General features: G+C 35.0%; 2 protein-coding genes across 2 annotated transcripts; one reads left to right on the forward strand and one right to left on the reverse strand.

Annotated features, from left to right (window-relative positions):
• Positions 1 to 694: 694 nt before the first annotated feature.
• Positions 695 to 50,404, forward strand: LOC149556044 (uncharacterized). Its single transcript, XM_089830171.1, has 15 exons — positions 695 to 1,238; positions 5,555 to 5,676; positions 6,369 to 6,511; positions 6,709 to 6,965; positions 23,201 to 23,271; positions 23,468 to 23,562; positions 23,711 to 23,813; positions 23,970 to 24,064; positions 24,192 to 24,254; positions 47,609 to 47,684; positions 47,800 to 47,908; positions 48,241 to 48,353; positions 48,498 to 48,556; positions 49,717 to 49,825; positions 50,023 to 50,404. The coding sequence occupies exons 1-15, from the start codon at positions 848 to 850 to the stop codon at positions 50,155 to 50,157; spliced, it is 1,941 nt and encodes a 646-aa protein (XP_089686297.1). The 5' UTR covers positions 695 to 847; the 3' UTR covers positions 50,158 to 50,404.
• Positions 39,560 to 41,607, reverse strand: LOC149556045 (uncharacterized). Its single transcript, XM_089830169.1, has 4 exons — positions 40,715 to 41,607; positions 40,290 to 40,586; positions 40,054 to 40,178; positions 39,560 to 39,959 (listed from the first exon to the last, which is right to left on the reverse strand). Exons 1-4 carry the CDS (start codon positions 41,459 to 41,461, stop codon positions 39,671 to 39,673), a joined length of 1,458 nt encoding a protein of 485 aa, XP_089686295.1. The 5' UTR covers positions 41,462 to 41,607; the 3' UTR covers positions 39,560 to 39,670.
• Positions 50,405 to 72,089: the final 21,685 nt, after the last annotated feature.

Genomic DNA, 72,089 nt, shown 5'->3' on the forward strand with positions numbered 1-72,089 from the left:
TGCAGAACAACCGTATTCAATGAACCCAACTGCAGATTATGCCAATGACTATCACACCATAAAATTCACATTGACAATATTAAAAGACAAAAAACTAGGCATGCAATACATGCACCAATGTGTGGAACTTTCAATAGATAAATAACATTGTAGTATGTACTTACTGCAAGTAAAAAGCCCAAAGAGAAATTTATACTAACAAATGGCCTTTGCCTTTTCCTTTTCAAACCCGCAATGAAATGTTCACTTCAAATTTCAGAAAGTGGTGTAAAGTTTACGCCAAACCAGAGCTGCTATGCCCAACTACGAACACATTAAAGAGGAAAGTATGGCTAGCTACAAACACATTAAAGAAGATGGAACAGACCTATTACTTGAGAGCTCTAAAAATATCGAACACAATTATCAACACTGATTGTTGATTGTACAAGCGAATCAGGAAAAAGAGAAATATATAATTTAAAAAAAACAAAAAAAAACAAAAAAAACATTCAATGTAAAATCATTATAACTCACCACTGTTCAATAAAAGTTCATTCATCTGATTGGTCGAGTAAAAAAATAAATTGACACCTAACAGATGCTATAGTTTCCTACGGGAGGCAGGAACTAAAAATAGATCTCAATCTCTACTCGTACCTCCCCACTCTAGAAGTGGTGCTTTTTCAATATTTACGTGTGATAAATTCTGAGAAGACCAAAAGAAAAATTAAAAACAGGAAAGCAAGAGAGTGGAGAGGAAAGTACAAAAAGAACTTGGCTCACAAACTAGCCCATACGTCAAATCTTAACGGGGGGTCTTCAACTTTAACCAGAGAAAAAACACAATCATTCTTCTCCTTCTCTAATGGAAAATCAGCACTATGCAGAGGAGCTCATTAGAGAATTCCTGGTGTTTAGAGGCTTCACAAATACGCTGAGAGCTTTTGAGGCAGAGCTGTCCACAGACATAGGAAAGAGTTTCCAAGTGGATAAAATCCTTGATCTTATTTTTTCTGTTTATGTGCCCAAATTTGAGGCAGACAAGCTCGTGAGTCTCTTGAATTTTCTCAAGCAATGCTTCTTTTCACCAACAGATGCACGGTTTAATGAAACTCTGTCCAAACTCGAACTCGCGACCATGAGGTACTATGTAGTGTACGCCTTGCAGAAGGGTAGGCACGATAAAGTGGTGGAATGTTTTGGGCGACACGGAAATGATTTTTTACAGACTGCAGATGATTGGTGTCCCTGGTTTGGTGCGTCTTCATTTTCTCCTTTATTTGATTTTTTTGAGTGGCAAGTTCCCTTTCCTCCCAGTCCGCGCCCATTTTTAATATAATCTTTCTTGACGAATCACCCCTTTTAACAATGGCGGAGGTATTGAAGATGATTTGGATTGGATCCATTTCACTATTAGATAGCTGTCTTTTTTTTGGCTTTTTGAAATGAACATTTGATGCAACAACCTTTCCAGACTTTTTAACGGCTTAGTAGCACACTAATAGCTAGAATTGGTAACAAATAGTGGTAATTTTTTTAAAACGTAATAGTTACACGCAGCTATGCATATTTTGTTGTTTTAAGATACACGATGATGAATCACTTCCATTTTCAGCTCTGAGGGAATCTCTCATCTGGGATCTTAATTTTAACCCTTATTTACCCATGAAATTAATGACGCAGACATACCGCTTATATGTCACGAGAGATCGATCCTTTTCAAACAGCTTAGTTGCCAAGACTGATTGCATATCTTCTATGACGCTTGCATCTGGCCCCATTCATTGAGGTACGCAGCATTCATTGGATGCATTCTGTTACTTAAGATGTCTCTGTCTTATTCAAACCTTGCTCTTCAGTATGAAATAAGTTATCTTATTTCTACTGCAGCCGAGAATTCATTTGGCCCGAGTGCCATGATCAAGGGGCATCTATTCCATCAAATTCACTTCAAATTAATCCTCACCCTGAAATATATTACACCTAGGTTTGGATACAGCATGCAACTTATGGTCGAGTGATTTGAACCTTGGTCTCCACTAGGGAATAAGTCAGTCATCTTTACCCAAAATTCAAACATACCTTCGACTTAGATATCCAGACCAAGTGATGCCCATTCTCACTGATTTACTCTTGTGTATGGCATAGTTCATTGAAGTAGCTCACACCTACAGTTGGACTTGGGATGTTAATATGTATTTCAACAGTGCGAACCTGAGTCATTTCTGCGAAGCCCCATTGATTTGCTGCTTGAGCTCATTGTAATTGGTGCAAGTTAGTTTTGAGTTGATGGTGATCCCCACTGACATGATTTAATGTTAAAATGATCATGAGTTGATACTAATTGATGGGAGTTAATAATGAGATGAAGATGAGAGGATCCAAAGAACTTATCAATTGTACTGACAAGTCTACATTGTTAAACTACATGATGTTGAAGACATTCTTGATGGACAAGAAAACCTAAGATACTGCACCTTCAAAGGCTGTCCTAATTAAGTTTCCATACCTTGGTTCTAAACAAGAAGTGTGACACATTATATCTAGGCAAACCATTATTTAGCAAATATTGGTAGACATGATGGATGAGAACCATTCACACTTTACTAGGGTGAAATTAATAATACATTTGTAACGATCCTGGTACCAACCTTCTTGTTGCTTGCTTAGATATCTCTTCCAACATTATATAGCACAACAAAATATAGCACAATGGCTGCAAAGTAGAGTTTCAGTCTTTCAGTTCAGTTTAGATAATGTTTCCACATACCTTAGATGCCAAGTAGATGGAAATGCCAATCAGATTAAAAGAAACCAATAACCACAATTTTTGTGTCAAATCATATCAGCACAAAAAAAGGTTTCTGTTATTATTTGTTTTCGATATGTCTTGTATGCATGTTTCTTAGGTCGGTGAAGCCAAAAGATTTTGGTATCCACTTTTACAGTCATCACCGCATATGAGCAGATTTATCTTTTGTATCTTTCTCATGTGAAAGAGTGACTCACTTTGAAATCTTAATATAGAGTGCGCCGTGTATTAAAAAGGAAATATATAATTTATTAAAACTCTGATCGAGTCTCAGCATTTAGTATTGGAGATTGTGACAAGAGCAGAGTCTTTTTAATTGTTTTGAAGAGATCAATAAAGGATCTATTTTGGTGGGCTGGGTTGTTTCCCTCACCGAGTAGGGTTTTTCCCAGGATAATTGCATTACGTTCTTTGAATACTTTGCATTTAAATTATTTTATAATATTTCTGGCTCAAAATTTAATAACCTAGACCACATTCTCACTACCCACCATCTTTATGGACTCAGTGAGAATTCTGGAAATAAACTGTGCATCTTTTACTTCCCCTTGTCAGTCAACTACCCTAAAAATCATTGTTCCTTTGGGGAAGACTGCAATAGCATTAGACAATGGATGGTGTTTGTTATCTTTCCATCCATTGGAAACAACAGAAACACTTGATTCAATCCAAGAATCTCTAATTGGTTGAAGGGAGGTGTCTATAGCATCTCTCTTTTTGTAACATGCTGGTACATACTTTTTCAAACCAATGGCTTGTGAAACCAGCTGGTGCATTATTGATTGCCCGCATTATTTTCCACCAATATGGTGATCTCACCAACTTGAAAGGAAGACAATTGGCATAGAGGCAATTTGCAATTTCGTGTTTAGCAATTTCTTTTTCCTACATTTTAAATGCATTGCACAATGGAACTCTTTTGTGGTAGGTAATTTATACTTAATATTCACCTTCTACTTCCGGTATAGGCAAGAATGGATGTTTGGAGGCTGCAACAAAATTAATGGGTGACTGATTTTTTTGGGCTCCACTAGCATAAGTAGTTTGTTTTGATCTTAGAATCAATCTATCAGCCACTTCTTATCTTTTGCAAATCTTGCTATTTGTGCAGGAGTCAACCCTTCGTTATCTGAGGCTTGAATCATTCTGATCCCTTTACCAATAGGGACATAAAGTAAGGTTCACTTGAGAATATGTGCTGATTTTTGGTTTCGTATTTCAATAACTACACGTACAAATATATGCCCCACCTCCTGGAACCTGTGAAATTCTTGTGGCATGTCTCTATAAAGGAAATGCTATATCAATTTTGATTTTATCGTTTCTTTCCCCACCCATTGAACTTTCACTACTGCCCACTCTTGCACTCTGATCTCTTATTATTATAAGAAATCAAATAAATTTAAATTAGAAAAAAACTACGAAACAGAAGCATACAAGTGCAAAAAAAGATACAAAAACGTTAGAATAAAGAGCTAAACTTTTTTTTTTTTTAAATTTTAAATATTGGAAAAAAATCCTGAAAAATCTCATCCCAAACTTGGAAAAAATTCATCAAAATCCGAAAAATAACTCATTAGAAGACTCAAGAACAGGATCAAATGGTTACCTTAGATGCTTAGATTTACTTTGTGGAAGCTTTTTGACACCCTCAAATAATCCTCTTTGAAAATAAGTACCTGCCCTTCAAAATGCCAAAAGGGAGACCAAATGAGAAAAGAGCAAAATGATATGTTTTAACAATGAATGACCTCGTTTGGGCTGTATTAGGTTTTTGTGGGGAAAATATAATATACACTTATTTTAAGCAAATGACTCAAGTGAAATTCACTTTTTAAAAGTTTTTAAATAAAAAATGGTCGCTAGGTGTTTGGATGCATCTGGATTCGCTCGGGTGCAGATGGATGCTCAAAGGGAGTGCAATTTCACCCCGTGGGTGCATTTAGATGTGCAATGGATGCTCATAGGGAGCGCGATTTCTCCTTGTGATTGCGCTCTCTGTGAGCATCCACATGCACCTGCACCAGAATCTGCATCCAGACAAATTAGCATCTGGAGGCAGGGGTGGGGTGCATGTACCTGGTAACATAGTTGTTAATGATAAATTATAATTTCTTTTGATAACTTTTATTATTAGTTTTTTCAAATATTATATATATTTTGTGCTGCCCCTCCACCAATCATCCCCAAATTTTCTGTCCCTGAAACCCATCACCGCATCTCTGTCCCCCCATACTGAACATCCACAGTACAGCGATTAATGCTTTAAAACTAAACATGGTTTATAAACCTCTTGAGTATTTATATCTGTTTAGAATATTGTTTCCATGATTAATTGAGTTTCAAATGAATCCTCGAAGTTTTATTTTATTGTGTTGACATACGATTCTATGTAGTAGATTAGGATTGCAAATATCTTTGTAATTGTGGCTAATATTATTATATAGCAGTCAGCTCATAAAAAAACAGCATATATGATTCTACTTTACCTATGTTGTGCATTTTATCATTCATTGTTTTTAGGGTGTTTGAGCTGTGTATTTCAGTGTAGTCCATGTAAGTTGGTTCTAATTTTGACATCATGATTTACCTTATTGGACTGATTACCTAATCTGTGCGAATGGGATGCATTAGTGTGGTACTGATTACATTCTTACGATACCAGATGTTTTTCTTGTTTTAATTTTCTTGTTGGCTCTTGTTAGAGATCATTAAGCCTGATCATCTGTTTATTAACTATACGTTTGAACTTTATTGCAGCTATTCCCTATATGAAAAATCCCAGTATGGACCCTCGGTTCAGAGTTTATTTTTCAAAAGAGTGGCTGGATGCCTTATTAATTTCATTTCGGAATTTTCTCAGTGAGGTCTTCAACGGTATTCATATCCTTTCAAAAACAATTCCATATGGTTTTGAGTTCTTTTTTTCTCCTGTAATTGGTAAATATGAGGCAAAATCATGTGTGCCTTCAATACAGCGTCAGCCTAGCCTGGTCCACATTCTTAATAATCACACCACAGACTTGTCATGTCAGTTGAAATGACGAGTTGATGTGGGATCTAAGCATTGGTCACTCTCTTCTGAAAGTTCCTTAGTCAGATTACAGTACCCAAAGTGCATTCCTTGCACTCCTCTGTTTTGTTTTCTTCTAATGAGGTTGCATACCATTTTAAAGCAGGATGCCAGAATGGGTGCAAGGAGTGCACTTTATTGTGGGTCTAAAGCTCGTGCTTTTCTTTGTTATAACATATTATTAGTTGGCCCAGCACGAGATAATTATTTCTGTGCCTCAAGCATCTTTGATTAACAATCTTATACTTCTAGAGATTTTACCAAATTCACGACAGTAAAAGACCTGTATGTTTCTCTGGAATGCAATCAGACATTTTGTGTACAGATCTGAAAGCCACTGAATGGAAAACATATGGATTAGCTGTGTAACAAACTGTAAACTAAAGATGTGCTGGAGTCTGAGTGTAGGTTATTTTATTCAAGTCCTTTACATGAGAACAAAGTGAGTAATCTGAAATATTACATTTCAAACAGCAAATGTTTGTAACCTTGACTAGCCCACGGCTCCCTGCTCTTTTAAGAGTGAGTTCTGAGCACATCAATGTCAGGCATCTGAAGAAAGAGGTAGAGCGTCTAAGTTCTGAATGTTCTCAACTACAAATATCTTTACAGCATAAAGAGACAGAGCTTTCTCAACTGAACAGGTACACATGTTGAATAAAGCTTTTACATATTGTTCAAAATTCTCTCTGATCTTTGTGACGTCCATCATAAATTCTAGCATTTGAGTCTTTCTATTATGGAGACTGCTAGATGTGGACATTTTCCCATTTAGCGTTGCTCTGTCAGCAACCATTGCTAATAGGTTTGATGAAATGGGAGTACTAAATGTGTCTACCAGAAAACGAGTTCCTGAAGGCACAAATGCTCAAGAAGCCTCATTTTTGAAGGATTTCGAGTTAGGTGCTGCTCTTTCAACTAACAGTACAGAGGAGAAGATAAGTGGAAAAGAGTCTTATGGTCTTGTTGTGTCAGCGTCAAGTTCACATGTTTCTGGACAAGGCAAAGATGTGGAGGCTTTTAATAATCTTAGGGTAGACAATTCAAAGACATCAGAAGTATCACCAGGAGATCTAGCTTCTGAATTCCCAGGATCAGGTACACTATTTTCTATCTTTATCTTAAAACATCATCCCAACCATTAAGACTATTGCATCATGTGGAGTTTGTAACAATTCAACAACACTTGGAATAATTGAGACTAATATGTTGATATTTGTAAAGTGGCTTATGCATTTCCATATTATTTTAACTCTCTTTGAAATCTTTTCTTGTTATGTTGCACGAAAATATTTATACAGTGTTATATACTGATAAGATTTCCAGATTTATATTTCATGGAAATATTTATACAGTATTGTATACATCGTGACAGTGGTATACAAAACATAAGTCACAGTTCTAACCTTCTGTTTTCCAATGTTATGTGTCAAGTGGAGCATAATTTTGAAACAATATATCATGGCAAGTCAAATTGGAAAATAAAGAAATGGGAGCTGTTAGCCAAGTCCAACTTATTTTTTTTCCTGACCACGAAGTTGGTTCAAATAACCATTTAAGACAAAGGAAACATGACAGATCAACATATTATCACATGATGCTGTGAGAATGTCCGCAACATTACATTGAGACTATTTGTTCACCTGAAGCTATAGCAGGTTATTTTGTTTTTTGAACCCAGGCAAAAGAACTTTCAATCATGAGAAATTAGTAACTAATCATATGAGATTATGGTATAAGTACAGCCAATTTACTGGCTTTATGTACCAAAACTAAAATTAAACGCTTAAAAGCATAGTTTGCAGACTCAGACTTGGTGACTACTTGGCAAGTTCAAAATTTTCAACTTGGCAAAAACTCAACAAAAACTTGACAATTTAGAGAGAACAAAAAATTAAAATTTCTTGAAGAATCATTTTTCCTTTTGTAAAATTCAGCTACAAATTGTATTAAATTAAAAATTGACATCTTGAGAGAGAAAATGCATGGTTGTTAGTGTAGTTTTTTATTTTTCCTATTTTGCTAGGTTTTTCCTACACTTTTAATAATCTCGCTTAGGTTAATAAAGCATGTCTTATTAGGTGAATGGTTGTGAGGTGTCATCTTCCTACATGTGAGCATCCATTAGCTATCTTGGGAAGATACTTTGCTATCTTTAGTCTAATAGATGGTTGCTCCTCATTGGTTGGTGTTGCCACCTCCTCCCTCTTCCTAGCCTATATAAGCATGCTACCTGGCTTGTATTTGCATCTCTTGTTTTGCATCCTCTTAATGCTATTTTGCTTCCAGCATTTGCATTACTCTCTTGGAGACTAACTCTATGATGCTATTTTGATTTTGTATCATTTGCATTCATAGTTTAGATATTTACTCTTTGCACTAGTTTTCTGGGTTATTAATTTTTTCAGATTCTAACATGGTATCAGAGCTTTTCTATGTGCAAGAGTAGATTTTAGTTTCCTTATTTGAGAGATTTGGGGGGGGCAAATAAACTTTATTGTAGTTTTTTGAAAAACGAAGTATGCTCTTCTCTTGCATCTTTGGATGATCTTGAGAATTAGAAAAGTTTTGACAAAAACAGTTTTTCTCTGGGGTTTCAATCTCAAATTTGACAACCAACTTGCATATTTGGAGTTTTCAATCAGTTTTGCAGGTTCCAGCATGCCATTGATGGACTTAAGAAGCTGATCCAGCATTTGCATGCCATATTTTGGTTGCTGGGGTCGTTTTCTGATTTTTGGAGCCGTTTTTTACTGTTAAAGACGTCTGATTTACACTACAGCAACATCTTCTGTTCATCAGCAAGAAAAACGCTTTCTGGGTTTTGTTCGCAGCCCCGAAAAACCATCTGGGTATCTTTTAGATTTTGCATGCAAGCTGTATATTTTTCAAGATCGAGCATGCAAAGTTACAGCCATACCCCTCTCCGTTGGCAGCCGCAGATTTGAATGCAGTTTTCAAATGTCTCGTTCTTGCTCATACGGACTTCGATTTTGATGATTCTTGTTATGAACTTGGCTATTTTTTTGTGCTCTATCCACTAGTGGAGTTATTTTTTGATTTTCATGCATGTATTCTTCAGAAATTGCAAATTCTCAGCCGTGACTGTGCACAGTTCTCATTTTGGAAACTTCGGAGGATCATAACTTTCTCATACGACCTCGTATCGAGGCGATTCTTTTTTTGAAAGTGCATGATTTTTCGAGTAGATCACAGTGGTGCTATTTGTTTCCTTGATTATTGTGCCCAAGTTTCACTTTTAGCATATGCTCTTCATGAGAGTTTGTAATGCATTGAAATCAAGACCACTAAGTATCTCTTTCTAGTGGTAGTTGTAAATGCACTAAAATAAAGTGCCAAATCATATTTCTTTGGGGGGGGTTTTTTGATTGAGTAAAAAGGGGGGGGGCATTGTCGTGGCTGGGTTCTCTTCTTTTTATCATTTCTTTGCATTTCTTCATCATGGATCAAACAAATATGCCCATCCTAACTCCATACAATTACTTTGAGTGGAAATCACGCATGACAATTCACTTAAGGAAAGCTGGATTAAATAGGATAACTATGGGACTTGAAACTGAACCTGCTAAAGATGAAGATAAGCCTAAGTGGTTTAACAAATGTGATGAGGCATTTGGAACATTGTGTTTGTCTGTTTCTCCTGACTTGCTATTTCACATTGAGTCTTTGGATACACCAAATGAAGTATGGACAAAGCTCTGATACCATGTTAGAATCTGAAAAGATTAATAACTCAGAAAACTAGTGCAAAGAGTAAATATCTAAACTATGAATGCAAATGATACAAAATCAAAATAGCATCATAGAGTTAGTCTCCAAGAGAGTAATGCAAATGCTGGAAGCAAAATAGCATTAAGAGGATGCAAAACAAGAGATGCAAATACAAGCCAGGTAGCATGCTTATCTGCTTGCCTAAACCTGTGTGAGTGATCTGGTGTAGATACGTGAGTTGCACAATGATTCTACAATTGCAGTTGGGAGAGCAGATCATCAGTCAAGACTCTATATGTTTTCTCACCTTGTTCCTGATCCTCCTTTGACTATTTTTCTCACTCACTCTAATGATGTGAGCAGATTATGGCATGAGCAGTTTGGCCATCTTAACTTCCACTACTTGCATTAGCTTAACCAGCAGAGCATGGTCACAGGGTTGCCTTCTACTTTGACATTGGAGTCACTTGGAATACATGATAGATCTTCTGATGGGTCAGATTCACTTGAGCAGTCTTCTACCTCCACTTTTGATGCAGAGAGTGATTTAGAGGACTCACCTCCTTCCTCTCCTAGTCATCATTCACAGGTTGATGATTCTTCTCTAGATTCTCCATCTTCTGGTCCACTTTGGGCTAGACAGACCTTGCAGTTTGCAGGTGATTGGGTTGGGGATCCATCAGACACCAAGAAGACTCGTTCACAATTCCAGGATGCTCTACATATCTTCATTGCTACTGCCTCAAAGCCACAGTCCTTTCATGAGGCTTCTGGTATTTTTGAGTGGGATAGAGCTATGTAGGAAGAGTATAGTTCCTTGATGAGGAACCACACTTGGGATCTTGTCCATTTTTCTAAGGGAAGAAAAATTGTTCGATGTAAGTGGATCTACCGGACAAAATTTGCAAGCTTTGCTGGAGGTGCAGGATGCTACATCTTTTGGGGGGGCCTCTTCCTCTCACTTGGAGTCCTAATTTTCTTTGGGGAGTCTCTTTTCTCTCTCTTTTGGGGGAATTTTATGTACATGGGTACCTCATCAGGCTTGACTTGCCGGGACCCATTTCTACATCCACCTAAGCTTCGCTTATGGGGGGGTGTTAGTGTAGTTTTTTATTTTTCCTATTTTGCTAGGTTTTTCCTACACTTTTAATAATCTCGCTTAGGTTAATAAAGCATGTCTTATTAGGTGAATGGTTGTGAGGTGTCATCTTCCTACATGTGAGCATCCATTAGCTATCTTGGGAAGATACTTTGCTATCTTTAGTCTAATAGATGGTTGCTCCTCATTGGTTGGTGTTGCCACCTCCTCCCTCTTCCTAGCCTATATAAGCATGCTACCTGGCTTGTATTTGCATCTCTTGTTTTGCATTCTCTTAATGCTATTTTGCTTCCAGCATTTGCATTACTCTCTTGGAGACTAACTCTATGATGCTATTTTGATTTTGTATCATTTGCATTCATAGTTTAGATATTTACTCTCTGCACTAGTTTTCTGGGTTATTAATCTTTTCAGATTCTAACAATGGTTTTATAGCAAAAATAACACGTGAAAAACACTTTTAAACCAGTATTTTACCCACATAGACATTTTTACCCATGTTTTTTTGTGTCTATAAAAAGTTAAAACACAAGAGTTAAACTTGTAAGTACTCACCCAGCAAAAAAAATAGAGCACTCGGCAACTAGGGGAGTACTTGGAGAGTTTCCATATTATGCTTTAAAGTATACAGAGGCAGTTACTATGGAGAGTTTCCATATTATGCTTTTGAGATTAATAACCACCCCATCGACCTCAACCGTGATGATGGTCGGATCCTTTACCCCTCTTGGCAGCCAATGTTGGCCTCAAGGGACAAAGACCAATGTAATGAGGGGTAATCTCTTTCTCCCCCTTTCCTTTTTACTTGGTCGCTCACTCTCCATCGGTTGGGTTTCCTATGCTCTCTCCTTTCTTCTCCATCTTTGCTTTGGGCGGTTCGTACTTCCCTTCCGCTTGGTGTTGGTGTTAATTGTTTCCTTTATGGCTCTTCCTTTTCTTTGGTTCACGCTGCTTGTGTTTTGATACATCTCGATTGGGATGGTGTTGTTTTTCCCGGTATCGAGGTTTGTATTGGTGGTTAGGCATTCCTTTAGCTTCTAGGTTGTGCGCATCTTGCATACCACCTTTCTCATGTATTGGCTAACTTCATATTTTTCTATGTTTAGTTTATTTCTCTTTTATGTGGATGGCTCGTGCTTGTGTGGTCTTGTTGTGTTTGTGCTTTGTTTGTTTGTTTGTTTGATTTCTAATTTCTTGTATCGTTGATCTTCCTCCCACTTTGTTTCTTTGCTATTGTCTTGTTTTTTCTTGCTTTTGTTTTCCTTATATATATGTATATATATGCACATACATATCCTTACATACAACTATTTATATAAGGATGTGCTTGTGCTTATATATATACACATAATATATTTATATATTTATTGTATATACGTATGTGCGTGTATATTTTTTTTCATGTTATATGTGATATATATAGGGATATGCACATACTGACACACATGCATTTATTGTGTGTGTTTATTATATCTTTTACCTATACATATACTGTATATTAAGATAATATCTAATATACACACAATATATGCAAGTGTATAAAAATATTATATATAAGCATATAATAAACATTATATATTATATGTTTATATATAATATTATAATAATATATAATATATTTTTACCATACATATATTACATATGTTTTTCTGTTTTCTTTTAGGATTTTTAATGTTTTATTTCCTCTTATCTTGTGATTATAGTTTTTCTTATTTATGTGTGTTCCATTGTATTGCTTAGGTTTAGCTGATTTTTGTTGTTGTGCATTTTGTTACCACAAAATGTAGGTAACAGTACAAAACTTCTTCAAGCTAGTTTCGCATCTCTCTAAGTTTGAATTTGATATTCAATTGTTTAATGTTGATCGATCAGTCAACTTTAATTCATATATCAAGTTGTTTTATTGAAGGCTTTCGTCAAATCTTTTTCGTTTTGCTTTCTGTTGAGCCTTTGCTTGATTTTTGAAGCCTTCATCGTCCTTTTCGTTGCTTTTGAGTTTGCATTTGTTGGTTTTTAGTCTTTTGGTTTTGCTCATGTCATGGCTTTCGGTTGCCCCTTCGTTTTGGTCTAACCTAGAGCTTAATCGGAGTTGTCAGTCAAGAGATATGACCATTTTAGTACCTCAAAAGTGGACCTTTTTGGTGTAACAACACGAATTAAAAATTTAATGTTATATTTTCAATTTGACATTCACTTTTTGAAAAATGTAACTTAAATTCACTTTATGTTATGTTTTTAAGTTATTTTATCATTTAAATTTTCACTTAAAGTAACTATAGTGCACTTTATGTTATAATTTTAAGTTGAGTTACTTTTTGATTTTTCACTTAAAGTCATTAAATAAACTATATAGTTTCAGTTTAATTCTTGATTTTAAAATCAAATGCTCATTTAAATGTTACTTTTTAAATGATATTTATGTGTTGTATTTTTAAATATGATATATAAATATTGTTTATGTCCCATTAAGTAACATTTTTATGAAATTAAGTTGATTAAATGACTTCAAGTTATCAAAAGTGGACCTTTTATATGCAATTACATGTAAAATCCATCAAAAGTGGACATTTTACATGTCACTACATATAAAGTTCAACTTGAAAATATAAAGTGGACTTTTTTGATGTCATTACATCAAAAGGTAAGTTTTTGTGTCTTTGCATCCAAAATGTGAGATATAACTTAAAACATGCATTGCCCTCCAAAAGGTGTATTTTGATTACTTGCATATTTTAAAACATGTCAATCACCCCAAAAGGTCTGATTTGCCTTGTTGCAAGTTTTTAAAATGTGCTTATCACCCCAAAATGTATGATTTTAACCAAAGGCATGTTTTAAAATGTGTATTGCCCTCCAAAAGGTCCAATTTTGAAAGAATGCATGCATTTGCTCTCCAAGAACCCGATTTTGCTCATTATGAGAGATTTTCTTGGTGGATTTGCATGAAAACTTCTCCATTGACGGCATTTTTGCTTGACAATGAGTTTTCTTGCATCAAGAATGGATTTATCATGCTGAAAATCGTTTTTGGAAGCTCTATCATAGGGCACGTGTTTGGAGATAACTCCAAATAAATCCATTTTTGATCAATGTTTTTGCACAAGGATGAATCAATTTGGTGTTTTATGGTGATTGCATTGCATTATGATACACAGTTTAACCTTTAAACTCCAAATCGATATGATCATGCTCCTTGACAAAACACGTTTTTCACCAAAAAAGTCCTATGAGCATGCATATGCAAAACATTGGATCTTGGAGTATTATTAGGGCATGTTTTTGCATCTTTTAACAAATACTCCTTGATTGCTGCCTTCTCCCATTTGAATTCGCAAGAGTTTGAAAAATTCAAACATTTTTTAAGACATTTTCAACATTGGAGCATCTTTTTTCTTCATTTTTGGCACTTAATTTTCATGTAAGTGGAAATATTCTTTTGTGCTTATCTTGCTGATTTTATGCACATTATAGCTTGATGATTGCCACTTGTTGAAATCAATGCCATGGAAAGTGCATTTTTCCTTTAAAAATGAAGAAATTGTTCATTTTCTTGTTTTTGGTTTTTCCCTAATTTTCAAATTCAAATTTGTGTGTTGAATTGCATTGCATCTTGACATGTTTGAGTCACTCTCCAAAGGTATGTTTTTCTTTTGAGTTTTTGTGCTTTGTGCTTGGTTGCCGATTTTCTCCACTTTGAAGAAATCACAAGTTCTTTCCCAAGAATTTGTTGTTGTTTCACTTCATGTGAAAACATCATCGCGCTTTACTTCATGCGAAAGCATCATCACGTTTCACTTCCATCTTCCATGTCACAACACTTCACATCTCATCTGACAAATGCGATTACATGTTTTCCATCTCATTCACCATCCACACATGCATGTAATCCCATTTTCCGCTTCCATTTTCACTCATCTCACTTTTCGCATCCATTCGCACGACACGATCACACGAAATGCCTTGTGTAATAGCATCCAAAATGTTCGATTTTGATTAAAAGTCACTTGTTGAAAAGTCAAAAGATGTCATTTTCATCTTCCATGTACTTTGATTTCCCCTTTTCACCAAAGATGACTATAGAGCTCATTATCCCTCTTTCATTTTCCATTTCCATCTCTCCATATGCATTTACGCCTTCGTGAGCAAATACATGTTTCTGTGTCTTTCCATGCTTTGCACCTTATCCTCCATTCACACTTGCATGTAAAGTGCATCCTCCATCTGCGTTTGCATTTCATCTCACGTTTCATCTCCCATTGCATGTTGCATTTACATGTACTCATTTTTCATGCAATAATGCCTTGAAAACCCTAAGTCACATTTGAAAATCAGCAATCTTCATTTGCACGCATTCCCATGCATTTCACCTTCACACATTTTCATTTCATTTCATTCCATTTTCCATTTTTCATCTTCATAACACGTCATTTCGCATTCCGTTCATTTCATCTACATTCATTGCATGTGCATGCTGATTTATTTTTTGAGATCATTTCATCGGATCTATAAAGTCTCCAATCCATTTTCGAACCCTTGTTGCTAATTGCAAATCAACTTGTATGGCGATTCGTTCTGACGATGTGTTTATGTTTTGGGATTTTTGTGTTGCAGTTTAAACGCAAGAGATGCACTCATCATCGAAATCCAAAGGAAAGATGAAATATCAATACGATAAATAGTTGGCTCATGCAACTCGATCATTAGTTGCATCTGTTCTTGACAATGTAATGGACATGATGATCGGTCATGTGGACATGGTTGATTTTCTATGAAGAGTTCAAAGTCCTGTTGGTCATGAGATGAAGTGCAACAAAAGAAATAACATTCACTTGGTGTTTGCATTTCCTATGGCAGCCATGGAACCTAATTTTGTTCTTGGATGTGCACGGCATTTTACTCCAAAAACAAAGACTATCAAAGACGCTGATGACAAGGTTATCATTAGCCTTGATCCAGAGGTTATTGAGCAAATATTTAAAGTGCCAAGTAAAGCAGAATGTGTAGATTTAACCAAGGAATCATCTTTGGCATGCTGGAATGGGCAAAAGGGTGATTATCAGAAGTTTGTCAACCTACATTGGTTAGACGATAAAAAGGAACAACTTCTCCAGATGGCCAAAGACCGTTCATCGGTCTAGCTTCAAACAAGAATATAAGGATCTCATCATCCTTCTCAGCAGAATTTGCGGTCTTAAAGATTCTATTGATTTCAAGCCATGGATGTATATGTTCACCTTTCAAATCATGGAAAACAAAGAACACATCTTTTGGGGAGAGCTCATTAGCACTGCACTTTGTCAACAGATAGGCAATGTGGGAACTTCAACGTCCTTCTACATGAACTCTTACCTTGTTTACATCGCTGATGCCATGGTATCTTTCTCTGGTCACTCAACCAAGGGAGATCGTCTTTAGGTTCCTGTTTGGAATTACTATGACCAAATCACTTTGGCACATAGTAAATTTCATTACAGAAGAGTTCAAGATGCCTTCTTTGGGCATTTCTGGTGCTTGTTCGATAGACAGTTATCTGTCAAAAGAGGATTTGATGCAGCATGGGAAAAAGTGAATCAATACGGCTGTATTTTTATTCAATTTCCAACTTTTACATACTTAAGAGTTAGGTATTTCAAAGGCGAGCCATATACCTTACCTAGTTATGCTACAGATCGAATCATCGTGATGGAGCTAGCTAGACAACTCATGGACGTGCAGAGTGATCGGCATGTTATGCATAGGCCTGGTGTCGGTATTACCTCAGCTAAACTGTTGGCAATTGGCAATAATTCAATCAATTCTGTGCCTAAAGCAAAGAACATGGAAGTAGAGTTGCAGTTGATCACCTTGAAGAAGTTCAAAGCCAGATTTGACTTTGATTACTCAGAGATGAATTCTCAAATGAAAAAAGCTTTCACACATGTTCATCGAATCCAGGATATTTGGATTGACATGAGAACAGAGCTTGACATCATGAAGATGGACTACTGTAGATTAACCCTGCAACAAATAATCGATCTCAACATGTTGGAGATCCCTTCAGATTTTCAAGTTGAAGATGACGGCAACATTCTTGATTCAGAATTTCATCAAGCCGACTTTGATAAGAAGTGCCCTTTTCCTATTGAGTGGCAATAGAAGGAAGGTACATCTATCATGGATAGATTTCAATCCATCTTGGTAAACACTAACAAATGGCTGAAAAATAAAGGCCTTTAAAGACTTAATCCTAAAATGGGATTGGATTGTGGAAGCTTTGGCCCTCTTGGCAGGAAGTCATAGCTAGAGATTATAGGGAAAGATGGTGCCTCAACTTCTGATGCTAAGGGTTCCCTCAAATTCAAATTGAAGGGTGGAAAAGGTTCTAGGTCTTCTCAGATCTCTGAACCAATTCAAGAGCCAAAGGAAGAATAAGAAGAGAAACTGGAGACAGAATCAGATAAGGAAGATACAGATGAAGAAGGGTAAGTCATGATCATATCTCCCCCAAATCCTACACAAACTCGTGCACCATCTATACATGAAGCACCTTTTCTGGATGAGGTGGATAACGATGTGGATTCATTCGGCACGGTTTTCACTGCTATTCCAGTTTCGAAAGTTATTACAATTGCCCTTCCTATTTCTTCTACTGCTCCTCTCATTCTTGCAAATGAACCATATGAGCATTTGGCAAATGTGTTTGAGGGTTTTCCAACTCTCACAAGTGATCAAGTTTCCCAACATTATACATCTTTGATGGGTTTTGAGCTTTTCATGACAGAATCTTCTCAACATGTTCTTATGCCTTCAGCTGTGCAGACTGAATCTTGCTCTGTTACAACGGATATACAATCTAGATCAATGCCAATGGTCTCCACTATACCTGCTTCTACGGATGAAGGTTTCAGTTTGCCTGCATGGTTGAGCAGAATCACAATAAAGAGAAGGAAAGTGGTCATACCACCAAATAATCTCCCTGTTAAGAAGACCAAATCCAAATCTTTGAAAGATAAGATTGTTTTAAGGATTTTGGTTGATTCAAATAAGACAAAGTTTGTTGAAGTTGCTGAGCCCATGGTGCACAAACCTGTGGAAGAATTTACTCATTTTGATTACAAGTTCACTAAGGTTGAAATCAGGAAGCAATCACATCTAAATTGTTTACAAGATGCTCAAGATGCATTGGCAAATGTGTCAAAGAACAATCATGAGCTATGGGAGAAGAAAAACCAATTGAAATTGGAGGTATCTTGCTTGAACAAGGTTTTTTGGCAACAATCTTCTCAAAGTGTTGTTGCTATGTCTCAAACATCCAAGGAGATAAAGTTGATTGAAGCCGCTAAGTCTTGGATAGGAGAGATCATCTCTAAAGGAGTCCGGGGCCATCACAGAGACATTTGCAGTTCTTAGGCAAGTCAAAGAAATGAATGGAATGGAATGAAACTTGATTTCTTCTTTGACTCTACAAGCGGATAATTTGAAGGAAATCCTCAATGATTGGGATGAAATGGAAAGATTTGACCTAGAGGCCTTGGTCTCATGTGACGTTCTTCCGTCATGTGAATTGTTCTTCAGATTTCAAGCACTTATTGGTTACAAAGAAGAAATGTTGAGGAAGCTAATCACAAAGTTGCAGGCAACACTTGAAGATTGTCAAGCAGTTGAAACAGGTGTTACTTGTGATTTGGAATAGATGGGATGCTATGTTATTGATGAATCTGGTAATCTCATTGCGGTGGAAAAGGTAAGCTCAAAATATACAATTAGGGTCAATGCTGATGTAGATTCTGAAAACTTTGGTTCGCATGCAATGAACAAGTTTGTTTTGTATAAATCCTTGACAAAACACTTGTTAGATTCTATAGCAACAAATTCCAAAGTTGTGAAATCAGCATATGCAAATGCAGTGAGGATCGAAGCCATATTGAAGACCATGACAATTGCTGATCTTCCCACAGTGTGTGATATCATCGTCAAATTCAAGGCACTGAGAAACAATCTTTAAGATTGTTGTTTTGGTTTTGATTTCATGTTTGTAGGTTTAAGAGGATGCATTACATGAAAAAGTGTAATTACATGTAATGCGAGTTACATGTACTTGAAAACATGTAATGCGAGTTGCATGTAACCCTATATATTCTCTTTTAGTTAAACTAGGTCAAAGTTGGTTGAGTTGCTCCCACTTTTTGGAGTGCCTCCTCATTGTAAAATCATCATTATCTTTATGCAAGAGAGCGCTGGAGAAATTGTGCTAGCAAAACTTTGTTTGTGTAGCACTATTTTGAGAGAAAGTGAATACAAAGGAGCATTTGAGACTTAACTTTGATTAAGTGAGATTGTTACTTGCGTGAGTTATAAGCTTTGTCTATAATTAATGTAAGTTATCTTTGATTCATGTTATCTTCTGTTTTGGGTAACTGTATCTTGTGAATTGAATATAAAAGAGTTAAAAAGAAATTGGAGCCAGAGCTTTGACTAGGAGCAATTGTGGAAGTGTATAGCTAGAAGCTTTGTCTGTAGCTTATACTTCTTTCTTAATTCGCAAAATAGATAAGTTATTATTACTTTTAGGAGTCTTTGTACCCTAATTGTAATCCTTTTCCATATAGAAGTATGATCGGACTTAGAACCAAACTGGTACATTTTCAGCTAGCCTTTGAGTTAGTGAAGGTTTATCAGTATCTTTGTTTCCAGCTCTTGATAGAAGTCTAGTTAGAGATTCACCCTGCTGCCCATTACTCGCTCCACGAGTAAGTGGATTCTTTCTTGAAAAATAAGAAGAAAGGATAGTAACACCCATTTTATACAATCTCTCGACTTCTTGCTTACCTTGAGTTGATCCAAGGAACGGTGAGAAGGGGGAGCCTTCCCTTTAAGGTAGGAGAAACTCTTTCTCACATGTTGTGTTTCGTTATCCTATTTTGCGATTGGATTTTTATCTAGAACTATCGGTTGCAAAATATCCACCCATCAGTTTGTTACCCTCTTCTCATTTCAAACATTTTATTTATTTCTTGTGTTCTTATTTTTATTATCTATGTTTTTTCTCCTTCTCTGTTTCTTCATTGGGTTGTGATCCTTGTAGTTCCTTGTTTAGCCATCTACTCTACTTTATTTTTTACTTTTATCCTTGTGTGTGTGCAATCTCTTTCCTTGGTCCCTTTATCTTTTGGGTCAGTCCCCATTGTAGTTCCTTGTTTAGCCATCTACTCTACTTTATTTTTTATTTTTATCCTTGTGTGTGTGCAATCTCTTTCCTTGGTCCCTTTATCTTTTGGGTCAGTCCCCATTTGCAACTCACTTTGTTTTGCATCTCTTTCTCTTTTTCATCTTGATGATGGATTACGTAGTGTGATTCAAAATTTGATGGTAAAATCTTAACAGAATCGAATCCAGAAACCCATCACTATAATACAATGGATTGTGGAAATTTGATCTCTTTAAAGGAATACCATTATTCCATTTACATTGCAAGCTCTGTCACACTCCTTTTCTTTACATTTACAATTGTATTAAGGGTTCTCAACTTCATGCAAAGATAACTGATTATGTTCCATTAAAAGGCGATTGTTTAAGTGTGTTTGGCATGGGTGTTGACTGCCTTCTTTCACTCTCACAGTTTGTAATCAACAATATTATTTGAGAAAGTCAAAATGAGTTTACAGATACTTGACTCTATATTTATAATATTCAGCTGCTGATTGTTTGGGGAAATTAATGGACTATTGCTAAGCATGGCGGTCAGAATCTGTAAGTTGGTTTTCAGCTATCAAATTATTCGACTTTATCTAGCACTGAGAAGACCATGCCAAACTATCAAGGGTTCTGTCAGATCATTTAAGAGAACTTCCAAACCTGGCAAACACCATAAACCGTGTGATTCAAGCTAATTTCAATGATTATGACTTTTTCTTTTGTCTGGTCAAAATCTTCCAGAGAAGGAACCATCAATCTTTAATTTAAGCTAATTTAAGCTAACTGATCCAACAGATATTATCTTCACCCCATTGGCAAACACATTTTTGAAGTAACTGCAGCAAGTTAGGAGAAGAGATTTCTGGCCATAAAAGTAATCTCTTTTCATATGGTGATTTAGTTACCACTATACAACAATGATTTAGTGTCGCTCCCTTCACTTTTAGTCTCTCACAGGTTTCTGCTTCATTGCACCACCTTCTTATACTCTGGTTATGGTTTATCAGCAGGAGTGTCTGATGCCCTGCCTACCCTCCATTAAGAAATTTAAAACATTCAACACCATGTTACTCTTTAAGTTGGTCAAGAAATCGAGGTCCTGTAGTAGCAACTAGATCTCCAATATTTAATTGGTCATTTTTTCTCCCATGATATTCTTTTGTTTCACATCACAATATGTTTATAATAATTTCTTTATTACTTTTATGTATATTCACATATGCAAGCTGCTCTAAAAAGTCTTTTCAATCTTCCTTCTATAATTCATATACTAAACAAAATATGATGCTTCATTTAAGGACTCATGTGGAGTTGTAGTTGAAGCATGTGTGGCCCTGAGTTATCATATTGACAACATGAATAAATCAAAAGTTGGCAACTGTTTACTGATAAAGGTGGCAGAAAATTTCCTTTTAAAGGATTTGCAAAGTCAGGTTGTAAAAATCTCTTTTAGTAGTCAAACTTAGGACTATTGAAACTGATATTCAACAAGGTGATGGGATTTTCAGTTGACATATAATTGCAAATAAAATTCTGTCAATAATGCAAAACATATTTTCTTAGATGAGGGTTTGTGTCAATAAATAGATTGAACTGTATTCGAAGTAGTTTCTTAATCTTCCTCTAGATTATCTAATGTATTAAGTGGAGCCCTGCTGGTCCTCTTTAACATAGATTCCCATATATCCATTACAATCCTCCATTATAAGTTGAAACTTGAAACCTTTGCAATCTATGCCCTTAACTTGGCTAATGAAGGTGTTCAGTTGGAATCATTCAAAATTGAATCCCTGCCAAGTTCTTTTGAATAGTCAAGGAACAAATGTTCAAAAGTATTATTTGAGCATGGGACAGAGAGCTATCAAACATTTCTGTAACCTTAGGATTCAAAAGGACAAGTGATACATTAACTTTGACATTCTGGCCTGGATCTCAAATGTACTCTGTTGCTGATAGGTAAGAGAACATGGCACTTGGATTTTTACTTTTTTCTCTGTTGAGAGAATTCAAATGGAGATAGCATTGGCATATGAAATGAGCATCTCATTATCATGTGAGGAAGCATTATAATGTCATATTTACATCAAACTGCACTTTGAAGTGCCTTTGCAACATGATATTGGACAGTAACATGTTGCTGGTGGCATAAATATTACTGAGGAGCTTTGTTAAGGACACAGAAAAATTATTAAGAGAACTTGATATTCCTCAAATTTTGGTTTGTAATGACAAATTTGAGTTCACTAGAGGTATTTGTTAAATGCAAAAATCATGTCTCATAATATATATATATTTGGCTGTATATCAATATCTTTCAAGTTTTAAGTGAAAAGATATTCAAACTTCTAAATCTTTTGTTTCTTTTAATTTGAAGCTATAACTTGTGCTACATACTAGCATAATTTACTTGCAAAACTTGTTCTTTTATGGTTGCTCATGGGTTCATTGCTTACAATTTTAAAGAGCAGACCTGTAATAAAATTTCTCCGAATTCCTTATAGAATTATGTAATACTTGCTCTTTGGTTATGGACTTTGCTAATTTCTGATGTGAGAAACGCTCCTTGTATTGTAGCCTCTTTGGAACCAATTATCTATATAGTAGAAATACAAAGAGAAATCATTTTGTCAGCAGACCTGTTCCAACTCTCTCTAGGACAGATGTACCGTTTTCATCTCTTTAAAAATGAGCTTCTGAATATATTAAACCTATTATATGATATAGTCCCTTAGCAAGGGAATGCAAGCTAGTAGATATATAGCTTCTAAAGTATGTTAATTTCCAGATAAATCAGAAAACATTTTGGTCATCCATGAAAGGCCTGTCTGGCCAGTTATCCTTAAAACTTTTGCCATCTGGATTCTTGAACTTCAGTGCAGAGGCCTATGTATTTGGGAAAATTTGCCTGTCAGGGTATTGGATAAAGAATCACTAGGAACCACTATGTAAAACCTGCTACTTTCAACTTCTCATTTAAGAGTTGTACTATTATGCAGTGCAAGATATAGCACATCTTGTAATACCACTAGTAGATGTGTAACTTCTAAAGTATGTTAATTTCCAGATAAATGATAAAGCATGTTGATTATCTGTCTAAGGCACCATGGCTGGTCAAGTATACTAAAATATTTGCTCTCTGTAATCTCCAACTTCAGTGCATCCACAGGTGTACTGGGGAAAACATTTCAGTAAGTGCATGAGTTAATAATTCTTTCTCAAGAAGAACCTCAGGGCCCACTAAGTAAAACCTAATTCTTTCAACTTTTTGTTTAAGAATTAAACTGTTATGCAATACTTGATATAATGCATGGTGTAACTCCCCTATCAGAATCTGGTGCAAATCTTGATGGTGAGACATGGAGTGAAGAAGATTTTTCAGAAGTAATTGTGGAGTTTCAGGTGGGCTGGTGAGCATACCTAATAAAAGCAACTCTCAATTGATTTGTGTTGGATTTTTGCTAAATTTGATTAGAGATTTCCTTCCACACCAGAATAATCCAATTTCTCTGGCTACTAGTTAAAGAGAATGGGAAGATATGGTAATACTAAAGAGCTTGTTATTGCTGATATTTTCACACGACACATACTTTTCCAGGAGACGTTTTCAGGTCACACAAGCCCAATCACTAGATGCCGTTTTTCAGCTGCAGGAACAAATATTGCTAGTGCATCTGCTGATGGCACTGTTAGGTATTGACAAGGGAGCTCAAGGAAAAAATATTTTTCTAAGTTGCTTGAATGGGATTTTGTATCTCAAAAATGAGTATCTTATATGCTACAATATAATATTTTACATCTTCATTAATATTATATCTGTTTCCTTTTTTGAGTTAAAAAGGATTTGGACATATGATTCTTCAACCCCAACATCCAGAAATGCGACAATCTATTGTGGTGCTGAAATAATGTCTCTTGATTGGGAGTATAAGTCAGACCGCTTGGTATGTTAATTTCTAGGTTTTTCATAAGATAAATTAAAATTGTTTGATGAAAATGATTGGATTTGTTTTGTAGCTTTTTATATGTCTACTGTGACAACTGACTGCATGCTTTTTTTTTTAAATTTTCAACTCACTTGTGCTTCTTGTTGACAGTAGTTGCTCATAGGCACAGCACAGGGTGGTATCAAGGCATGGAATGTAGATGCAAAACGAGTTGTTTGTGATCTTAGTACTAATGCAGCATTCCCGAAGTAAGATTGGAAATAAAAAGTTAATATTTTTAGGTTCTTTTAAAAAAAATATTTTTGTTGCAGGTTTCCAATTTTCTTGTCTTATAGATGATCTAGTTATGGATATTCATACAATTTTGGGATGCAGTGTTTTGGACCTGAAGTGCAGTCCTGTGGAACCGATTTTCGTATCTGCAGCAGCTTCTAGAGGGTAATCTACTAAGTCTCTTATAACCATTGCAAGTGAGAGGAACATATTTAGAGAGGGCAAGGAAACCTATAAGGGGTAAACCAAATTCATAGATCTCTCTTCAATGTTCATCAGTTGGTTTCCAACATGCTTATATTTTCCATTTTTCTCCAAATGCTTTCCTTTAAGCCACCTCTCTAACAAGCATAAATCTGTTTGGAAATTGATAGAACAAGTTCCTCACAATGAGATTGACATATTCATTATGTTGTAAAGCTTTATCAAATAACTATGAATGATTAGGATTAATCTAAAAATGTGTTCATTTTGCTGAGAAGCATTATATAGTAGGAACGGTCAGGGGGACGGAAGAAGAGGTAATGGTGAGGGCTGCAAGGTTATTGTCCTGTAAACTGGATAATAATGTATCTGTCTCATAGAAGAGCTGACAATGAAAGAAAAAAATTAAAAACCAATTAAACAACCCATTCATTTTCAAATCAGGCATAATATTGTATGAAAATCTCCATAATAGTAGGTAAATTATTTCTCAAGTCAATTCAAGAGAGATTTATTTCCTTGAATTAATAAAATACATATTTCTGAATTATTGGTCCACCTCATGTAGGAGCGAACATTGATAAAAGGGAGAGGAAAACAAGATACACATGACATTTACCCCCAATTCATTGCATGATGCCCACTCAAATTCTCAAAAAGTAAGAGCCAAAGAAGAGGTGAAGTAGTTGAATGATTGTACTGAACGTTCAAGTCATAAGAGGTCCTTCTCCTCAAATCAATAAAATATGACGTTTAAACAGTTTTCTACTAACTTTTCTATATATCAAATTAGTTTTGTTTTTGGTTAAATTACTTGTGTTTAGCCACTTTAATTTTTTAAAGAAAATCTAACAAGCAAAACAAGTAGGAAAAAACATGGAAATGCACCTATGGGCTAGCTTAAAGAGCATAACCCTGAAATGAGTACAAGTATTGTTAGGATCAAGCAACATTGGAGAGTGGGGTGAGTGGGGAGGGATCAGAAGAATACTATATCTGAAGGGATGTGTGCCTAGATCTGACCTGATAATTCATTGTTATGATTTGCAGCCCTGATCTGAGTGTAGTTTGCAGGTATATTACAATCACTGTACCTATGAATTCGTTGCTGTCATAGATCATCAAGCAATATTACCCTGGGAAAACCTCCGAATTGGAGGGAAAAAATCAACACCAAAAGTAGATCATCTATTATTGCTCTTTTGTCATATCACACAATTATTGATTTGCTGAAGATCACTGATCAATGAAGCAAATCATAGATATCACCAAATAAAGATGTGTTACCACTGCTTACTTAAATGTAGACCTCAGAAGAATAATATATCTGAAGGGATGTGTGCCTAGATCTGACCTGATAACTCATTGTGATGATTTGGAGCCCTGATCTGAGTGTAGTTTGCAGGTATATTACAATCGCTGCTACCTTTGAATTCGTTGCTGTCACAATCAGGCTAGGTTGCTGCCTTAGGGAAATCGCTGCCAAGAGTATATATCACATGTATTTTACATGTATGATGTTTACAATAACAAGCCTCACATATATATGAGAGCTTTACAATTTTAATGACCCAATCGGCCTTTTTTTGGTGCCAATATTTACAATTTCAATTTAACTTCGTCTCCAACCCGGTGGGCCCTCTTCAGTGCCAATAATTTTACAAACTAAATTTATCTTTCAGCTCATTACACAAGGCGATATACAATGTAATTGATTGATAAAGGGCCCGATGATCTAATCTAGCTAGGATCTGAACTAGCTATAATCAACACCCTTGTACACTTTGAATAAAAAAATATTAAAATTAAATGATAAATTAGATATAGAAAATTAGTTACTATGGATGTAAAATGGATGTTTCTAGACAGTTAAACTCAACAATGAACGTTTCCGAATTCATAAATTAGATATAGCAAATCTCATCTGCAACTCATAAAAAACCTTGTCTCTCAACTCATGGTCATGACCATCTTATCAATACATGCAACATTTGTCATGACCCCCTCATTAGGCCTAAAGGCCTAAATGAATTAGAGAAGAACTAGGCTAAGGCATGTATCGGTTTGTGGAGTTGTTTTGTTCATCTACAATCAATGATGCATGAACAGATTTCATATTTTCTTTTATTTCCACTGTAGTAATGTAAAATGACTTCTTTGGCCCTATTTATGGCCTCATAATTGAATCCCATTGATATGCCCTCTCCATCTATCGTACCAGGAATCCTCATCAAAGGTTCTATCACCTAAAGAGGTGAAAGCAAATTTTAAATTATTAGAAATTGAACCCCTAAAAGGACCAGAAAATAGATTTCTTTTTTATAAAGTTTATGTTTCTGTTTGTTACTTACCCCGATCAACTCCTCTGCACTCTTTTTGAATTTATCATTAAAAACAATTTTTACAACCTTCATCGCTTCAACTCTTTTGGAGACTGTAGACTCTGATTAAGCATCACACAAGCATTTTCTTTAGATGAGGAATGACAACAAGAATGCTTTGTAATGTGAGGAAGTGGTTAGCAAATCATGTCACTCTTGGTTGCACAAGGTCCTTGTCATTTGCTTGTTTTCTCGTCAAAGAAAGGAACCAAGTATGGTTATGGATGAATTTGGTGACGTTTTAGCTTCTTCAACCACCTTTTTCACCCATCCAATCTTCCCACTGTCCTCTAACAACAAGTCCAAGCAATGTGCAGCAAAAGGACTTCATGTAATTGTAGGATGCCTCTCCATAACTGCATATGCAACTGCTTTGTTTGTGTTAATTAGACGACATTGTCAACTCCAACCTACTGGTTGCCCATTTAATATATTGCACAAATTTCCAATGTTTTTGATTTTATATGAGGCATTGACTTCAAGAAGACCATTGCACCATTAGAAGCCACTAAGAAGTTGAATGTCCTTTTCTGTCCATCTAGTCAATTCATTCAATTAGATGCTGCAGCCCTTTATCCTCCAAAATATTTTTTGATCGTCAGCGACAACGTGTGTATTTTGTTCGGCTTGTTCTAGTAATGGCCCACTGGATTCTTTAGTTGTTGGGGTCTTGAACCACTTGCTTGCACCTGTGAATGCATTAGCCAAACCTTCCCTTATTTTTTTGTCTGTAGGAATTGGTGGAAAACCTACCATTAAAGATTACAAAATCTGATGAATGGTCTTTGAGAGTTTCAAGAAAAGTGTAAGATATAGGATGGGAATGCATCCCATACCCAGGTAAGGGATGCCCAAGCGATCTATACCCTCCAAAAAGCCTCAGATTTTAATCACAAGTTAGTGTTGTATAATTTTAATTTCTGCTCATTACAAGTTTTTGTCTATATGTTTTTGTTGAAAGTTATCATATAGCTTATATAGCCTTCTATCTTGCATCACCCCATCGGTTGCTTTCAAATCTAACTCATTCCAATTCATTATAATTGAAGAGTCATTGATTCATTTAGTGCTTAAGTCCTACTTGAGACTATTGGGCTATCTTTCTTTTGATTGTGCATTAGGAAAGTGGATCAATTCACCATTGCTTCCCTTTTCTTATTGTATAGTTTGTTCACTACATCCAAAGGTAAAGTATTGTAGTATCAAAAATTTGTAGTTGCCATCCTACCTTGCCAATTTTTTTCTTTAACTCAAGGTTGCACTCTTGGAACATTGGATGGAACAAAGTAATTTAGGTGTGATGAAAGAGGAGTCTCACTAGCTTCAACCTCATTGTCACCAACACATGAATGTGGTTGACGAGCATGGATTTCGGCCACGAAGAGCACCTGAAGTGGACACATCCAGATTCATTGTTGCTGCCACTGCTTCTTTTGTTTTTCTCCTCCCTTCTTTTATCATGTCAACCTTAGCAAGAAGGGCCTTTATCTCTTTAACCATCTTCGGAGTTGGTGCAGGTAATATCTCCACATTTTATTCAGATATTTTTGCAATGTGGTATTTAATTTTTGTTTGTTCTGTCTGTCATCCATTTACCACATTCGATACAAGTGATCTCTCCCTTTTTATCTCTCTGTATGATTTGTCTTTTGATCTCTTTGGCTTTGCCCTCGGAGTTGACATTGCTGTTTTAACATGGGAAAAAAAAAATGGAAGGTTTTGTGAAAAATGAACAAAAAAATAATAATTATTTGAAAAAACAGTAATAAAAAACAAGCCAAATTACAAGGGAAAAGGTTGGGTAGGGAAATGAAATTTTTTTCACCAGCATATCCCCCTTTTTCAATTTTTTTAAAATTTTAAATCAATAGAAAAAAAAGAGAGAAAACAATAATCACTTACCTATCTCTCTTTTGCTGCTTTGATCTTATTTTCTTACCTTGTCTTAAAGTGCTAAGAATGAGATAAAAATTGTTTTAAAACTGCCTAGGTATCTTTAGCAGCCCATGCGAGTCTCAACAATGGACTCAAGAGTCTTTGACAATGACTCGTTCGGGACTCAACTTGGGAGTTCATGGGCAGTGATTTGGCAAGCCTCCAGACTTGCGAGTTTCGCTGAGTCAGCGGAGTCTTTAATCTATGGTTCAAAGACTCATGGGACATTCCATGGTTTACTAGTTGCTTTGTCTTTTGATCTATTTACCTTTGCCCTTGGAGTTGACATTGCTGTTTGAACATGAAAAAAATAAAAATCAACAATAAAATAATGTCTAATCATTTGAAAAAATAGTATCACAAACAAGCCAAATTACAAGACAAAAGTAGGGTAGAGAAATGATTTTTTTTTTTCACTAGCAAATTGCCCTTTTTCCAAGATTTTATTGGTTTTCAATCGATGAATAAAAAGGAGAACAATAATCACTTACCAACCTCTCTTTTGCCACATTGATCTTGTTTTCTCACCTTCTCCAAAAGTGCTTAGAATGAGAAAAAAAAGTGTTTTAGAACTGCCTAAGCATCTTTAGTGGTTCATGCGAGTCTCAGAAAGGACTAAAGAGTCTTTGCCAATGACTCATTCGGACTCAACTCACAAATTCTTGGCCAGTCAACTTGGCAAGCCACAAGGTTGACAAGGTATGTTGAGTTTGTTGAGTCTGTAATCTATGGTTCAAAGACTCATGGGATTCTCCATGATTCATGAGTCTCGTGGCTCATTGAGTCTATTTGTCATAGACTCATGAGCCCAGTCTTGGTGAGTCCACGATTGAGACTTGTGAGTTATTTGCAAAGACTCAGGAGAGTTTCTATAGCAATTCGGGCAAGTTGTTTGCAAAGACTTGGGTGAGTTTTTGGTTATTAAGGACTTGTGAGTCTTGATGGACTCACGAATGCTATCTTAAATGCCTAGACTTAGTTTAAAGTTTAAACCCCTTTTTAATTTTTTGCTCTTTTTAGTTACTTCTTTTTGCTCAAACCAAGTTCAGGTGTGGAGTTTTGTTTGAAGAAAGTGAGAAAATGAGAACAAATCATCAAAAGAGAGTGCATGAAGTGACTTTTATTTTCATTTTCTTTGATTGAAATTTTTTTAAAAATTGAAAAAGATGGGGATATGTTGGTAAAAAAATTCCATTTCCCTTCATAAACTATTTCCTAGTATTTTCAGCTTGTTTTTCAATTATATTTTTTCAAATGATTGATTGTATTTTTTTTGCTGATTTTTCACAAAACCCTTATGTTTTTTAATTTTAAAACAGAAAATGTCAACTTCAAAGTCAAGACCAAGTAGATCAAATGTCAAGCCATGGAAGTATAGGTTACCAAAAACTAAAAAGGGAGAGGTTACTTTTACTGATAGTGGTAAATGGATGACAAGGGTAATCAATAGATAAAAATAGTACATTGCAAAAATGCCTTGACAAAATGTAGATATTTGTCTTGGATCAATTTTGGAAATGGTTAGAGAGATGAAGGCCCTTCTTGTTGAGTTGGAGATGAGAAAAGATTCAAGGTGAAAAAAGAAAGAAAGTCATGGCAACAACGATGAATCTGAATATATCCACTCCGGATTTCCTTGATAGTCGAAGTCCAAGCTTCTATTAACAACATTCATCTTTTGGTAACAATGAGGATGAGGGTTCTATACCTACCTTTAGTGAGATGTGCAAACTACTAGTGAGACTCCTCTTTCATCAGACCCAAATTTCTTTGCTCCACCCGATATTCCAAGTGCACAACCTTCTCTTGAAGATATCAAATGGGATAAAGAAAAACATCAACAAGCTAGGACGGTAGTAACACATTTTTTTTATTAGTGAAATGCTTTTTACGGGAGCTAGGAATCAACTAGGCCACATTTTTGAGGGATCTCATTCTTAGTAATTATCAATATTTTACACCCTTGTAACTCTCTACCATCCTAATGTTAGTCCTTTGCCTATTCTCTTTATCCCTCTAACCTTATCTCTCCATGCTTAGGCACTTCCTTATCACTCCATGCCTCCTTATCCCTATGCACCTTCCTTATCTCTTTGTTATGCCGCACCTACTTTCTATTGCATCCCCATTGAGGTTCGGATGAAGTCAGTTGGCAGTTTAATTTGTTATAATCTGGTGAAATGGTAAGATGGTTAGTTGTTATGATTTCAAGTGAAGATGACATGTTAGTTGATCGTTAATCACGAATTCATGGAATTAAGATGAAGGTTAACTGTTATGATTATTAAATTTAATTACGGAGAAATTCCTTGCAGGAAACATGTCGAAGGGGTGGAAGCATTGTTAGAAAAGAATTAGGCAGGGCATCACCATCATTGGACAGACGGGTAGAGGACCTAGCGATTTGAAACAGGATACATTTGTGGAACTGCATGAGTTATTTAAATAAATAATTTAATTAAAATATATAAAGTATCTCAAAGGATCTTAATTTATCTTTCATCATATTATTTTAATAAATATTTAATTACGTGCATTTAAATATAAAAATGATTTGGCACCATTATCATTTAATAATTTAATAGAGTGATGTTTAGTTGTACATTATAATAATGTTCAAATTATAATAATTGAATTATTATAATTTTCAAATTATAATCTTCCAATTCTTCTTTTTGACTTCTTATTTGCTTTTATTCTTTTCTCTCTTCATAGTTGATTTATTAATTGGGAATTCGAATGGTTTTACATCTTTTATGTTTTGGAAGCCAAGAAGTCATGGGTAGTTCCTTATATTGGAAGCCGTGAGTAGAGCTAGGGGATATAGAACGTCAACATAAATGTTTAGCCTTCTTAGCGGTAAAAAACGAAATTACCTTCACTCATGGTTCGGCTTTCTTTCCCTCCTTTTCTTTAAACATTTTGTATAGCATCCGAATGAAATCTTGTAACTGTTGGGAAGCTGATGAGTCAAATTAAACTTTATATTAGAGTCTCACGAGTTATTGACACACACACCATATTTCCTCTTTGTTTCCAATGAAACTAGGCTCACATCCTTGAAGGAGATAACCTTTGAAGTATTGCGATTGCTATTTTCCTTACACAATACTCTCCCGTCCTCAGAACTGCGAATCAAGCTAGGCTCGGGGCCATAACTTGCCGTAACAGGATACAAGACAATCACGTAAGGGTATTCTTTTCTCTTGCACGTTTTTAATATACTTTTATATGCCGACTGTATGCATCATCCATATTATCATTGCTATGCCGACTGTATGCATCATCCATATTATCATTGCTATGCTGACTGTAAGCATCTTCCATAACATTTGGTATGCCAATTGTAAACATCTTTTCTATCATTTGCTATACCGCCTGTAAGCATTTTCCTTATTACTGCTATGCCAACTGTATGCATAAACCTTACTAATTGCCATGCCGATTGCATCATTTTGTTATGTTGACTGTAAGCTTGTCTATTTGATGGAATCCGGCTGAGTTGGAATCAAATTATAATTAAATTCCAAGTTGTGAATGTGCTACGTTTTAAATTAAATACTGAACCCACCTTTTTCCAAGAGAAGATTCTTGTTCAATTATTCTGTTCAATATCTCCTTGATAATCTTTGTTTTTAACTTAGAGTATCAACCTTGAATAAGCCACAATAACTTTGAATAATAATATTGATCAGAACTTAATACATTCTTTTCTTTCATAATGAGATGATAAATGAATCTACACCGAGGAATTCACCGACGATAATGCCATAATAGGTGGAGAGGTGTATGGTGGATATGCCTCGTGAGCACCTGAGAATCACTGGCATGGTAGCCTGAAATGGTGAGGTGTAGAGGGTCTGCAAGAACGAGGAAGAGAATTCAGTTATGATTAAATTAAGTAATTAAGCATTCGAATTTTGAAATCTTTAAAGAACATAATTTATGTAAACATAGAATGTGAAATGATGGATGTATGTAATCTTCTTGAATAATTGATAGAGCCGCCTGCTCTGAGAATTCCGAATACCTGGGACTCACTTGGTTGTGTAGCCAAGATGATGGGTGATGAGGTGTGAGAAAGGAATCATCAATAATATGAATCAGTATCAGTTATGACATTTCAATATTTATCATTTAATATGAATTAATTAATAGCTCATGCATATTCTTGTTATTGTGATCTCCTGCTGCCAAGTCGTATGGTGAGTTAATTACCAGGAAGCCTAGTGGATGGCAAGATGACCCCTGTCTATTCCGGGAAGGGAGGGCCTTTCTCGTTAGAGATCGTGTGGGGATAAGTTGTGGTCCGAGGTTGGATGGCTAAGCCCTTGACAATGTTTCACCTCTCCCCAAGATGTCAGTTGTGAGTCAGACAGAGATAAGCTATGCAGTCAATTGTTTAATGGAAACAGGTAATATCACTTTTATTTATGAGGAGGTAAGATTAAATTGTGTTATATCATTGTTCATGGATTGCTTTTCATTTATATGAATATCGAATATAAGTGTATTTCTAATCTTGAAATACTGTTACAATTAAGTAATCGGAAGGAAAGGAATCTAAAGCCCTAATTGATTGAGAGATGACTGAAACCCTAAATGATACAGTGGTATTGGAAGCCCTAATTGAAACCAGCAGTATCAGAAGCTCTAATTGAATCCATGGTATCAGAAGCCCTATTTGAATCAGTGGTATTGGAAGCTCTAATTGAATCCATGGTATCGGAAGCCATATTTGAATCAGTGGTATCAGAAGCCCTAAAAGATTCCAATGGTAATCGATGCCCTAATGATTTTCAGTGGTAAGTGATGCCTTAATTTTATGTAGTGGTATTTAATGATAATTGTCATTTGATTTAGATTTAACAATATTGAATAGTAGTCTCTTCGTGATATTGTCATAAAGGTATTTATGTACTAACCTGGGTGGTTGTAGAAGCATCCCTAGTTTTGATTTCGATCTCAGTTTCCGAGGTATGTGGTTTTCAATTTCTGTAGTAATTTCATTTGATGGTGTTTCAAGTTTTTAGTTAAGAAATTTTGTTTAACTTTTTTTAACGGTAAATCTTATTCACATGAACATGAATGATATAATTGTCTTCCTATGAAATATAGTAATAACTGATTTTCTATGAGTGTGTTAGTTGTAAATTTAGACTTGGGGAAATCGGAGGTTACACCTTCCTACACCTTCTCTCCTCTGTATATCCGTCATCCACGTTTATCCCTATTATCAACTTATATCTCCTACTCTTGCTGATTGGATTACACACCTTTTTGCCATGTCAGCATCTTTGTACACACCCTCTCCTTTTCAAATGTACACCCAATCAATGTATTGGGCGATCACCATTGTGTCATCCTGAGTGTGAGCTCCTTGTTTCATTTTATACATGTAGGGTCTGATCAAGTTATTTTTCCACATTAATACGTCATCCTATTGATTAACATGATCTTCGGTTCACCTGCTGGAGACTCGAACTTGTAATGTCGTATCAGCATGACTTTGCAACGACAATGTTTTGTTGTTGCACTACGGAGTTAACCCTAACAGCAACTTTTGGTACTACAATAACTTACCTTTCAAAGTAGTGAACTATTCATATTGGAAAGGTCTAGTGAATGCATTTATTGTTGCAGGCAAGAGGTTTTGGACCCCGTCAATTAAAGACTGGAGTAGGCCATTGCTAGAGGATGCTATAAAAATACATAGCTTGTGGTTGATGATTAAAAAACATTTTGGGGTTGAAAAGGATGCAACATCTTATCAGATAGATGAATGTATGGATGAAATAGATCTCTTGTCAACTTCTTTTTGGCTTCTAATAGTGCTTTGGTATTCTTGAAGTCTATAGATGCGTCACATGAAATAAAAAACGTTGAGATTTTGTGCAATTTATTAGATGGGATGATTGGGGAGGTCTGTTTTGAGAATGTTGTTCAAATTGTCATGGCTAGTGCAACTGCAAGTATAATGTTTATGCGAGAAGCATCCTACAATTACATGGAGTCCTTGTGTTACACATTGCTTGGACTTGTTGTTAGAGGACATTGGGAAGAATTGATGGGTAAAAAGAGTAGTTGAAAATGCTAAAAATGTTACCAAATTTATATATGACCGTACTTAGGTCCTTCCTTTGATGCGAAAACATGCAAATGACAAGGACCTTGTGTGACCAAGAGGGACATGATTTGCTTCCCACTTCCTTACCATTCTTGGCACCATTCCTCATCTCAAGAAAATATTTCTGTCTAATGCTTGGATAGAGTTTATGTTCTCCAAATAAGTTGAAGCAAAGAAAATTGAAAGAACTGTTTTTGGTAAAAACATTCAACAAAAATGTAGAGTAATTGATCTGGGTAAGTAGAAAACACAAACTTAAACTTTATTCAAGAATCAAGATAATCTATTTGCTGTTTTTTAAGGGTTATTTTTGTAATACTTTTGAAATTGTTTTAATTTTTTTAGATCTCTAAACCTTTGATAAAAGGTTCCTCGTATGGTGAATGGATAGGGTATGACAATGGATTTCATTTAAGAAGCCATGGATAGGGCCAAAGAAGCCACTTCACATTACTATGGTGGAAATAAAAGAAAATATGAAATCATTTAGTGAATAATTGATCATAGATGGACAAACCAACTCCACTAGCTGATACGTGCCTTGGCTTACTACTTAAACTTGAAGTTCTATTTTTTTGATACTTTTAGGGTTGACGAGGAGGTCGTGGCAGGGGTTGTTGCATGCACTAATAAGATGGCACCCGATCATGAGTTGACTGGGCATGAGATTTTCTTTATCTTATTTATGACTTTGGCAATGTTGAGTTTTTTAAATTTGTGATTTATCATTTTATTTTGATTTTTATCTATTTAAGTTCTATACGGGTGGAGAGGGGAGACCCTTTTCTTTAGAACGAGTAATTGAAAGGGTTGGAACTTAGTTGCCAGATTCGTGTATATTAGGTTGGATTTGCGCTTGGATCCGTGAAGGTCCGGGTAGGATCCTCATTCCTGCCTATTGATTTGCCCGCGACAGATGCACAGGCAGGAACAAGAATTTTGATGGATCCACAAGCAGAAACAAGGATCCTGCCTAGATCCAAGCGCCAACAGAAGAATCTTGTGAGGATCCGCGCCAATCTGCTGCAAAGCAAAAGGCAAAAAATAAAAATGGTGGGCCCAACTTAATTTTTTAATATATATTTTTTTTAAACCCTAAAAATGCCCTCTTATTCATTATGAAAGGTCATTTGCTCTCTATTTTTCTTTCTCATAGCTGCTGGTTTGAAGTAAAGTGCTTGGATTCAAAGGAGATCGGTTGTAGAGCTGCAAATACATTGCAAGAAGTGTTTAAGGTATGCATTTCAACCATTTTCTTTAGTTCTTTCATAGATTATTGATTAGTTTTCCAAATTTTCAAGTTTTTTGTTGAAGCATGGTTTTCTTTCATTTCTTTTCTAGATTGCAAGAATAGAACAATGAGTAGTCAAGGCTCAATGGGTGGGGCTGGATCACCAAAATTCAAAATTGACAAGGGATCTCCTTCATGGAGACACAACAAGAATCACACAATGTCCTGGGGGTGGGGCATGCATATGGAAATGTAATTATTGCAATGTACAATATAGAAGCTCTTTTTTCCCGAGTGAAACTACATTCTTTGGGCCTTACGAGTGAAGGAATTAACGTGTGAGGGTAGTGGGGGAGATAAGAAGGGATTACCAACTGCACAAATAGCAGCCTTAGCAAAAGATCAAGAAGATTCTGATAGAGCAATTGCAAAAGGAAAACATAATGCTTCCAAATGAACAAATACACCAACACCACCATCCAATCAAACAAGCACAAGAACACATCCTTTTTTGCCTATGCCATCTACAAATGATGAAGTTGCAGATCCATCTCCACTCACTCGCAAGAGAGGCCCACTAGATAGGGCATTCCAAAATGAATTGAGAAACATTGCTGATCACAAAATTGGACGTTGTTTAATTGAAAATGGTGTTTCATTCAATTTAGCGATCACCTTATTTTAGGGAGATGGTGCAAGCAATAAATGAAGCACTCTATGGTTACAAACCACTTGGTTATGAGAAGTTGCGCACTACCATATTACATGATGAGAGGAAAAATGTAGAGGATGAACTTCAACTGATAAGAGATTCTTGGGTTCAATTGGGTGTGTATTAATCAGATGGGTGGAAAGATTGTAGAAACCGTCCATTGATCAATGCTATTGTTGTATGCCCTAAGGGGGCAATGTTCTTGAAGGCAATTGATTGTGAAGGGCAAGTGAAAGATTCAAAATTTATTTCCCGCATTCTCATTGATGCCATAGAGTCAGTGGGTCCTAATAATGATGTCCAATTGGTTGCGGACAATGCGAAAGTTTGTAGGGCTGCAAGGATAATTGTAGAGTCTAGATATGATCATATGTTTTGGACACCATGCACCGTCCACTCTCTCAATTTGGTGATGAAATCATTTGGCACCCAAATAGATTGGGTGAAAAAGATATATGAGGAGGTTGAAGAGATTCAAATGTTTGTGATAAATCACCACATGTCACAAGCAATTTTGGGAGTTTCTCTGACGTAGAATTATTGAAGGTAAATTTGTAAATTTAAAAGTCAATTATATATTATTGGATTCCATAATATTTTTTGTTGTTTTTTACAATAACATGTTTTAAATGAATTACTAACTTGAGTTTAACATGTTCTTAGGTTGCTGAAACCTGCTTTGCCTCTCACACAATCATCTTGAGACGACTTGTGAAGGTAAAGGAAGCATTGAATCAAATGGTCATTAGCCCCCAATGGAAAATTTGGAAGAATTCCAATATAACAAGGGCCTTAAAATGTGAGAAGAATGATATTAGATGAGGATTGGTGGGGTCTTGTGACTTATGTGTTAGAATTCACTGAATCAATCATGGCAATGCTTCATTGTAGACGATGATGAGTCATGCCTTGGGGACATTTATAATTACATGCACACTATGTTGGAAAAGATTAAAATGGTAAGTTCTACATTCTTTTACAATTGTTTATTTGAGAGATATCTAGATTCTTAAGTTTAAATTGACATAATCACTAATTATAATTATTATTCATATCTCATATCCTAGGTCATACAGAGGAGGGAGAATGATCCTTGGGACACCTTTTATAAAAAGGTGGAAGCAATTGTTTATCATCGATGAAACAAGATGACCACACCTTTGCACCTCCTCGCATATGCTCTATCCCCGAGGTACTGTAGTGCTTTTGAAATGCTTATGCTTATTTTATCCAATGTTTGTGCTATTGATATTTGATAATGTTCAATTAAATTACGTAATCCCCAAGTACGATAGAGCAGATATGCTTCGCCTTCCAGGTAGAGTGCCACCATTTAGAGATGCAGAGGTTGCAAATGGGTATAAGAGGGCACTAGCTAAAATATTCCAAAATCCTGAAATTGGGGCAATTGTGAGGAATGAATTTTCTGCCTTCATCTCAGGAAATGATTTCCACCCTTTTGCTATAGCGGACCAAAGCAAGATGGATGCCATTAAATGGTGGTACCTTCATGGGCAAGACTTCACATACCTCCAACCTCTTGCTATAAAGATCCTATCCCAAGTAAGTTTCTAAAATTTAACACCTAAAGTTAATTTCTTAAGCTTAAAGTTAAGACTCAATTGCTTGAATTTATCTTGATTGTTGTATTGGTATTCTGTTAATTTCTCTTTATGTTGACATCTCTTCTGAAGCTGAGCGGAATTGAAGTACTTACTTCCTTATCCACTCGGTCAAACGCAACCGGTTGGCTGCAAAAAAAGCATAAGACCTTGTGTTCATTCACAACAATTTGTGCTTGTTGTCATGGAAGAATCTCAAGTACAAGAAGGGGCCCAAAAATCTTTGGGATGTAGCACCCGAGACTCCTGATTGAGATATGACTATTCGAGATCTTGCTAGATCCACTTTGGTTGATGTGGATGATGAGGAGGGTTACGAGTTCACAATCCCCTCTACTACTAATGGAGCTGGTTTGGGCTCCTCTGATGATGCAGAAATGGCACTTGCAGCTCATCAATACCCCTCTGATGCGGATTTTATTGAAAATCCATTTGATGATTGAAATCAAAAAATTTAGCCTTGACACTTGACTCTTTTATGAGTGAATCATGTTACACCTTAGTTGCCGATTCGTGACACGAATCCGATTCGGGCACGTGAATCGGATCCGTGGATTCGGGATTTTTTTTTTTTCCCAATTATGATTCGTGGAGGATTCGTGCATATATATATATATATATATATATATATATATATATATATATACTAAAAAAAAGAGAAATATACATAATTCTAAAACTAAATCATTTCATAGTATGAATCTAGTATACTTGATCAATGACATTGATAATTAATCTATTTTCACGATTATAAAGAAAATCAACACATTCACATTGAATTACTGAAAGTGAAAGCTTGTAACATTCAAAATATAGATCATTAAACTTAAAGTTTATAACATGATTTACTCATAAAAGAGTCAAGAGTCAACACTAAAGTTTTTTATTTAATCATCAAATGGATTTTCAAGAAAATCCGCATCAGAGGGGTACTGGTGAGCTGCAAGTGCTGCATCTGTATTAGTAGAGGAACCCAAACCACTAGTAGTAGAGGGGATTGTTAACTCATAATCCTCCTCCTCATCATCCACATCAATCAAAGTGGATCTAGCAAGATCTCGGATGGTCATATCTAAATCAGGAGTCTCGGGTGCTACATCCGAAAGCTTTTCGGGCCCCTTCTTGTACTTAGGATCCTTCCGTGACAACAAGCGCAAATTGTTGTGAATGAACACAAGGTCTTATGATTTTTTTGGAGCCAACCGGTTGCGTTTGATTGAGTGGATAAAGGAGTAAGTACTCCAATTCCGTTCAGCGGCAGAAGAGCTGGCAACCTAAAGAGAAATTAAAAATTATCAATACAACAATCAAGATAAATAAATTAAATAATAAATTCAAGGAATTGAGAATGTTAACCTTAAGCTTAATTTTACAAACTTACTTGGGATAGGACCTTTATGGCAAGAGGTTGGAGGTACGTGAAGGCTTGCCCATGAAGGTACCACCATTTGATGGCACCCATCCTGCTTTGGTCTGCTATGGCAATAGGGTCGAAATCCTCACCTGAGTTGAAAGCAGCAAATTCACTCCTCACAATTGCCCCAATCTCTGGATCTTGGAATATCTTAGCTAGTGCCCTCTTATACCCATCTGCAACCTCTGCATCTCTAAATGGTGGCACTCTACCTGGAAGGCGAAGTACATCTGCACTATAGTACCTGGGGATAACAAAAGACAATTGAACACTATCAAATATCAATAGCACAAACATTGGATAAAATAAGCACAAACATTTGATAAGAACTACAGTACCTCGGGGATAGAGCATATGCAAGGAGGTGCAAAGGTGTGGTCATCTTGTTCCATCGATGATGAACAATTTTTTCCACCTTCTTGTAAAGGGTGTCCTCAGGATCATTCTCCCTCCTCTGTATGACCTAAGATATGAAATATGAATAATAATTATAATTAGTGAATATGTCAATTTAAACTTTAGAATCTAGATATCTCTCAAATAAAAAATTGTTGTAAAAGAGCGTAAAACTTACCATTTTAATTTTTTCCAGCATACTATCCATGGAATCATAAATATCCCCAAGGCATGGCTCATCACTATCTGCGAAGCGAAGCATTGCCATTATTGGATCGGTGATTTCCAACACATAACTCACAAGACCCCACCAATCCTCATCTAGTATCATTCTTCTCACATTTAAAGCCCTTGCTGTATTGGAATTCTTCCAAATGCCCCATTGGGGGCTAATGACCATATGCTTCAATGCTTCTTTTACCTTCACAAGTCGTCTCAAGACGATTGTGTGAGAGGCAAAGCGGGTTTCAGCAACCTAAGAACATGTTAAACTCAAGTTAGTAAAACATTTAAAAATTAAAACATGTTAATGTAAACAACAACAAAAATTAATAATTGTGGAATCCAATAATATTCAATTATATATTAAATATAAAAATTTACCTTCAATAACTCCAAGTCCGAGAAACTCCTAAAAATTGCTTGTGACATGTGGTGATTTGTCACAAACATTTGAATCTCTTCAGCTTCCTCATATATCATTTTCACCCAATCTATTTCGGTGCCAATTGCTTTCATCACTAAATTGAGAGAGTGGACGGTGCATGGTGTCCAAAAGATATGATCATATCTAGACTCTACAATTATCCCTGCAGCCCTGCAAACTTTTGCATTGTCCGTGACCACTTGAACAACATTATCAGGACCCACTGACTCTATGGCATCAATGAGAATGCGTGAAATAAATTCTGCATCTTTCACTTGCCCTTCACAATCAACTGCCTTCAAGAACATTGCCCCCTTAGGGCATACAGCAATAACATTGATCAATGGACGGTTTCTACAATCTTTCCAACCATCCGAAATAATAGACACACCCGATTGAACCCAAAAATCTCTTATTGGTTGAAGTTGAGCCTCTACATTTTTTCTCTCATCATGTAATATGGTAGTGCGCAACTTCTCATAACCAGGCGGTTTGTAACCATGGGGTGCATCATTTATTGCTTCCACCATCTCCCTAAAATAAGGTGATCTAGCAAAATTAAATGAAACACCATTTGCAATTAAACAACGTCCAATTTTGTGATCAGCAATGTCTCTCTTTTCAATTTGGAATGCCCTATCTAGTGGGCCTCTCTTGCGGGTGAGTGGAGATGGGTCTTCATCTTCATCATTTGTAGTTGGCATAGGCAAAAAAGGATGTGTTCTTGTGTTTGTTTGATCAAATGATGGTGTTGGTATATTTGTTTTTTGGGAAGCACCACGTTTTGCTTTTGCAACTGCTCTATCAGCATCATCTTGCTCTTTTGCTAATGCTGCTATTTGTGCAGCTGGTAATCAGCAATGTCTCTCTTTTCAATTTGGAATGCCCTATCTAGTGGGCCTCTCTTGCGGGTGAGTGGAGATGGGTCTTCATCTTCATCATTTGTAGTTGGCATAGGCAAAAAAGGATGTGTTCTTGTGTTTGTTTGATCAAATGATGGTGTTGGTATATTTGTTTTTTGGGAAGCACCACGTTTTGCTTTTGCAACTGCTCTATCAGCATCATCTTGCTCTTTTGCTAATGCTGCTATTTGTGCAGCTGGTAATCAGCAATGTCTCTCTTTTCAATTTGGAATGCCCTATCTAGTGGGCCTCTCTTGCGGGTGAGTGGAGATGGGTCTTCATCTTCATCATTTGTAGTTGGCATAGGCAAAAAAGGATGTGTTCTTGTGTTTGTTTGATCAAATGATGGTGTTGGTATATTTGTTTTTTGGGAAGCACCACGTTTTGCTTTTGCAACTGCTCTATCAGCATCATCTTGCTCTTTTGCTAATGCTGCTATTTGTGCAGTTGGTAATCCCTTCTTATCACTACCTTGACACATGTGAATTCCTTCACCCGCAGGGCCCAAAAAATGTAGTTTCACTCGGGAATAGGAGCTTCTATGTTGTATGTTGCAAAAATTACATTTCCATATGTATGCCCCACCCCCAAGACATTGTGCAACTCTTGTTGTGTGTCTCCATAAAGGAGACCCCTTATCAATTTTGAAGCTTGGTGATGCAGCCCCACCCCCACCCACTGAGCCTTGACTACTCATTGTTCTATTCTTGCAATCTAGAAAAAGTGAAAGAAAACCATACTTCACACTTGCACAAAAACTTGAAAATTTGGAAAACTAAAAATAAATCAATAATCTATGAAAGAATTCAAGAATATGGTTGAAATGCATACCTTAAACACTTCTTGCAAGGTATTTGAAGCTCCACAACCGATCTCCTTCGAATCCAAGCACTTCACTTCAAACTAGCAAGTATGAGAGAGCAAAATGAGAGAGCAAAATAGAGAGCAAATGAACTTGCATTGTGATTTAGAGGGTCGTTTTTAGGGTTTAGGGCCTTTAGGGCAAAAAAAAAACATTAAAAAATGATAATGGGCCCACGTTTTTGCATTCTCCTCCTTCATTGCCGCGGATTCACGCGGATCCGCGCGTGGATCCTCGAGGATCCGGGCAGGATTCGTAATCCTGCCTGTGGATCCGTAAGGATCCGCGGGCCGCGGATCCTTACGGATCCACAGGCAGGATTACGAATCCTGCCCGGATCCTCACGGATCCATACGTGGATCCGGATCCGAATCGGACCCGAGCCCGGATCCAGCCTTTTCCAGGTGAATCCGGTAACTAAGTGTTACACATTTTAAGTTTAATGATCTATATTTTGAATGTTACAAACTTTCACTTTCAGTAATTCAATATGAATGTGCTGATCTTCTTTGTAATCGTGAAAATAGATCAATTATCAAGTATGCTAGATTCATAGATGCATATTAGAATCACACACACACACACACGAACCCTCCATGAATCATAGTTGGGAAAAAAAACTTGCATCCACGAATTTGATTCATGTGCCCAAATCGGATCGGCAAGTAAAGTTGGAAAACAACCAAGTAAAAAATTTAGTTCAATACTACAACAAAATAATAGAAAATTGACTGTTACGTTTTCTAATTAATTCTTATATTTCTAATTTTTTTTGTAGATTGAGTGGGAGAATTATGGAAATAATAGAAAATTGACTGTTACGTTTTCTAATTAATTCTTATATTTCTAATTTTTTTTGTAGATTGAGTGGGAGAATTATGGTGCTGGCACACCTAGTCTTTAAGAGAGAGCCATTTGTGTTTTGTCCCAACCATGTAGTGCTTTTGGGTGTAAACACAATTGGAATTTACTTGAGAACATTTGCACAAAGAAGAGAGGTAGGTTGACCTCGTAGTGCCTCAATGATCTTATGGGCATTTATTAGAACCTTCGCCTTTGAACTAGAAAGGTGGAGGGCATTTCACATGAGGCCATCGACTTAGATGTTATTGATCCATATGGTGAATGGATTGTCAATGAATAAAATGATGATGATGATTATGCCCTCCTATATAACAAACCTCCCCATATCTAAAATATGAAGCAAGTCACATAGTTATAAATAGGTTTATAACTGTGTCTTGCTTCACATTTTAGATATACGGAGGTTTGTTATCATCTTGCAAAATTTGAGAAAAGAGTAGCAGAAGAAGCAGGAGTAGTAGATCTAGGTGAAATGGAGGACAAAGATGATAACTTTGAACATAAAGAAGATGAAACAAGTTATCATCATTTAGATACCACAGCATCTACTAGTTCAAGGCCTCAAAATTGTGTTACATTAGGAGAGGAAAGAGGAAGTTGTAGATTTTAGTTGGCTGATTTTCTCATATATGTAATTTTGTAAACATTTATAAACTAATGCTACTGTTATACAATTTAAAGATTGAAATAATGAGTCTGAAAGATGAAATTTCAAATATGTAATATATAAATTATGGCTCTTATGTTTTCTAAATGTATCAATTTATTTCTAGTTTTTTGTAAAACTATGATTTTCTTCTTAGCTGAGTTGTAGCCGAGTTTTCAGCCAAGACCTGAATCTGAGTCCTATCTTGGGCTGCTGAGTCTGTGCTAAGTCCGAGTTTTTAAACTATGGTTTGACGGCATTGTTACAGGAGTTATGAATTGATAACAAACATCATATTCTTTAAGCTGGTAAGATATCTCATCTTTGCCTCAGGTTGTAGAGATTCAAGAACATTCTATTTTAAGGTTCCTTATCTATTATGAGAATTGACTAATCTCGCCATAGCTCACACTGGCCGCTGGTCGTTGCTGGGCTTGGTTGCAGGGACACCCCCATGTTGATTTAAAAAAAAGCATTGTTTATAAAAAGAGAGGCGGTTCTCATACTCTCTTTTTAGTCACCATCACTAATAACTAAAGGTGTGCAACTTTTCTTTAGAAGGCTTCCTTAGATTCTTACAGTAGACCTCTATAGTTGTCAAATTAATTTCTTCCTTTTTTTAATAACATAAGGCTTTGGAGTAGTAGATTCATTTTGGATGTGTTCAACTCATACTGAAATAGGTTAGACTATTCCTCCAATTTGCAACTAGAGTCACTTTCTTACTGTTGGCAAAGCAAATTTGCTTCATATTGGTGGAAAGGGCCTTCCCAGCGTCTGCAGGCTAGGTCATGAAGGCACACAACATTAGTTTTATTTACCACCAAAGCATCATTAAGTACAAATACTAAAGAGGTTCTAGAGCAAGTACCCTATATCCTTACATTATGCTGTATTGACATTTTTGCAGTAACAAACAGTAATTTTGCATGGTATTTTGGTTCATGGTTTGCTGGACATTGGCCTCCTGGTCCCGTGTCATAATTTCTAGCTATCATTTTCATAATCTCTATGCTTTCCTTGAAGGTTCTACCTGTCACATAACTATCTGTACTTGTAAGTTTATGATCCAGGTTTTTACTGTCTCAGCTTTATCCCATTGTTATGGTTTTTCCATTTTGGCACTAGTTAATTATTGTAATTCTGGCCACCTTCACCTTAGTGGAAACTCAATGATAATTAGGTCTTTAAGTGCATTTGGTTTTAATAGTAGGTTGGCTTAACAGCTAGTGCAAATGCCTTTTCCTGAGTTGCCATAAACAAAAATCAGTGTAACTTATTCCATTCCTCAAAAGGGTCTCCACTAGGGTGGTCCTCGTAGTCCTTACCTACTTGTCATAATTAATGAGTATTTTATTCTACTCATGGCAATGGAACAAGTTTAAGGGCAAGCTTCTAGTTTTCCGAGCTATTAGAGGAGAGCAAATATATTCCAGTTCTCCATTTGTGGGTGTTACAAAATTTTTCCTCACCATATTCATGGGAAAAGTAAGATGACTTTGGAAGCTGCTCATGCTATTCCAATCAGCCATAGACTAACTTCTCCATCAGTATAATCACAGTTATTGGAGTAAGGCATCAAGAGAGAATCCAAATCAAGTTGATTCTTGGATACTAAGGAGAACAATTTTCCACTACAAATTAAGCACTCTAGGTCTCTCAGGGAAAACACTAAAAGGAAACTACTCAATATGGCTTTTTAATTGGACCAATCCTTGGCTCTTGAGTCTTTGCAGCAGAACAGCTTCAGCTGATTGGCTTGGTCGCCAGGCTGTTCCAATCGACCCAATGAACCTCCTCTCTCCCAAATGCAATTGAAAATGGCTTTGATAGATTCAGTGAAATTATCTATGGCAAGGCACAGATCTGATATTAAATTCTTCATCATTGCTTGGACACAAATGATGCAACCAAAATGCAATGGAAGTTAAGTATGCTGAGAATCAATTGCCAAGGTGTGTAAAACCTCCTTCATTTCTGGTTCAGCAAAACTAAGGGTGGTTCCTTGAGGTGCTGGACTGATGATTGAAAGATTCAAGACTTCCTTATAGAAAACTATACTGCTTCTAATTGTATCCCAATATTGGTGTCACAACATACCTACACGCTAGTTTGGACATGTAAGATTTAGTACCATGGTTGCACTGGTACACATGCCCAGACCTCTGGTACGCATACCGAGTACTTGCCTGGGTACGTACCCTGCAGCTGTAAACACCACACCAGCTCACAGATTTTTTCACCTTTGCAAAATGTTAAAGAAGTGCCATGTAGATTAGGATGTCTGATATTTGTTTCAGTTTTTCTTAGCACATCAAACTTCTTGTATATCAATCTTAACTCAATATGTAATCAGTTTGAAACTTAGATACAATATTGATTAATAGTAAACTAATAAAGTTTTCTGATTTTCACTGCTCAAGTTAGAACTAGAAGTTTATCATTTGCAAAATGTCATTATATGATTTATGGTCTTCTTGTTCATATTTAAAGTTTTCCTTCTTTGTAATGCATTTAAATTTTAAACATTCAGCATACATATTATGATTTATAACTCATATTTTCAGATTTCTTGTTTTGAAAGTTATAATGTCACGACTCATGACTCATAGTTTCAGATTTTCTATAAAATATCAAAATTATATTAAAATTTTTTTAGGCCCACCCACGTACCCCGTTCCCCTGTTTTGAAAAATAGCCGTACCGGTACCCATACCTGTACCCAAGAATCCCCATACCCATGCAACTTTGTTTCGTACCCTATTAAATATGCAACCTGCCATTTAAATATTTGAGAATGTGTTTTATGATAATCCCTTGTGATGTCACACATATTCATACATCACAGTAAGAACACACTAAACAATAAAACTGGAAAGATGTTCAAGTAGTTCTTGTGTTGATGATGGTGAGGAGAGAAAAACAGCAACCCTGCGATGTCTGAATCCAACCAGGAGAAAAGAGACTACTGTTTTAATCAAATATGCAACAACAGTAAATAAAGGTGTTGCATTATTGAATACATTACGTAAAACTAGATCTTCTAGAATGCACGGGCAAGCTGGGCTCTACTTTTCATTCAAAAAAATCGATGATGGTTGCAATATATTACACTGGTGTACTTAGTAATCCATAAAGATGCTATACCTTTCTTCAATTATGCTGGGTACCTCGAAATTCGGTTGAAAAACTTGCAATCCAGAAATGAATTGATACATATATATTGGGTCCCTCTTCAAGGGAATTCCGCTATCCCCACTGCAGTCAATTTTTTTAATATTTTCTTATTTTGCTTCACTTATACAATCAACAACAAACTAGTCTGCTCTATGTGGACTAGTTATTTGTCTCGGGCCAAATGTTTACAGATTTTGGATTTTTACTTGATTTTGAAAGATGGTTCAGTGTGCTTCATTGTTCTTGGCTTCGTTGCATTGAATTTTAGTTGATTTTTTTATTAGTGTTAAATGAAAAACCTTTTAGATATGTTGCATTCATACGAAAATAATTGGACACACATGCATTGAACATGTGCGTCAAATATTCTGCATCCTGACAAACAGTTTGGTGGTTCCAGGCATGGCAGTAAAGGCATTGAGAAAATGGGATTTGCCTCCCTGACAGCATGGAATATGAAGACTTGGAAACCCTTGGTATACAACATCCTTTCTACAATTTTGTTCACATAAATGTATTTGTAGTTCCAAAGAAAAAAATACTATTTAATGCATTTACCTATACAAATACATCCTATTTTGGTTTTTGCAGACGGTTCTTCCACTAGGTGAGGATCCACCAGCAATTACTTCTGTCTGTTTCAACCATAATGGGAAAATCTTGGCAGCTTCTGCAACAGATGGAATGATCCATATGTTTGGTATCCTTTGGTGTGAAGCATAGGAGTCTTGTCCACTGGTCCAATTATGCATGGCAATAGATTGGACAATTGATTGTATAAAGCAAATTTCTTGTTGGCCATTCTAGCAAAAATTAGCAAGTCTGGTTTACAGCTTGTCCTTATCCTTATAAACTTACTGTTTTGTCTCCATTTAAGCAAAAATTGATGTCTGGTTTATGCTTTTGCTGATTTTCTTATTAAATCTTACCATTCTCTTTCCCATAAAGTATTGACCATGGGATTTTTCAATATAGTGTCGTGTGGTCCTTGAATGTTAACTATTGGATATGTTGTACTTGACAAAGTAAAAGATATGTCTGCTGGCTTGCCAATAACTGGTTGGCCTGCACATGATTCAGCAGTATGTAATGTGAAGTTCGGACCTGACGAAGCTAGCATTTTAAGCCTTGGTGCAGATGGAAAGGTATGGATATGATTTTGATGGAAGTTTGTAATTGGCTTCCTTTAAGTGGATGATTTATGCCTTTTAATGTCTACAGCTTATAATTACATTCTTGAACATTTACTTTTCCTTTGAAACCTAATAATAGAGAGATATATTTTGTAGATTTTTGAATGGAGCTTGCATAACCAAGGCCAAGTTTTGTGGTCACAAGATTCTGGCAAGTGAGTATCAATATTTATATCAACTTAGTGCTAGTTAAATGATTTGATCACTAATTATTTGTGAGCTTATACATGTGGAAAATGGCACTCTGATAACTAAGTAACTTTATAAATTGATAGAAGTGACTTCCATTAAGATTGTGATATTGCTATCAGGATTTAACTGTGTAATTTATCATGATTTAACTTGCTGTGGAAATTATCTCCTACTTATCAATTGATGAGCTTAAGGGGCTTTCTAATGAATGGTTCATAAGGCACAACACTTGGTGACGGTTTTGCAAATGGGGTTGCAAGCTTTGGGTTTAACCATGGAGGAAGCTCTGTAGTTAAGCGCGTTCAGGCTGGAGTAGTACTGGGATGGGTGACCTCCCGGGAAGTCCCGGTGCTTCACCCTTGTGAGCATCACCTAGATCCAATGAGTGCTAAGTGTTCTATTTATTCTCTTGAGAGATGGATTCATGTTGAATCACTACTCATGAAATATGGGTCAATGAGTTTGACTCAAAATTACACAGTTAAATCCTGATAGCAATATCACAATTTGACTTGCTGTGGTAATTATCTCCTACTTATCAATTGATGAGCTTAAGGGGCTTTCTAATGAATGGTTCATAAGGCACAACACTTGGTGAAGGTTATGCAAATGGGGTTGCAAGCTTTGGGTTTAACCATGGAGGAAACTCCGTAGTTAAGCGCGCTCAGGCTGGAGTAGTACTGGGATGGGTGACCTCGCGGGAAGTCTCGGTGCTTCACCCTTGTGAGCATCACTTGGATCCAATGTGTGCTAAGTGTTCCATTTATTCTCATGAGAGATGGATTCATGTTGAATCACTACTCATGAAATATGGGTCAATGAGTTTGACTCAAAATTACACAGTTAAATCCTGATAGCAATATCACAATTTGACTTGCTGTGAAAATTATCTCCTACTTATCATTCCATTAAGATTGTTTTTGAAACAGCACATCTCCATTATTTAGATGACAGGATCAAGATTAGAGCAAGGAAAAGTCATTGAAACAATATCAATTGTTATTTCAACACACTGGGAAGCATTTACATATTGATTTTTCTTAAATTAGTTTGTTCGTAGAACTTGAAAAAACTAGATAGAATACCACTCCGGTCTTAACAACCGTATAAGAACATTGAACAGGCATTTTGGATATGAAATCACAAAGCTCCCAAGGCATGAAATGGCAATGGATGCACATGGGAGGAGACTGCTTGTGACATCAAATTCTTTGAGATCTCCCTTGTATCAGGTAACTTTTCTTATGAGGGTTCTTGTATGCTATTCTATTTATGTAAATGTAATTAAATGTGAGTTGGAAAAAAGAAAAAGAAACATTCTCCCCAAAAACACAAATTAAGGTATGTCTCATGCTTTTGCTGATAAAAAATAGTTATATTTTGGTTTTTCATGATCAGTAGTAACATAGTGTGTTGCTTATGCCTGTAGATCCAAGGAAAATCTAAAGGGCAAAAAACTCTACAACATGGTGCTCCCATAACATCTGTGGATTGGCACCCTTCATCACCAATATTTTTGACAGGATCGGTGGATCACTCTGTTCGTGTCACATCAATTTCATAAAAATTGCCTTGTAATCATTGATTTATTCATGGTTTTCCACTGAGATCGAGGTGGAATAAGGGACTTAATCATGTGATCTTATCGCAACAAAGTATCAATTGACCATTTTTAACTGCAGAACCATAGAGCTCCGACTAACTATTCTATAGAATAATTTTGTCTGGAAGGACTATCGATTAACTTCTCTTGTAAAATCTAACCTATTTTTTGACTTAATTCTTCGAATGTTTTTTTGCGTTCTTTTTAACCTGTTTCAAATGAAAGCGATGACATAATTTTGGAGGCCATTTTGAGATTTCTGAACACTGTGCGGATGAAATTTCACTGAGTGTAAAATATCTATACTTCAACAATTGCGAGCTAAATTCTAAAGATCAAGATATCGAAATTAAATATTTATAATTCTAATTAATGCAGCCCTAGCCCAATTTATAACTGAAGATCCTATATTTCAAGAAATCCAATGGTTCTTGCTGGTTTTAATGAGCACGTATTCAAATATTAGGAGTTTATAAATTATTACATAAGAATAAAGAAATTCCTAAGACATTTCCTTTATCCAATATTTTAAAAAAAAATTTCTATGGTTGGAATAATCTTATTAATATAATCTTAATATTTGAATCTTATTAGTCGATAGACAAAACAACTTGCAACGGTTGGAAAATATGTTCATGTTAAGAAAATGATCTAAGCCATTATATATTTTTAATTTTATTTGAAAAATAATTATTACTATTTTTTTTTATTAATCAATTTAAAAATTGAAATAAACAATGACATTGTATAAAATAATAACAGAAGGATAAAATTAATTGTATAGAACTTAAAAATTATGATTTTAGATAAAAATGATATATATGTTTTTAAAAATAAATTCTAGTTCATTAATTTAATTAGTCTTTTAGCAATAAAAATAAAAATAATTATTATAATTTTTTTTAATTAATGAAAAATAAGATTATTCTTGAGTGAATAAAATAAAAAAATATAAATGCAATGATAACATTTTTTTTCTTTAAAAGTAATATTTTCAAAACTTTAAATAGTAAACTTAAGATTAATTTTTATTTTAATAAGTAAATAAATAAATTTTTTACACTTTTTTTCTTATTAAAAAAATAACTATCAACTATTTAATTAATTTAAATAAGCTTAGTATACTGAAGTTTAGATTACTTTTTATTATTAAAAATTAAATATGTTTTAAATATTTTTATTATCATAAAAATAAATATTGTGTATTTAATTAATTAAAAAATTTCCATAAAAATTTATTAATTGAAAAGAAAAGATATGTTGTTCTTTTTAACTTAATTTTTTTAATTTATTGTTTTGAAAATTAAAATAAACAATAATATTGTATAAAATAATAGCAAAATAGATAAAATTAGTTCTATAAAACTTATGTATTTTTTTGTTAAAAGAATTGTATTAATCAAATAAAGTATTTAAATTGTAAAATATTATAATTGGAAAAAAATCTCATTTAAAAAAAAATTCAAATAATCGAAAGATAAAAAAGAAGGTACAATATCAAAAGCAGGGGGGAGGCTAGCCTCAACCACCTAGTTCAATTGAAAATCACAATCTCATTTTAATTAAAGTAATACCTTTTAATAAAAAAAAAAAAGCAATGATAATTTCATTACATTTAACAAAACAAATCATAATAATATTTTAAAAATATTATATACTAATTTTAAGATTACTTTTTGTATGAACAATTAAATAAATAGTTTCTCAATATTTTATTTTCATAAAAAATAACTATCATTTACTTAATTAATTTAAACAATCTTAAATTTAAGAATTTTTTATATTAAAAATTAAATAAATATTTCTTAATAAACATTTTTAATTCTATTTGTTAATAAATAAAATAATCAAAATAAATTAATTTTTACTAAATAAAAATAAACAATAATAAGATATCTAAATCTTTAGAATACTAAATATAACATATTTGTATTAATTAAAAAAAATATTTTTAATTTTAATTTTGTCAATAAAACTAAATTTTTTTTAATAATTAAAAAATCAATATAAATTGTCTATTTTATTAAATATAAATATAAAAAATTAGAATAAATAATATAAGGCTGGAAAATCTCTAAAACAATAAATAAAACAAAAAATCATCTAGTTTTTATGTGTTGAACTTTTGCCTATAAATATAGGGCCAAAGTATTTTAAATGACCACAAATTTGAGAAGACTCGTATATTGAAAGGTCTTTAACATATTCGTATGAATGAAATTCAAATTAGATTTTCAATTGTCAGTATTTTGGTAGTTTTCTATTTTATATAGTGTTGAATATCAATTGTCCATTCAATATACTAATTACTTTTATAACTGATATGTTGTAAGCATTGATATTCAAGATTTGTGAGTTTGTGTTTCAAGACCCTTTGAATAGACCTAAGATATTTTGTTAGAGACAACTTGTCACCTCGTAATATCTACCTGTATTTTAAATTGTAATAATTTTTGGGTTTACTATGTGGTACGATTTTAGGTTCAAATTGGTCCTCTGAAGAATCTTGCAATTGTTTTGAATTCAATTTTAGTAAGTAATTATACATGGATGGTTGATTTTTTGTGTGTACCAACCTTTACTTTCCTTGCTTTTTGAAGCTTTTGATCACGATTTAATGGCTTTGTATGGATAACGTTTCATTAGCATATCTATGATTGATATCAAAAGTATATTGTGATAGACACTTGGTTTAATTGAGCTAACTTCGATAAGAATAATTTTCTTGCAATCTTACTTTGATTTTCTCATTTTTATTACATTTGTAGGTTTGCAATTATCTGAAGATATTCTGGCAGCTGGTCATCAAAATGTTTTTCAAACCTCCTTTGGGATGAAGGGGGTTCTATGTCCAAGATTAGATAGCAAAATGTGGGAAGGGTTCACTCGACAATTCTCAAAATATTAAAGCATCAAGCAGAAAACTACAAAATATGAAAGGATGCTTGGGGTTATGCTCTAAATCAATTTTTTTAAACCAGATAGTTTGTCACTTCCAATCATAAGGTTTCCTATGAACAAAGTAAAGAGTGTTGCAACTTTAAAAGGAAAATCATTCTTGCCTTAATACACCCATGACAAATGGCAAGGGAGACAATAAGGCTTTGTCTTAGAGGCATCCTTCAATGTCACAATGAAGGAGAATGGACTTGATGCTCCCTATAAATTTGAGAAGCAAGATAGTACATGTTGGTGTTCCCTGGAATTTTCACCAATCAAGCAAGCTGAGATACTTTTCCTTTTCTTGTTTCTTGAGTTATTGGGTTCATCTGCCATTGTGTGTGAAAAATGTAGACACACTTGTATAGGACATTACACTCAAGGAAACCCATGATAAGCTCCTCAAGAACTAACCTATAGCTTCCTATCTATGATGTGCAAGGCTAAAGTAAACAAATAACAATATGATAATGGCTCTCAAATGAACCCAATTAAGAAACCCTTGCAAGGTGCACCATAGAACGAAAGATTCAAATGAGATGCAAGACCTAGCTATGGTGAAAGTAAAAGTACAATACAATGCAATTAAGACAACAAGCTAATCTAGGAATTTAAATGCAAGATCTAAGCTAAATGTGATGCAAGACCTAGCTATGGTGAAAGTAAATGTGCAATACAATGCAATGAAGACAACAAGCTAATCTAGGAATTTAAATGCAAGACAGATAGAAGCTAACCTAGCCATGGTGAACAAGGTCCAAGATGCAAGATGAGCGCAAGCTCCAAGTATTCCAAGACACCAAGAATGCAATGAGACTCCAAAGTACCAAGGCTTCAAATTGGTAGCATGACGATAGCTCCAACTTCTTCACCTTATGCAAGAATGGGGAGAGAACCTCCTTTTAAAGAAAAATGGACGGATGAGATTAAGAGGAAAAAGATGCATAATCAAGGGAGGAGAATGCATCTTGAATGATCCATGTGCACAAGCATCTCACCTAATCAAGATCAACGATTGACTTTAAGAGGCAAAAGATGTGCGGAGGAGAATTAAAATTATTTTGAAAATAGATGATTCCTCCTCACATAAAAAATTGTACATTCATGTATAGACAAAAATGTCTTTTATTTTATTTTTAAAATAGGAATAATGCTTTATGTGTGCACACTTAGGATAAGAGGAATTGGGGATTATTATTTAATTAAAGGGGAGCATGTTCTTATAATTAAATAAGAGAGTTAGGATAAAGTAGTCAAACCATAAATTATAATCAAATAAAATATAAAATGAGGATTTGATCAAGAATAAACAATTAATAAATTATGCAAAATTGCTAGAAAAGGGGCTCATAGTCTAGATGACCATTTTTGGGTAATTACATTTGCCCCTCTTTGACTAATGTGTGATCGGTTTGGAAACACATTACGCCAAAGAATGATGATGTCAAAGCAACAGACAAAGATCTTGCCCCAGAAGAGAACAAGTGGCTGAGAAAAGATAAATCAAGGACTGCACAAATTGTGCAAGAATTGAGCAGACTAAACAAGGAATGAGAAAAGATTGAAGACTGAGCAAGACTGATCAAATCAAGTGAAAGACTAAGAAAAGACTAAGCGAGGCCAATCTGAAACTGAGAAAACTGACAAAGATCCTGCCCCAAAATGAGAACAAGGATCAAGCAATAGATATGTTTGCCCCCTTGGGATTGAAATTGAAATGATAATAGAGGAGATGCAAAAACTCAAATAGATAGATTTGATCAAATCGGTAAAGAATTAAGTCCAAGATAGTAGATTAATTGATGTAGATAAGTGACCACTAGAATGACAAAACATGCCCCAACATAATTAAAGTTGACCAAGAAAGATAAAGCATTAGAATTAGGTCAACAATGGGGAAAGGTGAAATGAAATGAATATGAAGAGTGAAAGAGAGTAGAAATGATGAAGAAATAAAGAAATTATTCTTGCCCCAACAAGATTTAAAAATTAAGCTTCAGAAAGTCAGCCAATTACTTAGAAGAAATAATAATTTGAAAATGTGATTTTGACAATCTGTCATGCCCAGAATTATAGACCAAAAACACAACTACAATCTTTTTTTTTTTTTTTTTTTAATACATATGCACATCATCATAAATATAAAATCTATATACCTCATTAAATGTTTGCAACATATTAATAATACTAGACTTTCATATATATCCTACCCACTAACTATCTCAAAACATTCTTATTTGTCTAACATAATCCCTATCTATCTTCTAAACTTGCTATTCAAACTCAATACAATAATTTTGATATATTTCCTAAAAGTAACTTCACTATATTAAAATTTCTTAGTCATTTCTAATTTACTAATTTTCCTTTAGCTATCCTTCACTTCAATGAATTATCTGTTAGTATTCCTAAACCCTAGCTATACCACCATACAAATTTCTTCTTGCTTTATTCATTTCCTATTCTTATGTATAAACTTGCCTCAATTTTTTGATTTTCCAAATCAACATCTACTATCTTAGCCGTATTCATTAATTGATACAATTATATTTACCACGTAATTATGAGAACCTACTAATTACTTATTCTTAATTATTCAAAACATGAAGTGATGGAATTACTAACTATGTATTAGCCTACAACATTATACTGCTATTGATCCAAATTATGTATACTACTTAATATAACCATTATGACCAACATTCTTTCATATAATATATTTGTGTATGTCCTTTTGACAATATATAGATTATATTGTATAATATTCATTACTAAAGATTATTATTATACATTCTAATCTTTACATTTTTTTACAATCTACTAATTAAATTATATTTTCATATCATTCCATGGCCTATAGCATTTACCATCCTTACTTATTAAAACACTACAACTAATAACTATCTTATAACATTACCCACTAACCAAACTGTCAAAATTAACTACTAACAAATTATTTTGTACTCTACTACTAACTTCAATTTCGTTATTACTAGCATTTAATAATTTACTAACTAATATTCTTACTCTCACACTAACTAACCCGCTAACCCTAACCTCTAACTACTAATTAATCCATGCACATGGCCCCTCTCCAAACTCCCACGTGGCTCTCTCCACAAGCATCCCATCAACCATGTGGGCCTTACCCATTTCTAAGCACTTTCCATAGCTATTTCTAACACTACCTAACTACATCTTAAATTACCTTTACCCTATCTCAAGTTCCCTCCCATATGTGCTATCCCCATGAATTCTTGTTCACATGCCCCTAAGGTCATAAGATGGGCGGCGGTTTTGGGTGAGCATTCAATGCCCATGTCACATGAGTGGAGTGGGGTCACATGTGGGCTATGTGCCTCTTGGTGTTTGGGAAGGAGTGAAGTGGGGGTACTCCCTTTAACCAAAGGTCTATTTCAACATAGAATTTATTAATGCCACCTATCCCATGTTATTGCAACACCCAAGGTGGTGGTACACCTAGAAGGTGTTAGGCACGACAAACAAGGTGCGGGGAGAGTATAGGTTTGGTTATGAAACACACCAAATATATTTCTATATACTTTTTAATTGTTTTTCCCTCTCAACATGAGAGTGTCAATTTGGAGTAGAGTAGTTAGGAATAAAATAAAGTTTATGCTATACTCTTATACATTCTTCTTGAAAAGTGTTATGTCACTATCATGAGTTACTCATGTGACATATGTTATTTCCTGCATCCTGACTTTTATTATTATATTTCTCCTTTCTTTTCTTAAGGCAAGATACCAAGGGAATTATTCTCTGATTTTTTTATTGGTTTGTAATAGGGAGGGGGATTATTTCTCACTTCCCATACAAAGTCTAGAGAGCTAATATGCATGTACAAGCCTAACTTCTCGTGGGAGTTTATCTCTTTGCTCCATCCTCTTAAATCAACTATATTGCTAAGAATATGGATTTGGCGATAGTTTGACATTGTTAATATTTGTTTTCAATGTACATATCGAATTAAGTGAATCTATTTAAAAATCACTTCTGAGATAAATTTGACTCATGAGATACATTTAAAACAAGATCGAATATGAAACTATTCTATCGTTAATGGAACTTTATATGATATTTTCTATTGAACAATACTTTGAAAATGCATTATATTGATTTGTTTCTTGATTCAAGGAATAAAATAAAACAATATATACACTTTTCTCAAGTATCAAAATGGATGACTATCCTTGAAATGAATCCTTTCCATAATTCGAACTATGATACAATAATCTCTCTTTTTTTAATTACATCTAAATTTACAATCTAGAATTTAACAAAGAAATCACATATGATCATGTCTCTAAATTCCTCATTCCCTTAATGGATTCTTTCTTCACAAAAATGTACATAAGACGATAACCTCACTTTGACAATACAATACACAAAGGACACAAGTGAAGGGTTCAACTTTCACAATGCAATATACAATAACATGGAGAAGGATTACATCCTTTCAAATACATTTCAAAATGACATATTCCTTCCTTGCTACTATGCACTCATTCATTTCAACAACATGAACAAGATGGAGAGAGATTCTCCAATACATGTACAATGCACAAAGAAAAGGTTTCTCCTTCAAGCAACATCTACAAGATAATCATTCCGAGCTTGTTTCCATCACTCCCATGAGCTCAAAATTTGTAAACACATCACAAAGAAAACAACAGGAACCATGGGTACTCTCTTCCCAACCATAGGCCTCCAAGAGATCACCCACAAGCTCAGGGAACAAGGCTCAAACAGGTTTTCATTCCAATCTCACAATGCATATACATCACATTACAACACTTGAACAATTCCATCCCGAGGATACTTCACTATGGTTCACCAATGGAACCATGAAAATAGGGTGAAGGTGTGCTTTTCAAATGGAGACTTGCCATATCAAACAATGTCTGCAATAAACAAATTTCATTCCCTTTCCGGGCTTTCACAATCATCCTCCAAAACACACTACCATCAGCTGTAGCTCCCTTGGAGCCCATACTCCATAAAAATTCCTCTATACACCATACTTCCCTTATCACCCCCAACAAGATATGAATGAATATGACATACAATAGAGCCCATACTCCCAAGTTCTCAATACATTTTCAAGCCCAACTAACCCCTTCACCCTGAACTTCTCTTCCCTTCCCAAAGGGTGAATGAAGTCCTTACACCCATAAACAACATAAATAACAAAATGGAAAAACAAAGAGAAAATCAAATGCAACAATGTATTTCATCTCAACCCCACAATACCACAATCTTCCCACAACATGGAACACCATTCAAAAATTTACATGAATACTACATCACAATACAACATCATGAATTCTATTTACAATATGAACTCACACTCCATGTTCATGAATGCAATGCCATTATGCAAGTTTTAAAGAAAAATACTACATTGAAAAAAAGAAACCAACCTTGAATCCTTTTGCAAGATGGTAATGAATGGTTGTAGAAGAGCTCCCTCCTAGTTTCCAAACTCTAAGAGTCTCTAAAATTAGAGAGTGGGTAGAAAACCCACTAATTTCATCCCAAGTCTTCTAAAAAGGATCCCAAAACCCTCACTACCTAAAAATGGTCATAACATGAGCTGCCTTTTTCTTACCCTTGTCTCCTAAAAATGTAGCCTTGACCAACTAAGACAGTGTGGAAGAACTCATATGACTCCAATTTCGAATTGCTTTGAAAGTGTCTTGTTTGGAGGGTTCCCGAGGTCATCTAGGCCTACTAAAGGTTAAATTTAGACCCCCCAACCATACTACTATCATGTGAGAACTTATTTTTCACCAAAATAACCCCATTGGACCACTTTTTGATCCCTAAAAGCTATTGGGAAGTTGGAATTCGAATTTCCCTTAATGAAGACTTCTCCTAACACTCTACCATAAGAGGTTAATTTGGGTACTGCCTTGGGTTAGGTTTAGGTTAGGTGACTTTTGCCCAAAACCCTAAATGACAAGTCATTAACACATGGACAATACAAGTGTCAAGTGACACAATAAAACAACACATTACATTTATAGTGACATGTCTCTAATTATATATATGAATTAAACTATTACACACACATACAATTCATGTTTACAAAAAAAAACACATTTCAATGAGGTTTGAATATTTTTCACCTTTTCAACCTTGGCTATGTCGTGTTTATAGTGGTTTGAGCCTTGGTTCCCTGTTAAACCCCATGGTTAAAATCCTGCACACTACACTCAAGCATCAGTAGTCCAAGAAAACCATATAAGCAATATATAAATAAGTGTAATAAATCACTTTCTTATTCAACATTAGGCTTGCATATTTCATCTTTTCTAATTAACTTTCCCTTTTCTAATCCTTTTCATATAAAACAATTAAAATAAAAAAATAAAAAATCTACATTTCCACTTTCATTGACACACTTAAATCCACATTCCTAAACATAATACACCATGATCATTCTTATCTACTCCAAATGTAAAATCAACTTACATACACCAAGGTAAGATTCAAATGAAAAATAGATAATTAAATTACTTCACATTAACAATAATGATATATGAATTATAACCCTAAATACACAAGTATGCTAAAACATAAGTAATTAACATAACTTGGAAACCATGTCTGACAACCACAGTATCCCAATTAATGTATCAAATTAGTATCATCATGGCTTATAGAACATAAGGTAGTTGGATAAGCATGTCTTAAATAACATCACATGGAATCATCACATAGTCTAGAGGATCCAAAATATCAATGTCTATAAAATTTCCTAAACAACAACACACGAGATCATCATGTCGTCCAAATGAGAAAAATATCACTACCCTCCAATAAACAAATACGACATAAATAATTTACACTGGAATCTCACATAATGTTGAATTCCTTGCCATTTTAGAATCCTTCTATCTAGTGCACATTCTTCTTGTCATACTCCCTTTTCAAATTAATTATTTATGATAATATTACTAAATCATCTCATTATTATCCTGAGATGGGGTATAACCCTAAATTTACTTAAGTCAACTAATCAAAATTCATACTAGTTATGTCAACATTGATTCAACAATTGTTCATAGCATTTGGGGTAGATGAGAACAACTTCAACCAACATATCTAGCTCACCTATTTATTTTAGTCAAACTCTAGTTCAATTTCTATCACAATTAAAATCATCTACTCTCTCAAGCATCTATGAAAGTAACCCAAACTTGCTTTTAGTTATCATTCCCATATAGATAATCCATACTCACCATAATATATCACTATAACTTTTTACCACATGTATCCTTACAAATTTTATGCACATTACTTTATTTTAACACCTAACATTATGTTATTACATTATGGTGTTCTAATTCCTCAATGAAAATTCTCATGAAGGTATATATAAGACCATTGTTACCAAAATTATCCTTTGGATTTGAACAACTATGGTTTTTTTTAATGCATAAGAGGAGGGGTCTTACACCATCAAGATGAACTTGGATTTTGATTTTGATCTCAAAAATGAATCTTGGATGTCAAAAATATGTAAGAGATTCAAAAGGGCAGATAAATGTGATGATAAGATTAACCCTTTTGATGATAGAATAGCAAAGAGATGAACGAAAGTCAAGAGAAGATGACAAGATATGATCAAGAAGAAACAAGAGAAGATGAAAAAAATTTGTTGACACGTCCATGAAAGATAAAGAAGACTCTCTCAACATTAAAAAAGAAAAGAAAAGCTAAAATGAACCCTAAAATGCAAGCTAGTATGAAAATGGTGCAATTGCAAGGGTTATATAAGTAGGTCCTAATTTTTGTCATTGAGCCTTATTAGGGACATTGAAAGATCATACAATCATCACTAGTATGACTATGAGGATATGAATATGATCTATATCAGATAGAAATGTGGGAACCCAACATATACATCAAAGACATAAAGGTCAAGATGACAGTGCAGTTAGATTCCCTAGGTTTAGTGTAGCAAGATTATGCTTGCATCGAGACACAAAATGACGAGATGGCCATAAGCATGCACTTGCAAAAATAGACAAGGATTATACATTGTAGATCCTAAATATCAAGTAGGACAAGCATGAATGCTCATGACACTTGAGATCAACAAAGTATACCATAGGTAGAAAGCAAGAGAAAATATGCCCCATGCCCCCAGTCCTCTAGTCCATGAAATCTTCGAGAGACTATTAGGGAGATAACATTAAACAAATAAATCATCATAGACATCACACAAAGAAAATAAATCCAACAATTCTCAGCCAATGTTTAGTTCTAAGTGCATGTGTGTGAATCACATGGTTGTTTCCTTAGGACTCGAATTTGATAGCGAGAAATATCGTAACATCCTAGACTGTAGCTAAAGTATCTGATAAGTGTTAAAAAATACTTGATGTCAAGGGGGTGATGAGAAATACTATTGAGCAAGTTGTCAAAGGAACACCTATGCAACAAAGAGATCCTGATAAGCTAAGTAGTTTGTGCATCCTAGACCTAGACAAGAGTTAGTTCCAAGCTAAGCAAGGAAAAATGAAGCGAATGAGCACAAAAAAAGACTGATAGACATAGATGTAAGGGTCACAAATAGTGCCTGTTTCTAGGTTTTTACCATTTGGCAATTTTTTTAGGACTTACTTTTAATATTATTTTTTTGGATTTTTTGAGACTTTTGATTTTTTTCGATGATACATCAAAGCACCTATTGCTAGGTTTTCACTAAGATGATCATTTGAAAGACATTTTCTATCTTTAAGGATTTTTTCAGCATTATATATGATTTTTTTGGATTTTTAAGAATGATTTAGAAATTACTAGTTCCCAACTAAGATCACATATTTGTCCCAATGTCTAGCAAGGTGTATGATATGATGGAGTAGAAACCAAATGGATAAGATTGAAAAGCAAGAAAAAATGAAGCAAGTTAAAGTGATCCTCAAGGACTCACTCCTCAAGAGTACCTAAGCTAGGGAAATATAGCCATATGATGCAGATTTGGGATAAGCCAAGAAAACCATGAAAGGCGATGACATGCAGGATACACAGTTAAAGCCAATAAGAAAGATAGCATATAGGATAAGAGTGGAAGCCAATACACATGATAGCATATGGGATAAGAAGGGGTAGCCAATAAGAAAGATAGCATATGGGAAAAGCAATGGAAGCCAATATTTGTGAGATAACATGAAAGTGTGTAATCTAAAAGAGTAGACATGTCAAGAAGCCAATGAGAACCATGTTTTTCTTTGTGTGATCAAGACCAAGAGGTCAATTGAAAATGAAAATGATAGGATTGAGTAATAAAATGAAGCTAGATATGAAGGCTATGAATGAATGAGAAAGCACTATAAAGAAGTTGATGGATGAAATAACCAATACACAAGGATAGCTTAACATTGTCAAGATCAAAGAGGAAAGATGGAACAGTTAGATTATGGAAGAATTACACATGATGCCTATTTGCTAGATTTTCATCATGGTACTTATCCAAGGAACCACAAGAAGTAGTTTTCATCATAGGATGAATTTATTTCTCTTACTTTTTCTACCAAGGTACCACAAGAAGTGGTTCTCACCAAGGCACTTTTTTTTCCTTTTTAGATTTTTAGAAATAGGTGAAACTTATTAGAGTTAGATAGTGCTCCTATAGGAAAAATAAGTCATGATAAGCCTAGAACATAGATAAGTATGCTCAAAGATGTTGATAAGGTGAAGGAAGAGAGATGGTAGTAAGTATATGGAGGATAATAGTTCATGCCTTGAAATGATTGTAGGAGTATGGATAGTAGGTAAGTGTAGATTTGAAAAGATTGCATAAGGAGTAAGTGAAAAAATGGGGAAGATCAACATTGGCACACACCTTGGACGGTTTCAAAATTATGGAGGAAATAGCTTGAGGTTTAGATGTATTAGGTGGTAGGAGAATTTTAGAAGAAGATGGAGTGGAAGCCTTTGGAAGCTTTTGAGGAAGATGTTTGGAAGAAAATGGAGTGGAAGCCTTTGGAAGCTTGAATGCCAACTTAGATTTATGTTCAATATTCAAGTTTTTCAAGAGAGATTTGGGAATCCATAAAGCTTTAGATTTTCCTTTGGATACTTTAGAACACATTTATTCAATAATGGGTTTAGGAACCCATATTTGTTTTGATTTAGCTCTTTGGGTAGTGGACCTTTTTGGTCTCTTGAATAATTGTTCTTTCTTTGGATTCACATATATAATAGATAGGACATAGTGATCTTCATTTGTAAATTGGTTCTTATGTTTGTTCTTAAGTTGATCATCCAAATTGCTTCCAAAAGACTTGGGATTTGTGGATGAATAAGGCTGATATGAACGGTCTATATGGATATATGGATGGAAATTTGTCAAGGATGAGTATCTTTGTTGATCTTGAGGCATAATGGCAGAGTTAGATGATAAGCTAGGAGTGGAGGTAGGAGACGAAGGAATATAAGGCCCCAATATGGAAGGAAGATTTGAAGGTTTTAGCTTTGATCAATAAGGACCAAGGATAGATTTAGGAGATGTAAATGAATAATGAATAAGGATGCAAACATCTTTAGAGTGAGAAACATGGCCAAGACCATCAATAAAATCATGAGTAGCTTTGATAGAAGCAACACTATAGGATCATTTGAAGCTTGATCATAGTTTTGAAGTGGAAATGGATAAGTAGAACATGAGGGGATGCTTGACATGTTTCTTTAGATAGCATATGCATAGAACCTTTCTTGTGATTTTTAGTAAGCTCAGTGAAACTAGTGGAAGTGGTGTATTCATCATACTTAGGAGGTGGGTAAGACATAGGATATGGAAAGGTGACATTTTGAAGGAGATGAAAGGGTGATTGATCTTGACCTTTCTTGACAGTTATAGCTTTATCATTTTGAGAGTCCTCTTGACATGGAGCCACGTCTAAGAAAAAGGGAGAATGTGAGGTTTTCACGATAAGCTTTTGAAGAGGTAATGGGGGATTAGATGAAGTAGAGATAGTAGGAATATAATCACATGAAGGTTGAGGATCTTTAGGATTAGTAGCATGGAAGATATTTGCAGCCAAGTGAAAGTTAGATTGAGTTTCTTTTAGGGTAGCCCTTCAGGATAGGCATAGTCAATGTCGAAAGCATTAGGTTCCTTTTTTGATGGAGGCATGTTGGAAAGATTTGAAGTTTTAGTAAGTTCATGAGTATTGGAAGAAGTGGAGAAGTCAAGGAGACCATCACTAGACATAGGTTCATAAAAATGATCTTTCTCAAGAGAAGTATCCTCATCACATGAGTCATTAGAGGTATCAACAATCACATCATCAATAAGATCTTGGATTTTGTGTTTCAACTCAACGCTACCTGAAGTACTATGCTCATTATGTTGATGATAAGAACAATAGATAACCAAGAATAGGTTTCCATATGAGCTAGACTTTGGCAATGTGATGATCTTAGTACCAAGAAGTGTTTGTAAAATGTCATCATAAGAATATTCAAAAGGAGTAAAAGTCCTAGGATCTTCTTGTAGTTTCTCAAGCGAATAGCATGCATCCATGTCTTGATCATATTGGTCAGAGATAGGTTTATCATAAAATTTTGGCATAGGCTCAAAGGATATATCAAATGCTTGCTCTCTAAAGAGGTATTTGGATCTTGAAGATGAAGACAATTGATGTCTTCGAGTGGAATTTGTAGACCTAAAAGAAGAGGACGACCTTAAAGAAGTGAACTCACATTAATTTAAATGCCTTAAGGAAGATTCATGTAATGATGCAATCTTCTCCTCTATCCTTTTTTCAAATTTAGAGTGCATTCTCATTATGTGCTTAGTGAGATGAAGGTAAGTAGGATCATTTGTCTCTTCTATCTCTTTATATTCAATAGATAGGTCTTGAAACTCTTTAGCGACATGGAGGATATCATGGTCATCTATAATTGGTTGAGGTTTTGTAGTACAAGGTTTGAAGCCCAAAGTGGTAGATAGAAAATCAAGCATGTAGGAGACTAGAGGAAGCTAATAAGGTGACACAAGATAACTTGATGTCTAATTTGGAGAAGTAGAGTATTCACTTGTCAAAGGGAGGTAGTGATGAACATGTGACTTGTCAAGCAAAATGCCCGAGTAACTTATGACACTAGTGACTCAAGTCAAGAGCTAGGAAAGAAGCCCACGTAACAAAGTAGATAAAGCAAGAGAGATGACAATGAACAAATTTCCCAATCAAAGAGTATAGTCAAGAGATCAAGGTAACCATTTCAACAAAAGAAAACCTTAGTATTCTATCATAGACCATGAAGATGGAAAGGACCAAGCTCACTAAGACCAAAGAGACACTTTATTCATGTTAAAAAACTAGAGACATAGAAAGAAAAGTCAAATGATGAAACTCCCCTTAGTAAGCAACACAAGAAAATGTTTGAACTTGATGTTTTGACTTGGTTGACAAAGATTGACAATAGTTGATAGCATAGAAAATTTGATGTTCAAAAGTAAGTTTTTTTCCAACAAAGATAGTGATACATGGAGTAGTTTTCAAACAATCAAGCAAGGGACAAAGAAACCTTGCATGATACAAACATATGTGAGGTCTAAAAATAAAAACTCTGAAACTACTGTCATGTGTATGCTCAAAAGATTTCCATAGGTCTAGCACATTTGAACACATCAAATAATATCTACCTAAAGGACACAATTCATTACTCAATACTTCGGCCCACAACTTAATTCTCCCTTGCCTCACACAAAGTGGTTTCCCATAATAGATATTGGCTTTGTCATAGATGAGTTACCCACATCTAAAGGAACACATATGGTGAGTCAAATCTTGGGGTGATCCAAGTAGTCCACTAGGATCACTCCTTGCACCAAGATATTGAGCGAAAAATAAGGGTAGCCTCTATCCTAGGTTCTTAGAAAGGGTTGTTGTCTAGTGTGGAGTCTGACCAGTCTCCAAGTGGGAGATTGATAGCTTGTGGTGATTGATCAGGGAAGTACTCTACATACTTCATAAATTCTTTGGAGTTCAATTTTTTTTTTGGGCTACTATTCACCAATTGGCTATTATTTATTTTCCAATTTGTGGCTGACATGTTGTAACTAATTTTAACACTAAAGTAGAAAAAATACTTGTATAAAGGGGCTTAGGGTTAGGGATTGTTTCAGAAGGTGTGATGCAAAAATTGCTTATTGTGATGGTATTGAGCTGTAAGGGATTATGGATTGTAATCAGGTTGTAATCACTAGATCATAATAATATTAGACTTCTTGTTTGGTGGACATAGCCTAGGGATTGAGTGAACCATGTTAAACCTTCGTGTCTTATGTTCTCTTCAATGTGATCTATTATTTTATGATATTGTTTATATTTGCATATAATCGTTATTTTTGTCTGTGGTTAAGCCCTAACAAGTGGTATCCGAGCCTAGTTATTTTTTCAATTATCCTCTGTAGGAAAGTCTCACGGTTGAGTGGGAGTAATGGAAGATGAGGGTAAGCTGAGTGTTGACAAGTTTAATGGACAAAACTTTCAGTTATGGAAAATGCAAATGGAGTACTATCTCTATCAAAAGGATTTATGGAAGTCATTGGAAGGAAAAACTAAAAACCAAGGAACTACGACAAATGAGGAATGGGAGATTTTAGACATAAAGGAACTTGGGAGCATTTGGTTACGCTTGGCACCATCAGTGACATTTAACATTACACAAGTGAAGATGATGAAAGAGTTAATGGAAACCCTAGCGAAATTGTATGAAAAACCCTCCACTTCAAATAAGGTATTTCTGGTGAAGCATTCATTTAATATGAAAATGAAAAAAGGTGGATATATTGTGGATCATTTAAATGAGTTTAATACTATTACTAGTTAGTTATCTTCTGTGGGTATTAATTTTGATGAAGAAATTAGGACTCTCTTGATTTTGTGTTTTTTGCCTGAAAGATGGAATGGCTTGGTAATGGTTGTGAGTAATTCTATTTCTGGATCTAATACCCTAAAATATGATGATGTAATCAGTGTTATTTTGAGTGAGGAAACTCATAGAAAAACTTCAGATGGATCTACATCAGGAAGTTCTTTGAACACACAAAGCAAAGGCAGAAAGAGGAAATAATTTTGAAATTTGTGGAAAATCAAGAGGAAAGTCAAAGGGGAAGAGTTCTCAATCTAGAGGACCGAGAGATTGCTGGTGTTGGAAATGATTGAAAAGATCATGAATGAAAAGTAATGGAACTGGTAAAGAATGTTTTCAATCATTGTTTTGTCATTGATGTCAAACTTGCTACTTGCAGGAATGACAATTGCTTTAGTGATCCAAATACTACCAATTGGTTGATTGACAAGGAGGAGGCAATCAATAAGATGTAACTAGAAGCACCTAGAGAAAGGTTGAAGTTATGATGTTATAATGAAGTATAAGGATCAGCTAATGCATTGATGAAATAGTGTATTGATGTCATACTCTAAGACACAGAGAATGGGCACACTAAAACACATCAAAGATGTAAGGTTTAGCTAAGTCATTTGTAAAGCCTAACTAAGTTCATTAGAGAGAGCCGAGCAAGCTAGATAGTGTCAAACAAATTCTCAGTTGAAGCCAAGAAAAGTTTAACTTTAGTAAGTACCGAGTGATCTTCAGGTGCCGAGCAGTCTTCAGGTGCCAAGCAGTCTTCAGGTGCCGAGCAGCCTTCAGGTGCTGAGCGAAGATAAGGTGTTGAGCATGATACAAGTGCCCAATAATACAGAAGAAGCCGAGCATCAGTAAACCAATAATGCCAAGTTGTTGCATTATTTTGAAAATTGAAGATTTGCCAGATCTGAGTCGACATGGTAGTTATCTAGAATTTTGTGAATCAGATAGAAGATAAGAATGATGAGCTGGTGGCACAGAACACTATGTAAAACATTTTTGGCAAATACAACTAGATTCTAGATGAAGTTTCTAGATAAGAGCAAGATATGGGATAGATACATTGTATCCTACCTAATCTATTGAAACTCTAAAGTTGGAGAGGGAGAATTGAGCAGAAAAGGTATTCCAGATTTCTATTTAAGGAGTCATAAGGTCACAAAGCAAAAAATGGTCAAGCATGAAAGCTTGAAGTGCTGAAGAAGGTGCTAAGGAGAAAGAGAGCACAGATACTCTGTTTCGATAGATGACCACATATATGATTGCATTGGTATGATGAGCAAGAAGACTCAAGGAGACAAAGCTTGAGATGACAAGCTGTCAGAGCTGAAGTGATTAAAGCCAAGCAAAGGATTGAACTAAAGTGTGATTTGTAATCTGCAAGATATGTTGTAAGTTGTATCAGATCAAAAGCCATTATTGTTACTCTCTAGCAATTGTAACAGTTAGTATAAATCCTATGGACTTAGGATGGTTTAATAGCCATGTTGTAAATCCTTTAACAGGGTGACATTCCAAGTAAATGTTCAAAAATCCTTTGACCAAGCCCATTCCTAACAGTACAGTGAAATCCTCTAACAAGGTCACATTTAACAGTGTGTTGTAAGCCTTTAACAGGGCATCACTTTAGAAGAGTGAGAATTGAGTAGCATGTTACTGGTGGTTTTTCCCAAATTAGATTTCTACATAAATCACTGTGTAATGTGTTGATCTTGCATATTTTATTCCTGCATGTTGATTTGCTGTAACTTGCTAAGATGGTTGATTTAAGCTTGGATGGATGAATAGTTTAATGAGCTTGCTATAATTGGTGAAAAAGTATTATTAGGGCATTTAGACCTTGAATAATTGATTCATCCCCGCTCTTAGTTATTCTAAAGAATTCTAACAACTGGTACTATGGTAAAATAGGGCATAAGAAGAAAGATTGCCAGACTTGAAAGAACAATGAAGGAGATAAACCAACAAGGAACAAAGAAGAAAATGTGGTAAGTAACAAATCTAAAGAGGATGCTTTGCTTTTGTCTTTAGAAAGTGTTGATGATTCATGGGTTTTAGATTCTAGTGCTTCATTTCATGCTATACCTCATAGAGGTTATTTCATTGATTATGTCCAAGAGGATTTTGGACTTGTTTAGTTGGAGGATAATTAACCTTTTTAGATTGTTGGAAAGGGAAAAGTTAAGATTAAGTTGCAGAATGGAAATCATTGGCTACTACATGAGGTAACACATGTTCCAAGCCTAAGTAGGAATTTAATTTCAAAAGGGAAACTCGGTGATGAGGGTTGTGTAGTTACTTTTAATGATAAAAATTGGAAAGTTTCAAAAGGTTCCTTTGTAGTAGAAAAAGGTGTGAAAGTAGGCACCTTATATCTTTGTACAGGTCATATTGTTCCTTCTACTTTAATTGTTTTAGAGAAACATTAATGTTAAGGAACAATTGCTGCAGTTGAGCATGGAGAACAAATAGTTGTTGTAGATTTTGATATAGCACTATGGCACAATAGACTTGGGCACATGAGTGAGAAAGGTATTAAAGTACTTCATTCAAAGAAATTTTTACTAGGTCTGAAATGTATTAATATGGATTTCTATGAAAGTTGTGTGTATGGAAAACAAAAGAGAGTGAGTTTTGTGAAGACTACGAAGAAAAATAAAAGGGAGAAATTAGAGCTTATGCATACAAATGTATGGGGATCGGCTCAGGTATCTTCCCTTGGTGGTTCTCATTATTATGTTACATTTATTGATGATGCAACTAGAAAAGTATGGGTTTATTTCCTTAGAAATCTAATGTATTTCAAACTTTTAAGAAATGAAAATGCTTGGTTGAAAATGAGACTGGTAAGAAATTAAAATGTCTCAGATTTGATAATGGTGGTGAGTATCACAGTCATGAATTTGAATATTATTGCTCCACTAGTGGTATTTGTAGACATAAAACTATTCAAAGGACTCCATAAGAAAATGGAGTGGTTGAATGCATGAACAAGACTATAATGGAGCGTGCAAGGAGTGTGAGGTTGCATGCTAGGTTTCTCGTAAACACGTGGGTAGAGGCTATTAATACTACTGTATATTTGATTAATAGAGGTCTCTATATTCTTTTGGGTTGTGGTATTTTAGAGAAAGCATGAACTAGTAAGAAGGTGAGTTATTCTTTTCTCAAAACCTTTGGTTGCAAAGCATTTGCTCATATAGATTCTGAAAATGGAACTAGGCTAGAAGCTAAGTCAAAGAAATGCGTATTGTTGGTTATATGGCATTGATGAATTTGGTTGTAGGCTTTGGAAGTTTAAAAATTGTAAAATTTTAAGAAGCAGGTATGTCATATTCAATGAGAAAGTGTTGTACAAAGATATGTTGCAATAACATGAGAAGAAAGAAGATGATTATGTAGTGATAGATGATACTCCAAAAGATGATGTTCCAACAATTCCTCATAATGTGCAACAACCACAATAACAAATACCACACACCCTAGTGAATGTTAGATGGTCAACAAGGCTAAGTAGACCTCTAAAAAGGTTTTCTCCTTCTTTGTATTCTATTTTACTAACTGATGCTAGTGAACTTGAATGTTATGATGAAGCTGTGTAGGTGGATACTAAGATTCAGGGGAGTCTACAATGAAAGACGAAATGGACTCTTTGCTAAAAAATAAGACATGAGATTTATGCAAGTTGCTTGTGGGTAAAAGGGCTTTACAGAATAAGTGGGTTTATAGGTTGAAACAAGAGGATGGAGGTAAGAAAAGATTTAAAGCTAGTTTAGTTGTAAAAGGATTTGTATATAAAAAAGGCATTGATTTTGATGAGATATTCTCTCATGTTGTTAAAATGACTTCTATCTGTACTATTTTAAGTATTGTGGCTACTAAAGATTTGCATTTGGAATAGCTTGATGTTAAAATAGCCTTCCTTCATGGTGATTTGTATGAAGAGATATATATGGCTCAGCCACAGGGATTTGAGGTCAAAGGTAAGGAGAATTTAGTGTGTAGATTGAAAAAAAGTTTCTATGGCTTGAAGCAAGCACCTCGGCAGTGGTATCTAAAATTTGATAGTTTCATGCATGAGCATGGATATAGTAGGTGCCATTTAGATCATTGTGTTTATTTTAAGAGGTTGGATGATGATAACTATATTATTTTATGTTTATATGTTGATGATGTTCTTGTAGTTAGGTCTAACATGGTCTACATTAAGGGGCTAAAATGCCAATTAGCACATGCATTTTTTATGAAAGATTTGGGGGCAGAAAAAAAAAATCCTTGGTATGAAGATTTGTAGAGATAGGAAGAACACAAAATTGATGTTATTTCAGGCTAGTTATGTTGAGAAGGTGTTGCAACATTTCTCTATGGAGAATGCTAAAGCTGTCAGCACAAATTTACCTAGTCATTTGAAGTTGACTAAGGAGATGTGTCCTAAGACACAAGTAGAGGGGGATAAGATGTCCAAGGCACCCTATTCTTTAGCTATAAGAAGTTTGATGTATGCTATGGTATGTACACGGCCAGATATTGCACATGCAATGGGAGTCGTTAGCAGGTATATGAGTCATCCAAGAATTGAGCTTTGGAATGCAGTTAAATGAATTCTCAGATATTTGAGAAGAACATCCATTAAGTATTTACACTTTGGGGCCTCTACTACTACTTTACAGGTTTATGTTGACTCATATTTGGTATGAGATATTGATATTAGGTAGAGTACTATAGGTTATGTATTTACTACTGGTGGGGCAGTAGTGAGCCAGGTTTCTAGGTTATAGAAGGTTAATGCTTGATCCACTATAGAGGTAGAGTATGTTGCTGCTATAGAGGCAACCAAGGAGATGATATGACTTCAGTTCTTCTTGGAAGAATTGGGACACCCTCAGAGGGATAATTATTTGTTTATAGATAGTCAGAGTGCCATTCATTTTGTGAATAATTCTACTCTACATTCAAAGTCAAAACACATACAATTGTGGTACTATTTCATTTGGTCAGTTTTGGATGATGGACACTTAAAGCTGGACAAGATATAGACA

This window comes from Cupressus sempervirens, chromosome 5, assembly GCF_028749045.1.
Source record: "Cupressus sempervirens isolate cs-2001-9-10 chromosome 5, ASM2874904v1, whole genome shotgun sequence".
Classification (NCBI taxonomy): domain Eukaryota; kingdom Viridiplantae; phylum Streptophyta; class Pinopsida; order Cupressales; family Cupressaceae; genus Cupressus; species Cupressus sempervirens.

What these genes read in the sequence shown, in the direction of transcription:
- LOC149556044 (XM_089830171.1), top strand. Translation starts at nt 848, where the DNA reads ATGGAAAATCAGCACTATGCAGAGGAGCTCATTAGAGAATTCCTGGTG. An exon ending in ACTAATGCAGCATTCCCGAA is followed by an intron (nt 24,065 to 24,191) that starts GTAAGATTGGAA and finishes TTTGGGATGCAG; the next exon opens with TGTTTTGGACCTGAAGTGCA. An exon ending in TCTGCAGCAGCTTCTAGAGG is followed by an intron (nt 24,255 to 47,608) that starts GTAATCTACTAA and finishes TGGTGGTTCCAG; the next exon opens with GCATGGCAGTAAAGGCATTG.
- LOC149556045 (XM_089830169.1), bottom strand. Translation starts at nt 41,461, where the DNA reads ATGCCAACTACAAATGATGAAGATGAAGACCCATCTCCACTCACCCGC. An exon ending in CGGACTTGGAGTTATTGAAG is followed by an intron (nt 40,587 to 40,714) that starts GTAAATTTTTAT and finishes ACATGTTCTTAG; the next exon opens with GTTGCTGAAACCCGCTTTGC. An exon ending in TGCTGGAAAAAATTAAAATG is followed by an intron (nt 40,179 to 40,289) that starts GTAAGTTTTACG and finishes TTCATATCTTAG; the next exon opens with GTCATACAGAGGAGGGAGAA.